This window comes from Pinus tabuliformis, chromosome 8 (assembly GCF_031772625.1).
Source record: "Pinus tabuliformis cultivar Carrire ecotype Pingquan chromosome 8, CPIR1, whole genome shotgun sequence".
Classification (NCBI taxonomy): Eukaryota; Viridiplantae; Streptophyta; class Pinopsida; order Pinales; family Pinaceae; genus Pinus; species Pinus tabuliformis.
In genome coordinates, this window is record NC_142294.1 from 841,483,245 (window position 1) to 841,555,333 (window position 72,089).

At 37.3% G+C, this 72,089-nt stretch overlaps 1 protein-coding gene across 1 annotated transcript; it reads right to left on the reverse strand.

Moving 5' to 3' along the window:
• Positions 1-35,739: 35,739 nt before the first annotated feature.
• LOC149238193 (glutathione transferase GST 23-like) lies at positions 35,740-37,526 on the reverse strand. The gene is made up of 2 exons (XM_089366934.1): positions 37,105-37,526; positions 35,740-36,470 (listed from the first exon to the last, which is right to left on the reverse strand). The coding sequence occupies exons 1-2, from the start codon at positions 37,420-37,422 to the stop codon at positions 36,105-36,107; spliced, it is 684 nt and encodes a 227-aa protein (XP_089223060.1). The 5' UTR covers positions 37,423-37,526; the 3' UTR covers positions 35,740-36,104.
• Positions 37,527-72,089: the final 34,563 nt, after the last annotated feature.

Below are 72,089 nucleotides of genomic sequence, written 5' to 3' on the forward strand. Positions count from 1 at the left end.
TTGATGTTTTAACGAGTGTAGCGAAGGTGAAACTCAGTCTTGTCTAGATGGACAAGTTTGTCGCTATTTGATATTTTTAACGAGTTTAACGACAAAGATAACTCGGTCCTTTTCATGTTTAGAGAGTTTAAAAAGGTACAAAAAGAAAACTCCACAAGTTCTTTTTTGTAAATTTACCAGCCAATGATGTAATCCGTTAACAGACGTGAGAGGAATCACCGATAATGATAATGACCCTCAAGGTACTACAGTACATTTCGCATGGTGTGAATAAATTATTTGATGTCAAACACCATACAAAGTCTTTCGGTCGAAGGCCAGTGATGTCAACCTATCGCCGGAAGCGAGAAACCTGCCATTGATGTATGCAAGCCTCAAGGTACTGAAGGGGTGTTTCTAAGTCAAATTCTTGGATAATGTGCTGATGTCGACAAGAAGTGACTCGTCACAGGAGGGCCTTGATGTATCCCACATCAACAACACAAAACGAGGTAAATGATTTTGGAGATGAAAAATCGACTGATGACAGAAGGTTCAAGAATGGCGGTCATGAAAATGAAGGTTTACGGTATTACAAAGGATGAAGTTTGAACTGAATGACTTCTCTTGAACATGTCGGCGACACTAAGATGAATTGGTAGAATTGACCCAAAACAAAGTAATGGATGGTATGATAGACCAACGGTGTGATAACCATCAAGCTGAATGACCCAACCCACATAGTCACGATGATGAGGTGAAAGTGTCATGTTCAAGAGCGACTTGCTACCATAAAGTGTTTTCCCTTTTTCAAAATTTCCCCAGTCATTGTTGACCAATACCTCTTTTTATTTTTAATTAACCTTGATGAGGATAACATATGCTTGTTGTATAATTTCACCCTTCGGGTGAATCCACCGCTATTTGATGTTTTAACAAGTCTAGCGAAGGTGAAACTCTGTCTTGTCTAGATGGACAAGTTTGTTCCTATTTGATGTTTTTAACGAGTTCAACGACAAAGATAACTCGGTCCTTTTCATGTTTAGAGAGTTTGAAAAGGTACAAAAAGAAAACTCCACAAGTTATTTTTCGTAAATTTACCAGCCGATGATGTAAGCCGTTAACAAATGCAAGAGGAATCACCGTTTAATGATAATGACCCTCAAGGTACTATAGTACATTTCACATGGTGTGAATAAATGATTTGATGTCGAACACCATACAAAGTCTTTCAGTCAAAGGCTAGTGATGTCCACCTATCGTTGGAAGCGAGAAACCTGCCATTGATGTATGCAAGCGTCAAGGTACTGAAGGGGTGTTTCTAAGTCAACTTCTTGGATAATGTGCTGATGTCGACAAGAAGCGACTCGTCGTAGGAGGGCCTTGATGTATCCCAAATCAATGACACTAAATGAGGTAAATGATTTTGGAGATGAAAAATCGACTGGCGACAAAAGGTTCAAGAATGGCAGTCATGAAAAATGAAGGTTTACGATATTGCAAAGGATGAAGTTTGAACTGAATGATTTCTCTTGAACATGTTGGTGACACTAAGATGAATTGGTAGCATTGACCCAAAAAAAAGTAATGGAGGGTATGATATACCAACGGTGTGATAACCATCAAGCTGAATGATCCAACCCACATAGTCACAATGATGAGGTGAAAGTGTCATGTTCAAGAGCGACTTGTTTCCATAAAGTGTTTTCCCCAATCATCACTGACCAGTACCTCTTTATTTTTAATCAAGCTTGAGGAGGATAACATATGCTTATTGTATAATTTCACCCTTCGGGTGAATCCATCGCTATTTGATGTTTTAATGAGTCTAGCGAAGGTGAAACTCGGTCTTGTCTAGATGGACAAGTTTGTCGCTATATGATGTTTTTAACGAGTTTAACGACAAAGATAACTCGGTCCTTTTCATGTTTAGAGAGTTTGAAAATGTACAAAAGGAAAACTGCAAAAGTTCTTTTTCATAAATTAATCTCTCAAGTCCGAAAAAGCGTAAAATAATACAAGAGAGATATTGTTTCCAATCCATTAACGAGCTAGAAAGGACAAGCGCTCGACAATCTTTTCATATTTAGAGACTCTGAAAAGAGATTAAAGAGGACTCCACTTTGAGGAATGAGTGGTGTATAGGATAGCATCTAGTTTCAGTGATGTTGGAACTTCTCAAAACATGTTGATTGATGTGAAGGGGTTGGCTAATAAGACCACTCATTGCAACTGTTCCTCAAAAAGGGTAAACAACCAAGTGAAAGCGTATGATTGGCCAAGGGATGGTGGCGATGGGATGAAAACAACCAAGGCTCATCTGATGAAAGAGGCTGATAGAATGGAAATCATGAGGGTTAAAAATGGAAATGGGTTCATTTTAGACAAGCTTGAACCATAGGGAACTGTGCTTGTATTTAGTTTCATGTTTAGACAAGCTTGAAACGAAAACTATGCTTGTATTCAGTTTCATTTTTACACAAGCTTAAAATGAGAAACTATGCTTGGATTCAGTTGTATTTTTACACAAGCTTAAAATGAAAAACTATGCTTGATATTGGTTTACATGCCCCCAACATGATGAAAGGGAGAGTTTCCTGTAACCAGATGGAAGTCGCTGCAGTGAAGCAGGACGGTTATCCAACACCTTTTTGGCTTCATCCAGATAGGGACAAAGGTGAATGGGGTGATTCCCTTCACATAACCTACAGGGAAATTTAACTTTACCATAAGGTGCATGGCCTCTAAGCTTCATTACATTCACCTAAGTAGACTACTCATGGCTATCAAGTGGATGGAATGAAGGTTCGTTTATGAGATCAAGTGAAAGACTTGATTGGGATTTTACGAGATCTAATCAAAGACTCGACTTGGAACTTGGGACCTTGTTTCATTTTTTAATGAGCTTGACACAAGACAAGGAACTCTGCTCAGATTCCTTGTTTCATTTTTTAACGAGCTTGACACAAGACAAGGAACTATGCTCATATTCCTTGTTTCATTTTTTAACGAGGTTGACACAAGACAAAGAACTATCCTCATGGACCTGTTTCCTTTTTTAACGAGGTTGACACAGTAAAAGAATTATCCTCATATTCCTTGTTTCATTTTTTAACGAGGTTGACACAAGACCAGGAACTATCATCGTATCCTCGATTTCATTTTTTAACGAGGTTGACACAAGACCAGGAACCATCCTCGTGGGAGCTGTTTCATTTTTTAATGAGGTTGATACAGTAAAAGAACTATCCTCATATCCTTGTTTCATTTTTTAATGAGGTTGACACAAGACAAAGAACTATCCTCATGGGCCTGTTTCATTTTTTAACGAGGTTGACATAGTAAAAGAACTATCCTCATATACCTGTTTTCACGACCCATACGAGGTCATGAAGGAGAGATCTGGTTCTAATGCCCCCAGTACATGATGTACAACATCACTGAATTGATCGTCAGTTGATGTAGGTATGGAACAGGTTGCCACATAATTGACCTGTGGCGGGGATGATGCCATTGGTACAAAAGGACCATTTAGGGAAGATGGTTGACTGGGAGCCATATTTGGACCGGGAAATGAAAGCTGGTCAATGGTGACAATTCTGCCTTCATGCGGGAAACAAATCACTCGAAAGAGTGTTGAAACAATAGCTCCCATGTCATAAACATAGTCACGCCCTAGAAGTAAGTTATAATCTAAAGGGCCTGGGACTACCATCACGTTCAGATAAACGATTTTTCCTCCCAAAGTAATAGGTAACTGAGGGAGGATCCCTAATGGTTGACTGATTCTTCTGTTAAAAGCCAACATATTCTGGGTAACTAGCATAAGCGGCGATGAACCGAGCGCTTGCCAAGTAGTTGAGGAAAGGATACTCACTAATGCACCTTCATCTATAATAGTGCCAGATATAATCATATTACAATCCTGTACTATGATTTGGAAAGGCACATAAGAAGGAAGATGGAATCCAGCTAGTCGATTATAATCAAAGGAAGTGACCAGACTACTTGGAGGGGGTACCGTAAGAACGGGAGAATTAACCCCTTGAGTTACGAGAGCGGGAGGATTTTCCTCCTATCTTGATGGAACAGGAGGACTGCCCCCAAGCTCATTAGAATATGAAGAAACAAAAAGAACTTGAGTGGTATCATATTCACTCTCTTCAGGAAAGGTACGATTTATTGAAGGTGAAACTGGGTCAACTGTTACCTTGACCTGTTGATTTGAGTCGAGTATAGACTCATAGGATTCACTTTCAGATAGAGTGGTTTCGACCGATGGTTAATCTTGGTTAGTCAATTCATCAACTAGTGAAGGATTTAGGGAGAGTTTCCTGTAACCAAATAGAAGTCGCTGCGGTGAAGCAAGACAGTTATCCAACACTCTTTAAGCTTCATCCAGAAAGGGACAAAGGTGAATGGGGTGATTCCCTTCACATAAACTACAGGAAACTTAACTTTACCCTTGTTTCCATGAACTTTATTACCACTAGTTGATGGTGTGTCACCAACATGATCTCCAGAAGTTGATGACACAGGATGATGTGAACGAGAAGACCATTCTTCTAAGATCTTAGGAATATCAGGATAATTTCGAAGAAGATAGTCTCCCACACAAAGTTTGCATGGATATCGAACTTTGTGAGGCTTGACGGATGGTTTCTTATCAGATATTGCATTCAAAGAAGTGGTTGCTTGATTGCCCCTTTGCTGAATTTTATTCTTCTTCTTCTTCTTCTTCCCTTTCTTCTTCTTCTTAGCCACTTGGTTACTAGTACCAATACTTTCACCAAGTGAAGAGGATGAAGGGGAGGAAGAAACAACCAAGGAAGAAGGAAAAGGATCAACTGGAGGTTGATTTTGTCTAGTTGGAGGTGTACTCGTTTGTGGAGAAATCATTACATTTTGAACCAAGGAAGTTGAAAACAACAATACTGGCAAGCCAATGGTAAATCCTGGAAGGGACAATGTAGCCATATATGGAGCACCAATATTTCCAATTGAAGGAAAAGGACTAGGATTCCCATCAAAAGGAATTCCTTGATCGATGGACTCTGGATTTGTCGCCATATGTCTCAACCTAAGATAAAGTAAGGAGTGAGCATGGAGGATGTTATCTGCGGTCAATTAATTTAATTTTAATAAAAGTAACAAAACAAAACAAAAGATGGATGTTCTAGGGAAAAGGATTACCAAATAACTGTGAACTGCAGAATATCTCCTGGCGAACCAAGAAGTACGGGCAGGTAATATCCCCGAACGCTGTGTTTGGTGTATCACAATGTACAAGGCAGCTAACTCGGTTACCTAAGGATGGATAGCAACCTATTGTTGTCCTCCCATATATACCAGAAAGTAAGTGGAGGCCCAATCCGTATAAGTGCTATCTAATGCAAAACCACACAGTGAGAGCCTTCCCATATACTTTACGTACTGTAACAGCGCCCTATATACCCAAAGGTACGTGGACAAGCTACGATATACTCATGTACATGGAATGAGGTATCACACTTAGGATGTATTGCAGACAAGTTAGTGACAACTGCTTTGTTTTACGACACTAGAACACGTCTCTATCCTAGACCTCTAAATGTTTTTCGTTAGGTGACAATGCTCCATTAGGTAAATTCAGATAGATTTTAAGTTGATCTTCTTTAGAATTTTCGTTTCAAGGTTCACCACATGATGTATGTTTGCAATTCCTAAAATGCAACTAATATGATAAGCATTCTTTCCATTCAATTTAACGATGAAAACCCTTAGCTAGTAGGGATAGAGCAATCAGATCTTTGACAAAGAGAAAAGAGCACATCTAATGCAATTTCCCTAGCTATTCCGTTCAAGCATTCACAAACTTTTTCAATGCAACATGCATGTATTTCTTTTTGATTTCCCTTAATGTGAATGAACAAAAAGGAAAACTAATGCACAATCGATCAATAAACTCTTTTAAAAAAATGGCGATTTTGCGACAATTTCTTTTCAAGGAAAGGAAGACTTTACGACACTTTCGTTTTCAAAGAAATGAGGAATTACGACACTTTCAACGAAAAGACTAATCATATGCACACATCAATCAATCGATCTTTCATGAATGAAGACTTTATGACAATTCAATTTTCGAAGGAAAAGACGATTTTACGACACTTTCTTTTGACAAAGATCAATCAACCAAAAAACTAACTTTCGACTATAGATTGAAAATGACAAAGTAAATACATAAGAAAAATTTATCAATCCTAGTCAAAGTGGGGCCAGCTAATGAGATGGAAACCTATTTTCTGAGACATGACATCCATTAACAATTAGGAAACAAGCAATCAGAAGAATTTTGGCAAAAAAATTAATTCCAAGGTGGGAATTTGACCCTAGGAAGATCAGCGCAGGCCAAAGAGGGAGTAACTGTGCTGCAGTGCACTGTCTCTAATTGGAGGGTGCATTGAAACACACTGTCTCTAAGGCTAGCCTGCGCTGATTCCTGTGAGGCCACTCAAGAGTCATCTAACCTCAAATTTTGACCAAAATTCAATGAAAAAGGCTGAATTACAACAAGTATGTCAAGGTGTCTAAGGAGGTGGATTAGCTACTAGGAAAGATGATTCACTCCCCAGCAGAGTTGCCAATTTGTTTTGGGAAGTTTTAGTGTCTATGGATAAACGCCTAATCCCCTAGACTAGTAGCTAAGTCTAGAACAACAGTGCAAAGCATTCTCTACTTTTTCTATAACCAATAGATTAAATAAGATAGTAAAGAAGCCTACCTGTAGCTTTCGCTTACTCCTTATCTCCCTTGACCAATTCTGTCACTCATTTTCGTACTTAATCTGCTTGAAAAGTACCTACACACAGACAGAAGACAAAAACTGATCAAAGCATATGATAATGATCTATTGATTAAACATAGAATGGAATCAAGTTCATAATACACATATGAAAGCATCAATGGACAATACAAACATATGGAAAAAGCTTTGAACACTTTATTAGTAAAAGGAAGAGTTACAACCCAATTTGCTCAATTCAGTATCACTCCTCCAGTTCAATCCCATCCTATCCTCATAACAAGCAAAACATTTTGACATCATTACAATACTTGAAAGCAACTCAAGTCTCATACTAACATCATCTCCCTATAATTCAATGATTTCCAGCCCCTGATCACTTAGATGAGTGGTCTTTTTATAGGTGAATGAAGGAAGTTATGCCATAAATAGTGATAATGAATGCCCTCCCAAACTTAGGATTTAGTTCCATGGAGGAAGGGATAAAGGGATTGATGTTCCTTAACTCCCTACCTCATCCAAACTCGAGCCCAAAGGAGTAGATAAACTTGGGAAACTTCTAGATGCATCCAATGGATAAGAATATTCCCAAACCCCAATGCAATTTCACTCAAATTCGCCTAGCACAAACCAAAGAGAGCTTAAGTGCGCTGCATAGCACCCTAGCAATGTACTGGACTACACTGCAGCGCACCTTAATGAAGGTCTTCCTGCACTGATCTTCTTAGAGGAATTTTTTAGATGATTTCAATCATGGAACTTCTTAGGAAGCTAGGCATTTTGATGGTTGACTTCTTTAGGGCATGTAACAACTGAATTAGGGTTTGATGGTCCCTAATAGTACTGATCTGTAAGTTGGGGTTGATGTGCCCAAATGGATCTGTAACACTATGCCACTACCCTTTAAGGTATCTAATAAAGGCCGACTAGGGAGTCTCAAAGCCATGTGGCTCTAGGAGTTCCAACTACCCCTAGGAATCTATAGGATACCCTCTAAGCCTCACACTATGGAACTTATCTCCAAAATTCTCCCTCCAAGGATATAATATTCCCTAAGGTAATCCAAGGAGAAGTGCACACCTAGATCCACCTAAGATCCACATGATAATAATATCACATGGTGTTGTAGTGACTACAACCACCCTCCAAAATTTCTCCTATGCTTCAAATTTGGAGCCTTCCTCCTAAACCACAACAACTCATCTTACACTAATACATGTACTTGTGCTTTGATTGAGCTTTATTCTTTTCATATTGCCTTATGTTTGCTCACATAGTTCATTTTCTAACGCACAAACTGATCTCTTGACTTGGTCCCTTAATAGTTCTGGGATCGCCTAAGAGAACTGCACAATTCTTGAGGGAAACTGACCTTGTTGTTGGGAATAGCGCAGTCTTGACTACCAGCCAACCTTGAGCTGGAAAATTGCGCAAACAGGAGAGGCAGCCTAGAGACACTAAGCCAATAAACTACCCAGACCTCATTGTGCTAAGATATGTGCAGTGCCTGAGTTAGAGAGTTCCCTAGTCCTTCCCAAAACTGTGCAATCTTTCCAGGTAATGCATGGCAGTTTTTCCTAAAAAAGAAAAAAAGCAAAAACCATCCCTATAAATAGGGATCTATTTTTAGTAACTTAAAGGAGGAACTTGCATTATTTTTAGACACTATTGCCAAGTGTCGTTTTTTCATTGATTTTAGGCATGCACATCATAAACCCTAACTTGACCAAATATATTTAATCGACGTTGCTAAAGATCATTTGCACACTCGATCTTGGAGCTCTAGCGTTCTCAAGGAGATCAATGAGCATTCAATGCGATCGTCATCACTTTTCAGGATCAGTTTTGCTTTTATCGCTTCTTTGCCACTTCTCTGTCGCTTTTTGTCGTTTGGCTTGTGTGATGATTGTTTCTCTTGTTTCTATTCATGGTTGTTGGTGTTTTAAATTTTTTTAGCTTGTAGAAGTGTTGTTTCAAGTTATAGATCACCTTTCATAAGTGTTGCATAAGTTTTCCCATTTTTTTCACCTATGGTCGTCGTTGTGGTGACTCTCCTCACATGTTTTGTTTTCCTTCAGTTTAATCAATTGTTGCACTTCTTTCACATGCATGCATCTACACTTAGTCAGATCTTCACTTGACTTCACACCATCTTTCAGATCTGCTTGTTTTTCACACTCCCTTGGGCATATCTGGGTTTCCCTTGCCCGGATATCACCATGCATAGATTGGACTACACAATCTGGAGACTCAAACCTCTGCCTTGGCCTTTGTAATTGTGCAAATCATGGCTTGGGCTGGCTCCAATTGTGCACTGCGAAGTTCCAAGAGCTAGTTTCCCATCTTGGCTACTTAGACTACGCAATGCACAGTCTCTCCCAGGCCCTGGTCCACACTGAACTGCACATTGCGCAGTTCCAGTCATCAAGCTTCCACACTGACTATTGGGACTGCGCAGTGCGTAATTCCCACAGTCAGTCATTTCCCCTTGCCAATGAAATTGCACAATACATCTCATCAAATGCCCTAAGTACTGCTTGATCATGACGTGAAGTTAGATTTGCAAGAGCTAATGTTTTCTTTTCATGAGTGTCCTTTTTGTCCCACGGGTACCACAATCATGAAGCAGTTCTCTCTAGCAATCATTGTTATCATGGCACCAAAGAGAGCTACTTCAAGAGAGACCACTGAAAGAAGTATCGGGGAAGCAGTTGAGCAAGCGCTAGTTAACTTGCCAATATATGTGGACACTCAAATTTTCATAGAAAAGGAGTCAACACTAAAATGGCAGAAAGTCTAGCAATAGTAGCAAAAGGGAACAATCCAATACAAGATTAGGGAAAGAGAAAGTCACTAACAAAATAGAGTGAGAGAAAAGCTACATAGTGAAAGTGGATTCAGTTTTAATGAAGACACCTTTGGCAATATAAGCAAAAGGAAGTATAGGATACAAAAAATAGAGTGGAGGATGAGAGAAAAGTAGAGCTTGCAGGTAGCAAAATTGAGGTCACAACAAGCAGAACAATAACCAAAGGAAGAACATGAGTTGAGGAGGAGAGAACGAGAAGAGAACAAGAAGAAGGAAGAAGAACAAAGGCAAGGTGCAGTGACAGAGGAAACAATGCCCATACAGGTTAAAGAGTTGGAGAAACCACCAACAGAGGAGGAATGTGAACAAATGCAGGATCGAGAGCTTGCTCAATAGACTAAGCAGTTGATTGAAGTGACAAACATGGAGTTGGAATAGGATTCGTAGTGGGAAGACACTTACCTGATGTCGAAATCACCACCAGTCATCATTTAGTCTCCACCACCTCAAGTATCAAAACCTATCCCGAGAAAGCAAGGAGATTCTTTTCTCCTTGATGATGATTTGATCTTGGATGCGTATAATCTATCATTTGACGAGTTGTAGAAGATTGTACAGGTGCGGAGGAAGCACTTTCTGGATGATCACACATCCCCTGCATTAATCAAGGAAAGGGTGATAGTGTTAGACACCAGGAAGCATCTAACTGCCCTTGTCGAAGCCATCTTAGCCTATGCAGGAGAAACAAGCTCAAATGTTAAGTATCTGATGACCAAGAATGAGAAATTGGCAAAGAACTTGTAGGCTACCAGGCAAGAGGCAGACTAACTCCGAACAAGAATGCAATTTCCACATTGGTGAAGATGAAGACAATGATACTTGCTGAAGTATCAACACTTGGTGATACCAAGTAGAAGCTCTATAATAGATTTGTCACCATGTATAAAGCAGTTTCACGTGTGTGTGGCTTATAATTGCAAAGAAAAGAGTTTGTTCAAACTCTTAATAACATACATGCTTCCATCACCCATGTACAAGAGTGGAAAATGTGGTACAAAGGGGCCCCGCTTGACTTAGAGAAGAAGATGAATCCACAGAGAGAGCTGGAGAAAGTGAAGGTCCGAATGTTGATCCATAACTATGAACAACTTGCCTCATTCATCGACAACATATAAGCCTCATATGTGTGGTTGTAAAATAGTTTGGTTGTCATGGTGAGAAAGCACAGGATCCCATCAATCGGTTCCCTCACTGATGCTAAACCCAAGAACCAAGCTTAGCTGGAGATCGATGAGTACTTGGAGTAGCTAAGATGAGAGGGAACCAAAGAATACTTGGAGATGAGTGCACACAACATGCAGAAGTACATCAGTGGTCCTGTCATGGTCAAGAACATTCTTTTCATGCTTCAGAATGAGTTGGATACAAGTTCCAAGACCATATACCCAAATGCCATGGAGGCAAGAGTCCGCTTTCAGAAAAACACCATCAAACAATTTGGGGACACCATCACACAGTACTAAGATTGGCACTGATATGTGACCAAGAAGAATCAAGTGGAGCTTGTTGAGTTGGACTTGCCCCAAACTTCAGAATCATAGTGTTTTGTCTTATTAAGCTACCTCTAGCCTATTTTGTCTTATATGGGTACATGTTGAAAATGTAATATTATTTGTAAATGTGTTGTAAGTGAAATTCCAAGTGTTAATATTGGAATATGAAAGGTCATTATGTAATGTAATGTGTCATTTAATGAAGAAGTTGATGAGTCATTAGGGAATTCAAAGAGTCACAAAGGAGAATGTCAAGGGTCACCTCACCCTTTATTATAAATAAAACCTCATAGCTCATAGAACAAACTTTTGGGAGCTAAGATTTTGGCTAGGCTTAGGCTTAGAAAATCCTTGGGAGTATTGTGAAGAGCCTTGGCTTCTCCATAGCGTAGAACAAGTATACTTCTTTGGAGGAGCAAGTTATCTTGACTGTAATGTTCCACTATTGGGGCTAGTGGTCGTCAATGGTGTATGCATGGATGAAACTATAACTTATAATAATAATATCAGAGCCAACACGCTTTCATGCATACATTGTTAATGTTGTAGGACTATTCTTATTGCATTGGTAATGTATGTTATTTAACTTAAGCATATGCTTATGAACTACTTTGTATGCATTTGTATGAAATTGGTTGAATGTGTGTTTTTGGATTAACTCATCACTTTAAGTTGTGGACTATTCTACATTTTAGCTTGTGATGTCATTCCGCTCATGTGTTCCTTTCAAGCTGCAAACTGCGTACTATTATAGGCTTCTAAGGGGCGCACTTCCTTTCCCCCTCCGTGTGTTAGAACCTCCATGCATCTCACTTGACTCTTTGCGGGGTCACACAATTGCTCTCGCCCAAAGTTATGTTACTTTCCTCTGTGCGCTACTGTGGTCAAGGAATTACACTACCACCCATTGTTGTGACTCCTAGTCCAAACAATGTGATGTCTAGTTGGGACTTCATATCGGGGAGATCCCCTAAATGTTGGAGGGTCCAACGCCGTCAACATTTATGGTGCTAGAAGGGGGGCCAGATGACAAGTTGAGCCCTTGAAGTATGTTTTGACTTCTGCACAAATTTCATGACTTCTTTCCAAATCAAAACCCCAACATGTTTTTATTACTCTGCACATTTTGAAGTGTTGACGAGCATCTTAGATGACTTGTCCAGATATAAGTTTAATGGAGAGGGTGGAACAACCTTGTTAAGGCACATAGTTACTTTTGCTAGTTTCTGTGATAGACATGATGTCCCATATGATGATATTTCCTGTGGTTTGTTTGCCTTCACGTTCGAAGGGCACATAAAGAAATGGTGTCACACATTGCCTGCAACCTTTAAACACTCTTTTGATCATTTTTTTAGAGAATTATGTCATGCTTTCATTCTTTATCACTATAAATCTCTTAATAGAAAAAATTTAAACTTGCGAAAATTACGTGACGAATCTCTTGAAGATTTTCACGACCGTTTTCTTCATTAATGTTTTGAATTCCCTGAAGATGAAGTTGACTGGAAATTCTTGGATGAAATATTTCAACATCTTGTTCATGTTTCTAAGAATCCACTTGAGTTAGAATATTTCAAACCTCTCCCAAAATACCTTGGTGTTAGAGCTTCTAAATATGAGATGGGCAAGGTTGTTGTCCCAAGTGACCCTCTGTCTCCCTCCCATAAAAAAACTCTAGCTCCGCAAGTCAAGGTGAGAGAAGTTGAGAATCCATCTGTTGATTTATCACCATCTCCTCCTACCCCACTTACTCAGGATTTCTATGCATATTTGGATTGTAACTCTGATGGGTGTGTTGAAGTGTTATCTCCTCATCCTCCATCCTTCAGTCCCTTTGATCCTTTGGATTCTAGTTTGTTGTGTTCATCAGTCTCAGATCTCACATGTGGTGTTCACGAGGTTCAAGTTCTGGATAGAGGTGGTGTTGAACATCCAACCCGTGGTATCATTTTTTATGAGTATGTGTGGGAATCTGAATAAGAATCTGCGGTAAAAGATGATCTTCTTCTGTCAGCACCTCATCCAATTTTCTCGATATCTTCCACGGTTATGCCATTTCTGTTCCATCTTGTGAAAATTCATTTCCGGATGTTTCTATTTCCGATCATTCACAGAACACGAGGAATGCTAGTTTTTCATTTCAACACAGAGAGGAGAAATATTTCTTCCCTGATCCTCCCAATCTATCATCTTACCTTTTCAGAAACACAGAAGGTGAAATTTATCATTTTTCATCATCCCCTCTTTATGATTTGTCAAATCATGAGGATGCCTCTGTCTATCATCTTGAAATTTTTTATTGTGGCTATCATGATATTTTTATTCATTCATCTGATCATGATTTTGACTTGTCTACTGTTGATCTTTCTAAGCCACCGATCTTTGATGATCCATCTGATGATGAATTGGAAACTCCTCAAGCTGTCGAGGCACTTCAACCCGAGTTGATGGTTATGTCAAGTTCTCGTAGCCTTGAGATTAATTCCACTTCAAATCAGAAATCTATTAAATCTTTCTAGGCTCCTCATCACTCTATTGTTCACATTGAAAATCAATATATCTTACCATTTTTTCATCCTTAATCAGAATCACATGACCCTATTGCTCAAGCATTGGAGGTGTCGTACATAGCAAGCATTGTTGTGAAACAAAAGTTTTCTTATTTCTTTATGTTTGCTCATTTTTCAAGTTTGAAGGTGTGTACATGCTTTTCTTCCATGTGTAATATGACAAGGCATCATGGTTCACCCGCATAGTGCCTTGCATATCATTTTTGTTTTTACTTTGTTGTAGATGCATTCAAGATTCAAATGTATTGGTTTACATTGTTTCATCTTTCTTTTCTGTTGGTTTGCTTGCATATATTTATTGTCGATCATGATCTCGCCTTCATGGGAAAACTAATGCACCGATGGATACATTGGAAGTATCACTTCATTTGAGTTGCCATATGTTCTGCTTAGGTTAGGAGTAGGAGTAGTTTTTATTTTCTTGTTTGTTTCTTGATTTTCTTAATTTTCCTTGCTTTGTCTTGCTTCTTTCCTTTGTTTGTTTGCTTTTGCACCTGTAGGTTACTTTTCGCATGAAATCATGTTTGGATTCTTAGACAAGCAGGGTGAAATCCAAGAGGAGCTTGTACAACTATCAACACATGGTTATCTGTCTATTCCCTCTCTTTGTGTGAGTCTTTCATTTATTCTAGTTGATGATACCCTGATGGAAAATATGTTCCTTCATAGAGAGGCATGGTAAAATCGCAACGCTTGCACTCTTAACTAGTACCGCATACTCTAATAGGTTTTATATTTTTGGTTAACGCTTATCAACTCAGTAAAGTAGAGTAAGGAGAGGGGGAAAACCTTAACAATTATGTCAGAGGTATATATAAATATCCTTCTCTGAAGAGACAACCTCTTATTCTCTCAATAAGTCGGGATCCCTCTTCCACCTCATGGAATAAATAAGTGCCTATGCACAGTGATTTGAAAATGAAAATGTGAAAGAAAAAAAACAAAATAAAGGGTGAAATAAGATAAAGGCTTCTTGGGCAGAGAGGTGAAGCAAGTAACTCCGTCGGAGTATTGTACAGGCTCACTAGAAACGGAGCAATGCTTGTGTTTCTGAAGTGACTAAGTCGGGGTACTGTCTAGGCCTGCTGGCAGCGGAACAACACCAGATATGAAAATAAATCTCAGACAATCGATTTTACTTGTGCATCTATATACCCCTCATCCCCAATCGAAACAACTCAGTTTGGCTTGGCTTGGTATATGTCCCGCCGATAAAAAGAATGGTAGGGGCTACATCTTTAACTCAAGCTAAGTGAAGAAGCTATGATAATCGAAGAGATGAACAATACTTCCAGAAGATTTAGACTCGTTTTGCATGAGACAAGGTCCATACAGAGAGCTGGAGTTCTACCAGTGTGTCACCAATTTTGTAGCAGCTACAACCACCCTCCAAAATTTTGCCTATGCATCGATTTTGGAGCCTTCATTCTAAACCATAACAACTCATCTTGCATTGATCCAAGTACTTGTGCTTTGAATGAGCCTTATTCTTTTCATATTGCCTTATTTTTGCTCACTTAGTTCATTTTCTAACCCACAAGTCGATCTCCTAACTTGGTCCCTTAACAGTTTTGGGCTTGCCTCAAAGAACTGCACAATTCTTAAGGGAAACTAGCCTTGCTATTGGGAATTGTGTAGCCTTGGCTGCCAGCCAACCTTGAGCTAGGAAATTTCGCAGAAAGGAGAGGCACATAAGAGACAGTAAGCCCAGAAACTGCATAGACCTCACTGTGCTCAGAAATTGTGTAGTGCATGAGCGAGAGAGTTGCCTAGTACTTCCCAGAATTGCACAATCTTTCTAGGTAATCCATGGAATTTTTTCTCGAAAAAGAAAAAAAGAAAAAAAAATCCCTCAAAAATAGGGATCTATTTTTAGTAACCTAAAGGAGGCACTTACGTTATTTTAGAAACTTTCACCAAGAGTTGCTTTTTCCTTGATTTTAGGCTTCTGTGTCATAAACTCTAAATTAACCAAATCTATTTAATCGACATTGTTAAAGCTCACTTTCACACTCGATCTTGGAGATCTAGCATTCTTGAGGAGATCAAGGAGCCTTTGATGCGATCGTCATTGCTTTTCGGGGCCAATTTTGCTTTTATCACTTCTTTGCCGCTTTTCTGTCACTTTTTTTTTATTTGGCTTGTGCGAGTGTTTTTTCACTTGTTTCTCTTCATGATTAATGTCATTTTAACTTGTAGAAGTGTCGTTTCAAGTTATAGATTTCCTTTCACAAGTGTCACATGATTTTTCCCATTTTTTGCACCAACGGTCGCTGTTGCAACGACTCTCCTCACATGCTTCCTTTTCCTTCAGTTTAATCAATTGTTGCACTTGTTTCACATGCATGCATCTACACTTAGTCAAATATGAACTTAACTTCACACCATCTTTCAAATCTGCTTGTTTTTGACACTCCCTCGGGCAGATCTGGGTTTCCATTACCCGGATCTCACTATGCACAACTTGCAGTGTGCAATCTGGAGACTCAAGCCTCTACCTTGGCATATGGAATTGCGTAGAGGATGGCCTGGGATGGATCCACCTACGCACTGCACAGTTCCAAGAGACAGTCTCCCAGCTTGGCCACTGAGACTGTGCAATGCACAATCTCTCCCAGGACCTGGCCCAGACAAAACTACACATTGTGCAGTTCCACTCATCAAGCTTCCACACTGACTACTGGGCCTGCATAGTGCATAGTTCCCACAGTCAGTCAATCCCCCCTACCAATGAAAATTGTACAATCCCTCTCATTAGACGCCCTTAATGTTGCTTGATCATTCTGTGAAGTTAGATTTGAAAGAGATAATGTTTTCTTTCCACGAGTTTCCTTTCTGTCCCACAGGTAAAACACTCGTGAATCAATTCTATCTAGAAATCATTGTTACCATGGCACCAAAGAGAGCTGCTTCAAGAGAGACCACTGAAATAAGTAGTGGGGAAGCAATTGAGCAAGCGCCAGTTAACTTGCCAATATATGCAGACAATCAACTGTTCATAGAAAAGGAGTCAACACTAACATGGAATCAAGTCCAACAACAATAGAAAAAGGCAACAATCCAGTACAAGATCAAGGAAAGAGAAATTTGCTAACAGAATAGAGGTAGTGAAAAGCTACAGAGTGAAAGCGGATTCAATTTTCATGCAGGAAACTTTGGTAGAAAAATAAAAAGGAAGCATAGGATACAAAGAACAAAACCGAGGAAGAGAGAAAAGTAGAGCTTGTAGGTAGAAACACTAAGGTCACAGCAAGAAGAACAAGAACCGAAGGAAGAACATGAGTTGAGGAGGAGAGCACGAGAAGAGAAGTAGAAGCATGAAGAAGAACAAAGGCAACTTGCGATGGCAGATGAAACAACGCCCATACAGGTTGAAGAATTGGGGTAGCCAACAACTTAGGAGGAAGGTGAATAGATGTAATATCATGAACTTTCTCAACAGATTGAGAAGTTGATTGAAGTGATATACAAGGAGTTGGAACAAGAGTCACAGCGGGAAGACACTGACCTGATGCTGAAAGCACCACAAGTCATCCTTCAGTCTCCACTACCTCCAGTATCAGAACCAGTCCCAAGAGAGCAAGGAGATGTTATTCTCCTTGATGATGATCTGGCCGTGGATGTGTATAATATATCATTTGATGAGTTGCAGAAGAATATTGTACATGTGCATAGGAAGAACTTTCCAGATGATCACACATCACCTGCTTTCATCAAGGAAAGGGTGATAGTTTCAGACACTAGGAAGCACCCAACTACCCTTTTCAAAGCCATCTTGGCCTATGCAGGAGAAACAAGATCAAATTTTATGTATCTAATGGCTAAGAATGAGCAACTAGAAAAGAACTTGCAGGTTTCCAGGCAAGAGGTATAACAACTCCGAAAAACAACGCAAAATGAAGTTTTCGCGTTGGGGAAGATGAAGACAATGATACTTGTTGAAGTATCAACATTTGGTGATACCATGCAGAAGCTCTATGATGGATTTGTCACCACTCATAAAGCAGTTGTTAGTGTGTGTGGCTTACAACAACGGAGCAAAGATTTCATTCAAACTCTCAAGAACATACATGTTGCCATCGCCCATGTGCAAGAGTGGACAATGCAATACAAAGGGGACTTGCTTGACTTAGAGAAGAATATGAAGCCACATGCAGAGCTGGAAAAAGTGAACCTCCAAATATTGGTCCAGAACTACGAACATCTCGCCTCATTCATCGAAAACATACATGCCTCATATGTGCGGTTGTACAATAGTTTGGATGTAATGGTGAGAAAGCACATGATCCCATTAATCGGTTCCCTCATTGATGCTAAACCCAAAAACCAAGTCCAGCTGGGGATCAATGAGTACTTGGAATAGCTAACATGAGAAGCCACCATCGAAGAATTGTAGTTGAGAGCACACAACATGCCGAAGTACATCGGTGGTCCTGTCATGGTCAAGGCCATGCTGCTCATGCTTCAAAATGAGTTGGATACAGGTTCCAAGACCATATACCTAGATGCCATGGAGGCAAGAGTCCACTTTCAGAAAGACACCATCAAACAATTTGGGGACACCATCACATAGTACTAATTTTGGCACCGATATGTGACCGAGAAGCATCAAGTGGAGGTTGCCGAGTTGGACTTCTCCCAGCCGAGTTGGACTTCTCCCAAACTTCAAAATCATAGTGTTTTGTCTTGTTAAGCTATATCTAGCCTATTTTGTCTTATATGGGTACGTGTGGAAAATGTAATATTATTTGTAAATATGTTGTAAGTGAAATTCCAAGTGTCAATATTGGAACCTGAAAGGTCATTATGTAATATAATGTGTCATTTAGTGAAGAAGTTTATGATTCATGAGGGAATTCAAAGAGTCACAAAGGGGAATGTCAAGGGTCACCCCACCCTTTGTTATAAATAAAACCTCATTACTGATAGAACAATATTTTGGGAGCCAAGCTTTTGGCTAGGCTTAGGCGTAGAAAAGGCTGGGAGTATTGTGAAGATGCTTGGCTTATCCATAGCGTAGAGCGAGTATACTTCTTTGGAGGAGCAAACTATCTTGACTTTAATGTTACACTATTGGGGCTAGTGGTCGTCAATGGTGTATGTATGGATGAAACTTTCACTTATAATAATAATATCAGAGCCAATGCACTTTCATGCATACGTTGTTAATGTAGTAGGACTATTCTTGTTGCATTGGAAATGTATGCTATTTAACTTACGCATATGGTTATGAACTACTTTGTATTCATTTGTATTCATTTGGTCAAATTCATGTTGTTGGATTAACTCATCACTTTAACTTGTGGACTATTCTACATTTTAGCTTGTGATGTCATTCCGCTTGTGTGTTCCTTTCAAGCTGCGTACTATTACAGGATTCTAAGGGGCGCACTTCCTTTTCCCCTCCATGTGTTAGAACCTCCATGCATCTCACTTGACTCTCTTCGGGGTAAAACAATTTCTCTCACCCAAATTTATCTTACTTTCCTCCGCGTGCTACTGTGGTCAAGGCATTACAGTACCATCCACTATTGGGACTCCTAGTCCAAATAGTGTGACGTTTAGTTGAGACTTCATATCAGGGAGACCCCCTGAATGTTGGAGGGTCTAACACTATCAACACATGGTTATGCTCCCATTAGAGTCATTACAACAGTTAATTAGTGAGAGTAATATAGTAAAATGATATAAAATGATGGTAATTACACTCAAACCTCACTTTTCTTTATGCATGTTTCAATGAAAAGTATCATTCAAAGAAGTCACTTACCACCTTTTTGGAAACTTGGGTGAAAAATATATGCATAATGAATTTAGGATTTAATTAAATATTTAGCTTAGGCTCTTGGCTTAATCTCATCACTAAACCCTTAGCCATGTTTCCCACTAAAGGAGCCACATCCCCCTTATCTCTCTTATATGACTTGGTCTACAATAGTGGTATATTTTTATTAATATCAATGTGATTACATATTTACATAACTAGGATTTTTGTCCTTTTAGGACATAAACTCACCAACCTAAAATCACATAACATGTAAACATAGGCACATAGACCCCAAAATATTTACATACACATAGACACACATACCCAACATATCTTGGCTCACCTATATAATAAAAATATGTACAAATATACATAAGGGTCATCATCGGGTGTTGCCGTTTTTTTACGCCTATATATCAAGTGCTTTGGTTTCAGGTATTATATGAGGTTATTGTAGATACAATTATGCTATAAAAATTTCCCCATAACCTTTATGATCTTGATTACTCCTATTAAAAGGATAGAAACTCTAAAAGTGTATTTTAACCCGTGTTAGTTGCTAAATAATACATTATTTTTTCTTTGGAATGTGGGGAAAAGGTTTTCCCTAAGGAAATCATTATGTAATGGTTGTATGTTTATGTGTTATTTGTGTTTTGCAAATGTTTGTTCTAATTTGTAAATATCCTTCTCTCATTGACGAGAGTAGGAAGCATATTTCACACATTTACTTCCTTTCAAAATTGACTAATGGTGATGAATTTATGACCTACTCAAGGAGGATGAACCATATCTAACACTCAAAGGACCATGAAATAATCTCTCCCCTTAGGCTTTGGAAGCTCAAATCCCTAGTTTCCATAGGATATTGAAGGACTTCAGAGCCTAGAGAAGAAAAACCCTCCTCTAACATTGATAGGGGATTTATTGGTAAACCACTAGAAGTTTTACCCAAATATATCTTACTAGTACATCTTAGTTTTTTCCTACCCCCATCCATAGAAGTTTTTACCCAGATTTGGCCGAGTCATAACCTTTAAGGGTGGTACTAAAAATCTACCCATGGACACAAAAAAATTTGCATCAATATGATATGTTTTCATAATTGACCATTTTACCTCTACTCTTGTCACCCCACTTAAATATAATTTCCTCAAGCAAGTCTTAAAAAATAGAAGTCAGACAAGGATATGAGAAGTGCTTATTTGTGTTGAAAAATGTAACTAGGTTCAATGTTCATAATTGTATTTGTACTTGTATCAATATATATTTCTTGTAAAAAGAAAAAAAGAAGAAAAATAAAATTTATTATTATTATTTTTCTAGTCAAGCATGTTCTTCATGTTTCTAGGGTTTATTGAGTCAAGAAGAAAATTCATCTTGTGTCAAAGTCCCATTTGGACTATTTTTTATCAAAAGAATATTTTTTTTTTTTTGGAATTTAAATGAGTCATTTTGACCCCCAAGACCAAGTCGACCTTGCCATAATAAGTTGGCCTAGCAGAGGCCCAATTCAAGCACATGGATGACTATAAAAGGAAGAGATTTCACCCTCATTTGCACACTCACTCACACAAGTTCAATCTCTGAGAAAGAAAGGAAGAAAAGATGTGCGAAGACTGAGGAAGAGAGAGAGAAAAAAGGAAGAAAGGAAAATATGATTTTTTAATTGTTTTTTCCCACACGTGCGAGATTTTTGGGGTTATTCTCTAAGTTGCAAGGCTAGAATTGCAGGTCTGAATTGGATATATGAGTTTCAAGGCCGAAATTATGAGGTTGACTAGATTTGGTGATGTTTGACCAACATTGACCTTGTGGACTTTGACTTGTTTGAGGAAGGTTCTAAAGGAGGGCCGACTTGGTGCTTGTGGAGGTCTTGGTCTTTGTATTTGGGTCTTGGATTTATCACTTTGATATGATTCTATAAAAAATGAAGAGTTGACTGGGTTTCCCCTTGGAAAGGTTTTGCCCTAGCATGGAGCCTACATCTTGTGTTCTTTGTGTTCTTGTGATCTTCATGATTTTTTATGTTTTTGGTAATTTATTGACGAAGAAGACATAATTAAGTAATAAAAGGAATCAAATAATCACATTTATCAAGTAAAAGGAATCAACCATAATCTTCAAGTAATTTTATTTCTCAACATGGTATCAAAGCTAAGGTGAAGGAAGTAAGTTAGAAGATCACATCATTGTTGGCACTCTTGTTGGAAGACATTCTTGAAGAAATTATCTATTCTCTCTCTCCCTCTCCAATGGCAAGCTATATGAAGAAAGGTCTCAAGACTCTTAGGAGTCTCCTTGAAACTATCAAAGGTTGCATCATCAAGTTCATCTCCAAGCTATCTAAAGATGTCATGGATGGAAGTCTCTTTTCCGCTCTTACAGGTACTTTTGAGGATGATAATATATGGGTAATCGACAGTGGAGCCTCTAGACATATGATAAGGGAATGTGGTCAACTCCAAACCTTATCAAAATGAATCTCTTCTCATTCAGTTGAACTTGGAGACAAGAAGAGCTACTTAGTCAAAGGAATTGGATCTACTTCTTTGGAGTTGGAAACTGGTGGAAGCATTCATCTCAATAATTGTATTGAAGATGAACCACACTAGTTGGATTGCAACTCGTCGACTTATAGTTTCTTTATGTGATTTTTACTGAAATATCTCTCAACATTCTCAATATATCTATGTTCCAGGTTTGAAGAAAAACTTACTTTCTATTTCTTGCGTAGAAGATAAAGGTGATAGGGTTGATTTTGTTGATGGAAAAGTTATTGTATGGGGTAAGGGATCTAGTATTAAAGATGCTAAGACTATTGTGATTCATGAGGGGAGGTTGTATATATTTATAACACCTCCTCCTCAAGATCTAGTGAACCTAGATATTAGCCCTTGTGAATTATGGCATAGAAGGTATGGTCACCTTCACTATAAAATATTACCATCATTGAATCATATGGTTACTGGTATCCCCGAACTAAAGGAAGAGCATGAAGGAGTTTGTAAGGGATGTGCTCTTGGAAAGACTGCAGAGAATCATTTTGCAAGTAGTGATACAAGTACCATGGAGATTTTGGATCTCATACATTTCAATGTTTGTGGACCCATGGCAGAGAAGTCTCTTGTAGGTCATCAATACTATGTAACATTCATTGATGATCACTCTAGAAAGACATGGATATACCTTCTCAAGTCTAAAGATGAGGTATTTAGGAAATTTCACGAGTTCAAGGAAAAAGTAGAAAATATGACATAAAGGAAGATAAAAACCCTAAGATCTGATAATGGTGGAGAATACACTTCCAAAGAACTTGTGGCTTTTTTCAAGGAAGCAAGAATTAAAAGGGAGCTAATAGTTCACTACAATCATCAACAAAATTGTGTGGTTGAAAGGAAGAACCGATCAATTGAAGAATGTGTTAGAGCCATGCTACATGACCAAGACCTACCTAATTTCTTATGGGGAGAAACTTCTGTAACAGTAGTCTACATACAAATGGAGGCCCTCATATAATTATTAATGATATGACTCCGAAAGAAGCATTTATAGGAAAGAAGCCAAGTGTTGATCATCTTCGAATATTTGGATGTCTTGTATACATTCACATTCCCAAAAAGAAAAGGAAGAAATTGGACCCTACAAGTACAAAAGGCATATTTGTTGGATATAGTACTTCATCAAAAGCTTATAGAGTCTACATCAAGGAAGATCGATGTATTGAAGTAAGCAGAGATGTCATCTTTGATGAGAATATTGCATACAAGAAATCTAAAGACATTCCCATTGATTCTGATGAAGAAGAAGTACCCATCTTTGAAGAAATCTCAGGGCATGACAATAATCAAGAACCTACAACCAATCATGAATATGTTGAAGGACCAAGTGAGCCCGTGCAGCAAGTCATCATTCTAGAAACTTGAAAAAGGCCAACTTGGTTAAGGACAACTTTACAAGAAGTTGAAGGACATGCAACAACAAGGGGAACATTCAGAGAAAGAAAGAAGCCTAAAATATATTTAGGTTACGTAGCTTACATGACTAATCTTATTGAAGAAAAACCCACTACTTATGAGAAAGGAACTGAACATCAAGAATGGAGGAATGAAATGCAGGAAGAATACCAATGTATAATGAAAAATGATGTCTCAGAAATTTTTCCTAGACCTAGTAACAAATCTGTTGTCACATCCAAATGGGTATACAAGATCAAACATGTAGTTGATGGGAGCATTGACAAGTATAAGGAAAGGTTTGTGGAAAGAGGCTTCTCTCAAAAGGAAGGAATTGATTATGAAGAAACCTTTGCTCCTACAACTAGATATACAACCATTAGATCATTAATCTCTTTGGATGCTACTATGGGATGGAACATTCATCAAATGGATGTTAAGACAATTTTTTTGAATGGAATGATATATGAAGAAGTTTACATAGAGAAACCCAGGGATTTGAAGTCCATGATAAGGAAACACATGTCTACAAGTTAAAGAAGGCTCTGTATTGCTTGAAGCAAGCCCCTATAGCATGATATGTAAGAATGGATGCATATATTCTAAGACTTGGTTTTGTCAAGAGTTCTGCATATCCTAATCTTTACATCAAGATGGTCAAGAATGAACCTATGATCATACTACTATATGTGGATGAATTATTAGTCATAGGTGTAGAGCATCGTATTCAAGAATGTAAGAAGTAGCTGGAAGCTAAATTTGAAATGAAGGATCTTGGGCTTATGCATTACTAATTGGGATTAGAAGTATGGAAAAAACTCGGTGAGATCTATCTTAGTCAAGGGAAATATATGATCAAGATATTGCAGAGGTTTGGCATGATGGATAGTAAACTGATGACCACTATGATTATCACTAATTTGAAGAAGTTAAGTAGTGCAGATTCAAGCCTTGTTGATCCAATATCTTACGGACAATTGATTGGCTCCTTGATGTATTTTGTGAACACTTAGCTTGACATATGTTTTTCAGTAAATGTTCTTAGTCAATTTTAGATGGATCCAAGGCATGATCATTTGATAGCAGCTAAACATATTTTGAGATATCTTCATGGGACGATACATCACTACCTAAGATATGCTTATAATGAGATGCAATTATTGGGCTATACAAACTTTGATTGGGGTGATAGTGAGACAGATGGAAGAAGCATTACTGGTGGGTGTTTTAGTTTGGGATCATCTATGATCTCATGGATGAACAAGAAACAATATACCATTGCATTAAGTAGTGTTAAAGCTGAATATATTGTAGCAAGTGAAGCCGATATAGAAGTTATTTGGCTTCGAAAGCTACTTCAAATTTGTTTGAAGGACCGTTGGACCCTACCATTATACATTGTGACAACTAGAGTTGCATAAGGTTGACTCAGGACCTAGTTTTTCATTCTAGGACAAAGCATATCAATAATAAGTATCATTATATTCAAATCTTGGTACATGATGGGGTTGTAAAGCTACAATACATCTCCATAGATGAATAAGTAGCTGATATATTGATGAAGGCTCTTCTAAATAAGAAGCTTGAGTACTTGAAAACAAGCTTGGAATTGTAGATATCTCCTCCTTGGTTGAGAGGGAATGATAAGGGACACCACGTTCTCCATGTGTCATGCACTAGGCTAGGACTAATAGCCGTAAGTCTAGTTAAGGCACTGGGATGGAGAATGGAGGATTGGATAAGCATATGAGACTAATACTTCTTGAGTATTGGGAATCCAAGATAGAAGTAGTCTCATGGATCGATACTCTTTGAGGATGAGGTAGGGTATCCAAGATAAGACTAGTCGAAGAGGACCAATATTCTTGGATTGGGAATACAAGAGAAGAATAGTCCTAGAATGACATACCTGGTGAACATCCAGATGGGGTATGTGCCTTGAGAGGCTGTGGTGATGGTGTCCATATGTATGCCTCCCAGAATTGTGCTCTAATCTAGTGGAGAGTTAGATCTTGTTATTCAAGGCCTTGTTATATTGCAATTTGACAATGTTGGTCATGATGTTAATGCTTAAAGATTGCTTATCAATCTGACTCTTCTTATGAGAATATTTCAATTTGTGTATCCTTATACCTTGTTGTGGAATTATGAATACCTCCATAGTTAAGAGAGAGTGTTGAAAAATGTAAATAGGTTAGGTCTTCATAATTGTCTTTGTACTTGTATCAATATATATTTCTTGTGAAAAGAAAAAAAAAGAAGAAAAAGAATAATAATAATTATTATTATTATTCTAGTCAAGCATGTTCTTCATACTTCTAGGTTTTATTGAGTCAAGAAGAAAATTCATCTTGTGTCAAATTCTCATTTAGATTATTTTGTATCAAAAGAAAAATATTATTTTTGAGTTTAAAAGAGTCATTTTGACCCCCAAGACCAAGTCAGCCCTGCTAGGAGGAGTCGGCCTAGAAGAGGCCCAATTCAACCACATGGATGGCTATAAAAGGAAGAGACTTTGTCCTCATTTGCACACTCACTCACACAAGTTCGATCTCTAAGAAAGAAAGGAAGAAAGGAAGTGTGGAGGCCAAGGAAGAGAGAAAACAAAGGAAGAAAGGAAAAACTAATTTTTTGCTTGTTTCTGCCCACACGTGTGAGATTTATGGGGTTATTTTGCAAGTTGCAAATCCGAATTGCAGATCTGAGTTGCATGGCCAAAATTTTGAGGTTAACTAGATTTGGTTAAGTTTGACTAGCATTGACTTTGTGGACTTTGACTTGTTTGCGGAAGGTTCTAAAGGAGGGTTGACTTAGTGCTTGTGGAGGCCTTGGTTTTGGTCTTTGAGTCTTAGATGTCTCATTTTGATATGATTCTATAAAGAGAGAAGAGTTGACTGGGTTTTCCCCTTGGAGGGGTTTTTCCCTAGCGTGGAGCCTACATCTTGTGTTCTTTGTGTTCTTGTGATTTTCATGTTTTTTATGTTTTTAGCAATTGCTTGATGAAGAAGACATAATTAAGTAATAAAAGTGAACAAATACTCATAAGTAATTATCAAGTAAGAGGAATCAACCATAATATTCAAGTACTTTGATTTCTTAACAATTTGATCTAGGGTTTCCACCTTCACATTATGTAAACATCCGGATACATTCCAAAGCAATCTTAGATTGTTTGGATCTCAAAGAAATGCCTTGATGAATCAAATATGCTACTTTTCCTTCAAATGCCTTGATGAATCAAATAGGTTATGCTAAGTTTGTAGAACTAATCCAATAGATTAAATGCTCCATAAAACTCAGAAAAGATGGCTTTAGAATTCACCATATTATCAAAAAAAATAAAAAAAAGGACAAACTTGTTATGAAGTTATTAAAACCTTACCTCCTGTAATGAAAGCCCTAAATAAACCAACCCAATATATATATTTTTTTAAATATAGCTTTCAACCATAAAACCACCTATCAAGTCTCTCTTCCTTATTCCTTCATGCCTTCTAATGTTCAATCTCTCCTAATGAAAAACCTTAACGATTCTAGAAAATGAATACATCTCTCTTTTATCCTTAGAATACACTAAGTCCCACTTTGAAAACTCTTTCTCCTCTACCATTCCTTATATATATATATATATACTTATTTTTTTCATTTACCATAAAATTTTACTTTAAAAAAATATATTTTTAATTTTTCGATTTTTACTTATTACAAAACTATTAAATATTTCTCAGTACGATTATTATGGCAATTTTAGTCGCATATACATTTTCATAAAATCTAAATATGATACTACATGTATCTAAATCATAAAATCAAAAGACGCCTAAACCTCATAGCAAGTAAAATTCTAAAGGTTTTGTTTATTTATTTTTATTTTATATTCACAACAAATAAATACCTCTTTCCAATATTTTCAAATTAGAATTTTTGAGTCTAATTTTAGTGTTGTTTAAAAGACAAATCAAGATGGAAACGAAGCCAATAAAAAGATAGATCCTTGTGTTACATTTTCGCTAGCAATTTGTTATAAAATACAGGGAATCAATATGGAGATTAAAGATATAAAAAATTATAATCGATATATATAATTATTAAATTGAATTTAAGAGTTTAAGTTTTATATTAAATATATCAACTTAGATTTGTTTTAATTTTAGGTTTATTATTGAAAGGGATTAGATTTTTTTTCATTTTAAAAGAGGTTTACATTTTAATAGATTTGATCCCCTTAAGGCTTGGGAGATTCAAAGTTAAGATAAACCTAAGATAGTTTAATTTCCCCTTTAAATAAGCTATATTCTATATGAATATAATGGGTCAATACCATGCCATGGGTGAATACCATGAATTTTCAGGTTATTATTTTAATTTTATGTAATGTGATCTCTTAGGAGGAAACACATGCTCTTAGCCATTAGGCCCACTCAAGCTAAGCTAAAGAGTGAATGCTATTATAAAATTACCAAGACTTATTTGATTTTGAATAACTTTTGAATTATTTTTTAACATAAAATTTATTTCCACGTTCAATGTAACTCATAAAATAAACATAATTTATTATTATTATAATTAAAAAAAAAAAGAAAAACACAAAAGTATGTTTAGCTATTTCATATTTAAATTTTGGGTTGTTTACTTTTGTTTGTGTAACTATGTTTATTTTGGAACAGTGTTTTTAGAATTTTAATTTAATTATCAATAATTATTAAGTGGAGGGTACATATTTAACTTCCAAAGAATATTAATAATAATATCCACAAATCAAAGGTTGAGATTTATCTCTAAAATATTCATGTTGTTGTTGTTGTTGTTTTTTTTTTAATTAAATCAATTAATTAAAAAAAATGCTATATAAACAAGTGTTATATGAAGTGAGTTATAGTTTTTTGCACATGTAATATGGATAATCCATAGTATTGTAACGAAGTTTATTATAAAAAAAAATAAAATCATAGTAAAATAAAGTAAATCTCCATTTAACTTATATATCAATTTTATTTATTTATTATTATTAATAATTTAAAATAAAAATATAATTTAATTAATTAATTATCTATATATATATATATATAGATTAATTTCAATAAATAAGATATACGAAGTTGTAAATCTTACTTACTATAGATAAATATGTATCTTCCGTTACAAACTATTTAATTTAATTTAATTTATGATGATGATGATGATAATGATGGTGGTGGTTAACAAACTTTGGTCTATATGACCTAAAGAAACGAATTATTTAATCTGATTTAAGATTTTATTCCTATGCTCAAAAAGCTTGGAGAGAAGCCTCCCGAGCTCACTGTAATTTTGACAACGTAAAAGGCTAGGAAGGTCAGTATTGCAACAAAGATTTTGAAACTAAGATCTAATGTGGTTGTACGCGAGGCACTCTAAGAGGAAGTGATTTTCATCCTCGATGTTCGTATTCTCACAGAGATGGCATAACCTTTCCATCCATAGTGTTTTAGGAACTGCCCAACGACCCATTTCACTATGGAGCTCATGAGAGTTCGTTCTAATCTTGGCTATATTAATTTTCCTCTTTGAGCTAATTAAAACAAAAAGATACTTTTGATCTTCTAGGGTGGGGTTGATGACCTCCTTATAATATCTTAATTTTCTTTTAGCTGCTAAATCTTTCTCACACCACATTTTTTCTTTGAACTTAGAAGTAACAATATTTTTAATGTTATTAATGTTTTGCAATGCAACATTCTCGTTGATCTCCCAATGGTTTAACCAGGCCCTGGTGTCTTTATACCAACCTTGTTTGAGCCTTAGGTGGTTTTGGCTGGAATTTAAAGCTAGCTTAGGAAGTCTATGGTCTCCTATGTTATTGAGTTTGTGCTTGTACAACAGAAGCCTAGTCATAGCTAGGCTCTCGATAGAGGAAAAACCCACTTCTATAAGGAGAATAGGATAGGGTGTGTTGCTTTTAATTTTGAGGTTATACGCTATAAAACGCTTCTGGATTTGCTCAATCTTTCTCCAGGATTCTCTAGAGATGTTACCACCCCAAACTCACATCCATATAAGATAATTGGAGTGACTAAAGTTTCAAAGAGGAACTTCTTTCTATCCCACATTACGAGGTTTGCCATTTTACAATTATTTTCAAGACCAAAATAAGCTTTCCATCCCCCATTAATCCTTTACTTAATGTGATAAAAATGGCAATGTTTGTATTAAAAGAAATAAAACCCACTGGTCAGCTCTACAAAAGAGAGTCTGAACCAAGAGAGTTTGGCTCTACAGAACGCTCTACATTGTTTATGCACATTACACATTAAATAGAAAACATGGTTTTAGGGAAGTTAGAACAACATCCTAAGAAATAGAAACTAATTCCTATCTTAACGTTACGTGAACCAACTCTACCTATTCTAGGATATTCTCCATTATCTTCAACACTCCCCCTTAATGGAGAATGGGTTCACAAATATGCCTAACATCTCCCTAAACATTTGAAACTTAAATTTTCCAAGAGGCTTAGTGAAAATGTCTACAACATTATCACATGTATTACAATATTCCAAATGGATTTCTTTGGATTACACTTTCCCCCTGACAAAGTGGAATTGTGTATCAATATGTTTAGTGTTTTTGTGAAACACCGGATTATTGGCAAGTTTGATTGGACTCTGATTGTCACATCTTATTGTTGTTACGTCTATCTGTTCTTCCCCAACATCTTGGAGAAGTCTCCACAACCAAACTGCCTCACACGTCGCTGCACACATGGATTGATACTCTGCTTTTGTTGAGGACAAGGAGACTGTGTTCTGCTTCTTGCTGCTCCATGTGATCACCCCGGATCCAATGCTGAATGCATAACCTGTTATAGATCTACGATCATCTACATTTCCAGCCCAATCTGAATCTGCATATCCTACCAATCTAACATCAGAGGAGTTAGTGTAAATAATATCGTAATCTACAGTACCTTGTAGATACCTCAAAACACTTTTCGCTGCATTCCAATGGCTTTCAAGTGGCTTAGACATAAATTGACTTAGCACACTGACTGCATAAGCCAAATCAAGTTTGGTGGTGGTTAGGTAGATTAGACTCCCAACTAGCTATCTGTAAAGTGTTGCATCCACCGCTTTTGAGCCATCCTCACACTGCAATTTGATGTTCTGCTGCAATGGTACCGTTGTAGGCTTACACTGATCCATCCTAAACTTTTCTAACAGGCCTTTGACATACTTTGCTTGGGACAGAAATGTTTGACCTGAATCTCTCCAGATCTCAAGACCTAAACAATATCTGAGTTCACCGAGGTGTTTCATTTCAAACACCTGTGACATCTGTTGCTTGATTTCATCGATTAGATATGTAGCATCACCTGTAATGATCAAATCATCTACATACAATGAAATCAACACTACGCGCCCTTGTTCATCTTTCATGGTGTAAAGATTAGGGTCATTTTTACTTCTATTATAGCCAGCTTGCAGAAAAAATGAATCAATCTTTTCATACCAAGACCTGGGAGCTTGTTTTAGTCCATAAAGTGCTTTCTTCAATCTACAGACTAAATGTTATTTTCCTTTCTGGACAAACCCTTCCGGTTGCTCTAGATAAACCTCTTCTTTTAGTTCTCCATTCAAAATGTAGACTTTACATCTAGTTGGTGCATCATCCAATGTTTCTTAGTAGCTAAAGCGATTAACATTCTGATAGTGTTCAATTTAGCTACAGGGGCGAAGGTTTCTTCATAGTCTATCCCTTCTTTTTGTGAGTACCCCTTTGCAACCAACCTAGCTTTTAGTTTTTCTATGGTTCCATCTGCATTAATCTTTGGTTTATATAACCATTTACAACCTATGGTTTGTTTTCCTCTAGGAAGTTCAACCAATTCCCAAGTGTCATTTCTGATTATTGAATCATATTCCTATTCCATGGTTGTTTTCCATTCACTACATTCATTTGCTTCTTTATAACTAGAAGGTTCAACCACATTCATCATACTAGTTATAAAAGCATTTTCCCTATATCTTGCAGGCAATTGAGCTTTCCTACCTGATCTCCTGAGTGGTGGGGTGGCTTCAAACCTTATTTGATCATCATTTCCTTTTTCTTCCTGCTGCTGTTGTTGCTGTTGCTGTTCATCTTCTACCTTTGTCTAATGCCGACCCTGATTGTTCTCTGCTTCTTTTTCCATCAAGTACGGAATGTCCCATTCCTCATTATGCTCATCAGATTTTTCATGATCCTACTTATGGAATTTGACATCTCTATTAACAAAAATCTTGTGAGTAGAGGGATTAAATAATCTGTAAGCTTTATATTGTGAACAATACCCTATAAAGGTACATTTGATGGCTTTTGAATCTAATTTTCTTCTATCTTCCTTTGGAATGTGGGAAAATGCTTTAGATCCAAATATTCTTAAGTGTTTTACTGCAGGCTTAAATCCATATAATGCTTCATAAGGAGTTTTAGACTCAAGACTCTTTGTAGGACTCCTATTTTTCAAATAAACTACAGTATTCACTGCTTCAGCCCAAAAACCATTTGAAAGATTCTTACCTTTCAACATACTTCTAGCACATTCCACCAGTGTTCTGTTCTTTCTTTCTATTACTCCATTCTGTTGTGGAGTATGGGGTACTGTGAATTGCTGCAAAATTCCATGATCTTTACAATACCTGATAAGCTCATCCTTCTTGTATTCTCCCCCTTGATCAGAATGGAGAATTTTTATCTGTTTCCCTGTTTGTCTTTCAATCATATTTTTAAACTGCTTAAAGTATTTGAATGTATGACTCTTCTTACTTAAGAAATACACCCAAGAAAACTTCATACAGTCATCAATAAACAATAGAAGATACAGTGCACCTCCTAATGATTTTATCTGCATGGGTCCACAAAGGTTTGTGTGCACTAATTCAAGTATATCCATTTGTTTATTTTCTACTCGAACAAGGAATTCTTCTCTATGCATTTTTCCTAATGTACAGGCATCACAATCATTATGTACTTGCTTTAGCATAGGAAGATCTCTTACCATTTCCTTCTTTTGTAGTAACAACAAATCATTGTAGTTGATGTGGCCAAATCTCTGATGCCATAGCTCTTCTGTAGTCAGGCTCGCTGCTGTCAATGCTTGAACTAGTGCAGGTCTTACATCCAACTTGTACAGTCCTCCTGTTCAGATTCCTGTAGCAATTGTCTTCATGCCATCTAGCAGATCTTTAATATAACAGTTAGATTTAAAGAATTCAACTTTCAGATCTTGATATATAATCATGGATACAGAAATCAAGTTCTTTGTTACACCAGGCACATACATAACATTATGAATTTGTTTGATATTACCATTAGGTAGAATGACAGAAACTTTCCCACACCCTTTGATTTGATGACTTCTATCATCACCTAGGTAAATCTGTGCTCCTTCGTTGATTTCTTTAAAATCTTCGAACCAATGCTTGTTCCTTGTCATATGTGTTGATGCCCCTAAATCTACATACCAGATGTCTGCATCAACATTCTCATCACAATCTGCCATGAACAATCTGAAATTCTGCACATTATTTTGATTTGCGATATGACCTGCATGTCTTTTCTGCTTCTGCTGTTCTTCATGATATTTCTTCTCCTTGCACTCCCCGACAATATGACCCAGTTTTCCGCAATAAAAACATTTAGTTTCAGAGTAGTTTCTATTCAGATGCATACCTTGGGTCTGATTCGGTCTTTTGTGTGAGTTTGCTCCGTTTTGCTGTTGTGGACTTCCTTTCCCTTTGAAGAAGTTTTTCTTTGCCATTAATGCAAGATCGGCACTCTGGGGCTTTAGAGTCAATCTTCTTTCTTCTTCCTGCATCAGTATACCTGTCAGCTCTTCAAATTTCGGGATCTTCTCTCTGGCATTTATCCCAGTGATGAACATTTGGTAATCATCAATGACACCATTCATTGTAATGGTTATAAGATCTGTATCATCAACTGTATGACCGATGTCTGCCAATTTATTATTTAGATCCTTGATCCTTGCTACGAATGAAGCAATTGTTTCATTCTCCTCCATCTTCAGGGATAGGATCTTACTCTTGAGGAACAGAAGACGATTTGAATTCTTGATCTCATACAACTCCTTCAGAATTCCCTAGATCTTGTTAGCTGTCTTACAATCTCTAATGTGTGGTATGATGCAGTCTTTGACTGACATCTTCAACAGCATCCTTGCGTTACCTTCTTGCTTCTCCCAATCTGGGACCGATGCTAATCCAGCCGCGGGCTTCGGCTCATCCCCATTCGCAATCGCCCAAGCACTCTGCACGTCTAGCAGAGTCTGCATCTTGAATTTCCAATTTGCATAATTGGAACCATCGAGCTTGTTATGCTCATTCAAGCATGCTTCAAACATGTTGTTATTCATCTTAGCGATTTAGAAGAAAAAAAATTCGACAGGTAAAAGAAGATGTTAGATTTACCCCAGATCTATGACAGAGACAGATCATTGATCTTCAATGTTGTTTGATCTCGCAGCACACCCGCTGATCACCGTGGCTTCCTTCACAGCCTCCAGACAACCTTCTGTTGTCAGCTTCTGCAGCCTTCTCCAAGATGCAGCCTTCTCTCGGAGCCTTTTTGTTGTTTACACGATCGTCGCAGATGTACATCAATTTTCTGAGACATGTCGCAGATGTACACCTAATATCCGAGACGTCGTCGCAGATGTACACCTAATATCCGAGACTGTCGCAAATATACACCTAATATCTGAGACTGTCGCAGATGTACACTGAAAACCTGCGACGGTCGAAAAATAAAAATTGCGAGAAGTGTAATAGTGCTATCGTCGCGCCTATCCACTCAAAACCTGCGACGATTTCGGTTTAGTCGCACCCACCAGACAGCGTACAGGTTCCTCAGCCCTGACACTCTGATACCATGATAAAAATGGCAATGTTTGTATTAAAAAAAATAAAACCCACTGGTCAACTCTACGAAAGAGAGTCTGAACTAGGAGAGTCTGGGTCTAGAGAAGGCTCTACATTGTTCATGCACATTACACATTAAATAGAAAACATGGTTTTAGGGAAATTAGAACAACATCCTAAAAAATAGAAACTAATTCCTATTCTCAGGTTACATGAACCAACTCTACCTATTCTAGGATATTCTCCATTATCTTCAACACAATGCTATAGTTCTAGTTGAGCTTGTGATGAATATCAATTCCTAGGTACTTGTAGGAAGACACTTCCTCCAAGTTACTATTGTCATACATAAAATTAGCGTAAGTGTCCTTCTTGGATTTGATAATCATAACTTTTGTTTTGTCAGTGTTAACAATCATACCCATGGTAGAGCAGAAATCCTTAAGAAGTATACGTTGCTTATCAAAATCAGATGGGCACCTTGCGAGAAGAACAATATCGTCAGCATAGAGAAAAAGGATGATGACTATCCCAGCGAAGATCGTGTTAGTACATCCTGCTTCCTCTAAACAACCTTCTAGCGTATCGATGTAAATGCCAAATAGGGTAGGGGAGAGAGGGCAACCTTGTTTAACTTCGATATTACACTTAATATCTTTCCACCACCCCTCATTGCTCTTTAACTTGACAATTACATTCTCATATAACTTTATAGCGACAACTCTCAACTCAAAAAAAAATAAAATTGTATCAATTTTACAAAAAAATTTATAATCATAATGATAAGAATCGACTTCCTATCACATAATCCCTAAACCAACCCAATTAAAATTTCTCAAAATATTAAAAAATATGGTTCACATCATGTTCATATCATTGGTTATTTTATGCATACGTAAACATGTTGAGAAGACGCATAAACAAATACCATTCATGACAACATGCTACAGGAGACACGAATATTGTAATACTAAATGCTACTGTGTAGAATACTGCCTCCTCGCCTTTGGCACCAGGTAGGGTTTTAAAATTGGAGTCGTTCACTGAGGGGAGAGGAATTGTTTGGACGGTTAAAAATAGTTGGAATTTACGTCAAAAAGTTTCAAAATTTTTGTAGAAATAGTGTTTGAATCATATTTTTAAGGCAAAAATAAATTCAGCATCATCAAAAATCTATAACACATTTAAAATTTTAAAATTTAATAATTGTAACTTGGATTTACAAAAATCTCTGCTAGATATATGACTGGAATTTCCATGACTTTCAAAACAAAAAACGAACTCATTACTATGACTTTAAAATTTCACAAAATATTAAAAAAATATGGTTCACCTCCTGTTCATATCATTGGTTATTTTATGCATACGTAAACATGTTGAGAAGACAAATTCCATTCATGACAACATGCTACAGGAGACCTGAATATTGTAATAATAAATGCTACTGTGTAGAACCCTGCCTCCTCGGCTTTCGCACCAGCAAGGGTTATGGTGTAGAGCAGCTATGGGATTTGATGAGTAAATCGCTAGTGATGGGTAATTTGTTCATCAAATACCATTAAATTTTTTGCAAAACCTTCAAGATCTCAGACTGACTAGTGGTGATGTGTGAAAATGGGTGGCTCTGTTTTGAAAATTTTTCCAATCGTGTGTAAAAAATAAGATGGGTTATTTTCTGGGAATTTGAGAAAGACAAAACAAATTTACACATTTCTACTTGGTAGTCTATAAAAACCCACAAAATAACCATGAATTTCTGGCAAGATTTTAAAAATTCCCATATCTACGTCTTCAGCTACTTTTTTGGATTTGGTATCCGCGGGCAAGAAGCTTCTCGAATTGCGGCAGCGATTTCTCGACACAGTAGACGCTGAGAAAACGGTGAAACCAAGCGTGGAGCAGAGGAGTGGCCTGAGGATCTACCAATTTCACTCCACTCATCTCTTCCACCACTTGAAGCCACCGAGCTCGAGAACCCAACACAATGTCAACGTATCCAATCTGCTCTCCCCCGAAAAAAGGGTTTCCCTTCAATCCATCAAAGGCGGTGCCGAAAGCTTCCTCCAAGAGAGATATGTTTGCCAGTGTTTCTTCCTGGGCTTTCTGGCGTTCCTCTCCCTCGGGCCTTCTGTACATCCCTCGAAGTGAAGGACTCAACTGTTCCAGAACAGTAGCAATCAGTATTCTTTCATTAAATCAAATTATTTGTTCAGCAAATCAGGCAGATGGGCGTTTGTATCAGAGTATAGATTGCCGGAATATTTAAGAATCTGATATACAACATTGAAATTGGAGAATATTTAAAAATTTAATATACAGCAGTAATGTTGGGAGAATATTCAGAAATCTGATATACAGTAATGATGTTAGACCTTATTGTTTTCTCAGATTCTGATATATTTTCAGGTAGGATTTTTGTAAATCCAAGTAAAAATGATCAAACTTCATATCTAAAGGTTTTTGATGGTGCTGAATCTATTTCCATCATCAAAAACATGATTCAAATACTGTATTTACAAGATTTTTTGAAATTGTTTTGGCCAGATTCAGACAACTTTTGACCGTGGAAACAATTCCTCCACCTTCATAGATTCCTAAATTCGCTAAATTCGCTATAGTGAAACTGTTACCTTATCATTAACAAACGCAGTCTATTACAAATTCCCAAAATATTTAAGAATCTAACAAACAACAGGTTAACCAAGGACCTACTGGATTCTGACATATTCCCAAAATGGATTCTAACCTATTCCCCAAATCTAAATCTACAATCAGGATGAGTTCCTGTTACCTTATCATTAATGAAGGCAGCCCAAAAGCGGGCAATAGCTCGTTGATATGGATCTTTGGGCAGCAGGCTCACTGTACCCTCCCATGTCTCATCGATGTATTGGAGGATTATCAGCGACTCACAGATGGTCTTGCCGTTGTGAATGAGCACTGGGATCTTCCTGTGAACGGGATTGGACTGCAACAGAAGCTGAGATTTGTTCTGTAAATCCTCCTCCACGTATTCGTAAGGTATGCCTTTTACATCCAGTGCCATTCTCGCGATGTGGGAGAAAGGACTCGCCCAGGATCCCAATACCTTCACCTGATCTCTTTCCATAGCTCAGACAGACTACGACTAATCTAATTCACTGTTACCTTTGGCGGTTTCATCTCATCAGGGTTGATCCTTATAGCCAGACAATACCATTGAGGTTCGTGAAATCCACGTCATGCATTGCGTCATTCGAACACGAATTTCCAAAGCTACTATATATTAGGTATATAGTATGGACTGGCATCCCTAAATCTCTTTGATAACATTTGGGAAGTAAATATTAAACCTATGAAAATAAAGTGATATTTAATGGAAAAGATGGAAAGACATTATATCCACTTTTGTTGACTTGATATACAATGTGTTTTAATGATGGAAAAACACATGACTATTTATCATTTAATCCAATCACTCTTAAAGATATTTATAACTATAAGTTAAAAAGGGTAATAGTTTGTAGTGTATTCTAAACAGTGATTTCATTTGGATTGCAAAATCATTTAAAAATATATTTATAATTGTATTTATAAGTTAAAAGGGGTAATAGTTTGTAGTGTATTCTAAATATGTTGTCATTTCATTTTGATTGTAAAAGTATGTGAATGTGTATATACATTTTTTTTTGGATTTGAATTTATGATTTTTTAGAAGGAAACACGTGTTCTAAATTATTAGGCCCACTCAAATCTAGTAATGAAAATTTACAATTTCAATAATTTCTTTTATGATCAAATTCCTCTAGTTTTGTTCATAGGCAATTACAATCACGGGTTGGTCACACACATAGGAAGCCTCATCCTTAATGGCCTAGCTTGGTATGGAAGGCACTTTCCCCTCATCTTTCCTACTCCAAATCCACTAATGTTGTGGTATATCTTGTTGCTAACGATGTTTCCCTCTACAATTTTGGCTTAATGGTGGTGTCTCCAATTGTATGTGTTACAACCTCCTTCCTTGGAGCCTCTCCTTTGAATCTGATTGTAGCCCTTCTTCATTCCATGGAAGCTTGCTCCCCTCCTCTTTCCTTTGGAAATTTAGGAAAGACCTGTTTCAAAGACATTGTGCAAGCCTCTTTTAATTGTTTGTTAGTTTAGGCGGCTTTCACTCTTTCCATTCCACTCGGGAAAGATGTTGTAACTAAGGCAACTTCCTACAATTCAACTGCCTCAATATGTCACCTCAGTGGTTCATAGCCACAAGTAGTCAACTTGCACAAATGAATTTCATACTCCTGACAACCCAAGATTAAAGAAGAAGCTTTTGTTTTTCCTTGTTCAAAAGAGTTTTTCATCATAGTATTTGGTGTTGCTGAAGACAAGGATTTGATTTTAAAATCAAGTCCTTGGTTTTGGGTTCAGTCTACTTTATCCATGAAATAGTAGACTCTAGGGAAAATTTTAAGGGCTAATATCCGCAAGTGGGCTAATTTTCCATGCTTTTTCCAAAAAAAAGATTCATTTCCATTTTTTCTAAAATTATTTGCCCAAATTTTATATTATAAAATTGTTTTACCTTAAAAATTGCCAAAATTTTATATAGGACTATATAAAATTATTAGAAATTTGAATACTTTTACAAAAAAATTTCCAAACATTTTACAAATTGCATATTATGTATTAGTGAGATTCTCCAAGGTTTATAAACTTTAAAATAAATTTCCATCCTTAAAATTTTCCCTGGTAGACTCCTCCTTTGATGCTTTGACATATGCCTTATCTTCAACCCTTGGGTTAGAATTCCAAATTTTCTCTTGCATCTTTGGGGTTTATCTTCTCTTTGAGCCATTGGAAATGCTCTTGGGAAATTCCACTTCAGAAGTGAAGAAACAACAAACTATAGAATTGCCACATATGGTAGTATATGTGTGGAAATGGACTTGAAAAAATGGTATCCTGTAGAAATAAACTTAACATGTGAAAATTCCTACTAAATGAGAAAAAGTTGAATTATGAAATTGTAGTTTTTCAATGTATAGTTTCTTTTGAAATAAGACATATCCCAACTTATTGCCCAAAACAACCATGGGAAGCAAGGAAACACCAATGCAAGTCAACTTGTTAGGTTGGTGCCAAGGAAGAACACCACATCATTATAAAGGTTGAGCCAGATGCCTTGGACTAGCTTATGGAGGAGCTAAAACAATTAAAAAAAGAACTAAGGGATATTAAGCAAGATGTGGAATCATAGGATTTAATGAAAGACGAAATTGCTATTCACCTAGATTTGGACTAAGGAGAAACAAGAGAGTATGATGTGGTGTCATAGGATCCAAAGTAAAATGAATTAGTTATTCCCCTAGATCTAGCCTATAGGGTGAGTTGGGTAGATCAAGTGAAATAGGTGGAGCCTATAGAACAATAAACTTTCAAATCAAAGAAAACTAGAATTCGAGGGAGCACGACCAAATTCATCGAAAAAGAATGGAAACTTGGACTGCAGTGGCAAAGAAGGAAAGAAATACTTCAATAACAAAATCAATGGTGACAAGAAGCCAAGCTAGTAATCCAATCTAGATATGTACTATTTTTGTATCTTGTCATGTAAGCAATTAGTCCAAAAATTTCTCATGCAAGAATTTTTTAAATATATTTAGTTCTACTACAAACTACATCAACCTTTTGATGTGGTGTAAGTTTCTTTTTGTAGGTTTGGATAAATGCTCAAGCTTGAAAATTTTGAATTAACACTATGTAATTTGTTGTTTACTTCGGTATAACCTTTTTTTAAATATATATATATATATATATATAAACAAAAAGTTCCAACTCATAGAATATTTATAATTTTTCATAATTTAGCCCCTTTTTGATGCCCAACCTATCAATGGTGAACTACCTTGTTTTTGGTAGCCATTCCAATACCCATATTCTAGCAGCAATTTCGTCTCCTCCATGCATGTTCAACTCGAGCAACAACTTATAAACATTTTTTTAATGATGACTTGCTTTTAATTAAAACTAACCATCAATTGGATGAACACTATCAAATACACTCTGTAGATTTGTATCCTTGTTTTGTATCCTTGTCACATTTGAGAGTGAGTCCCTATATAATGGACAATTACCCAGTTGATAGGGGATACCTATATTATCAAGAGTGTCATTCCTCCAATTTATATAAGTTTCATAATAGATTTTATCTTGGTATCTTCCTTATTTTATTTTATATTGATCTAGAATGGATCATTATATAAATTATCATCTGTTTTAGTACTTTCTAGGTGGAAAAATTAGAGCTATTGGTTTGTAGGGTCCATTTTAGGCATATGTCCCACTTTGTTCATTTTGGTTTAAAAAACATTTTGGACCATTTTTTTAGGGCCTTAAACCACATTTTTGTGATCAAAATTTACAAGTAAAGTTTTTAGCTTCTCAATATGTTCCATACATTGGGAGATTTTAAAAGGCATGAAGATCACCTCAGTGGGAGTTGATATGTGGAAGTTATTGATCTAGGTCCGGGTGTGACGAAGGACCCTTCCAAGACCTTTTACTTTCGTGATGTGTTAAATTGCATTTTTAAAAGAACATTAATGAATACATCTTCATGCTGTAAAGAAGAGGAACATGTCAATTATCAGGACACATGAAAACATAAGCGTTGATAATGGAGTTCGTCCAGGAGGGACTACGTCTCTGGGCCCTGATGTCAAGATGGTGTAGGCCGCTGCATTAAGTGATGTCAATAGTAATGATGTACACAAGAGATGATGTCGCGATCATACAAGGAAAATGCCCTCACACAGGAGTGGCTCTAAGAGATGTTCCACTACTAGAACTCTCAGTCAAAAGACTCCTATCAGTATGACACAAAACTCATGCATGATGAGCATCCCGCCAACATGGCATAAAAGGGATCTCAATGAAAAAACATGCATGGCAACAATAAGAGTATCCCAGCAACATACAACAAGGGATCTCAACACATAACATGCTGAATCATGATAGCAAGTACATCACATAGAAGATTCTGCATCACATCAAGAAAGGAATCATGAAAACATGTAATAAACAAGATTTTGCATCAACATCAATCAAGGATCTGTGTAGCACAATGCATAAAGAAGAATTACATGAAAACATCATATACCTTACAACCAGGGGCCATCTGAAGAAGTGGATGTCACACTGCTGAAGCTGTTCGGACCATCGATCTCACAACATCGATCACATGAACATGAATGTGGACATTTGCACTGGCACTTAGAAAATCGTTTGAAGAATAGAAAGAGAGAATGGAAAATCTGAATGTACCATCATATTCGTGGCATCGAGTAGTGCAAAATCGACTGTCCAAAATCCAAATTTTGAGAAATTGAGAATCTGGGGCTCAAGGAATCTTTTAGATTCCCCCAAGATTCCTTAAAGATTATGCTCCATTGTGGACTAGAAATTTGCAACTCAAGTGGCGAATCTGATCCTGCCATTGCGATCCCTGTGGAAAACCATGAAAAACAAATATAAACTTGACTATATTTTGACATGGAAAAATTTTACCTCCTTGGGAAAATTTCAAGGCTCATGGTTCTGCTCCTTGTTTTTACAGCAATCATGGTTCCATGTGCATTCTGAAAATGGTCGAAAATGTAGAAATATGATGGAGAAATGGACAACACCATTGCGTTCATGGCGACGAGAGGTGTTGAATCCATATAAATTTGTCAAATTCTTACAAAGTGAAAATTCAACCCTCCTGCAAAATTCATGGTTTTTGCGTTAAAAAAATAATTAATTTGTCTCGAAAAGCATGCCCGCTCCTGGTTCTTCCATCTGCCTCGAACTGTGTGCAATGGTGAAATTACTGAGTTTATATAACCTTTAGGGTAGAAATACCAAGAAATTAGTTGGTGTAATGGTAAAAATATAGGATTGGTTGAGGAGGGGTCGGGTGGTCAAATCCCACCCCTCCCTTTTTGCGTGATTGTTTTGAAAACGTGCAATTTTAAATGGGGTCGGGTCCGCATTGGGCGGCGTGCCCCTTAAACTTGGCACTAACATACACCATTACCGTTGGAGGTTGGTGGCATTAACGTTTTGAGTTGGTGCCATATTTTTTTTTGGTGTGGACGGTTAATATTTGGTTTGACTTTGTTTTGGGGCCAACCACGTGGACCGGGCAGGTTCGACCCCTGCTGGTCTCTTATCTCCCGCTATCAGGCATTGCTATGGCAGTTGGGGCGTATTAATATGGTGGTGGTACGTTAATAAATGACGGAGGGTGTTTCGGGGTGTGGGTCGAGTCCATCGTCGGTGGCCCGTGTCCACCCCATTAATACAATGGCATATAACAATATATGGTGGAGGTTGGAGGGTCCAGCGGGGTCATGGCCGCCAGCCCATTGGAATATTTTATTTTGTTAAATATTGTGGGTTACGGTTGTGGGAGGGCCGGTGGGGGTGATAGCCCGTCAGCCCAAAAATTTAATATGTTGTTATGTGTATTTTTCGGGGTGGTGGGGGTGGTGGCCCACCACCTCATACATATATATATATATATATATATATATATATATATATATATATATATATATATTTTTTTTTTTTTTTTTTTTTTTTATAACATAGAGGTGATTTGCAAATTTTTAGAAAATAAGGGTCATTGGGCAAATTAACGAGGCTGCAATTTCGACCGATTTCGGGAGCTAGGTTTATGCCTCGGGGTCGGTCAAATTGTAGGACACTTAAACCTGGCCTACACACCAACTTTGATTGGCCCATTCTCCCTCATACGAGCTCGAATTGACGAACCATTCATACCTCCGCGATCAAGACGACGAGATCTACGCTCTGGTCCTCGGTCGAAGTCATTCTAAGCACTTTGATTTTCGAGCGTTCATAAGCCCTCTTTGTCCTGTGTGTCTCTTTGGAGCCACCTGGATCAATCCTCCCCACTGAGGAGCTTTTGGTCCTCCAAAATCATGAAAAATAATCTGCAACTTCTCTGTACCTTGTCTGCATCACAAGCATCCTGAAAAGGTCTCATTTCCATCTCCTTCACCTTTGTTCTTCAGAGCCTTAATCAATGAGCCGACACCTGCTACATCTGCAACCTGTAGTACATTGTTTCACAAATGACATGCTTGATTGACATGACCAACTAATCACCCAAATGTCCCACACTTGCCACGAGTTTATAACACATACCCGGTGGTCAAGTTTACATCAAGATGGACGCAATATCACAGCTATGACAACAAGGCCAACATATCATTGTTGCTTCAACAAGTGATGGAAAACACATCATCACTGCAACACATGATTCACATACATAAGGCCAAACACTATTGTTGATCCGAATTGGATCCATAAAGAATGATTAACAGAGCCATGGCTATATCAGGTTGGGACAAACTTCAAAGAATTTAAAACATTGATCAAAAACACCTCTAAACCAGTGGTAATGGCAGCCATCGTGGAACAACGAGGACCTCAGTCAAAGCGTGCTGACCGAGGCCCATGGAGACTGCACGGGAGGCGAAATTAGCCCCTGGGAGGTCCGGATCGGGAAACAGAGGGAGTTTTTGATGTGCGATTAGTGCTAATCGTGCATCGATGGGCAAAAGCCCTCAAAATGGAGAAGCCTCGAGCACTCAGTCGCGTGGGAGCCAGGAAAACCATGGGACAAAAGGCTAAGCACTAAAGGTGAGACCCACTCCAAAACTGACGGTATTGATCGAAGGCATCCAAGGGCGGTAAGCAGTTTTGGTGAAAGCGGAGCGATTCCACTCAACACCCAACGCATGGCAAGTGGAGGAGAGAGAAAACTGCCACTCATTGTGTGCTAACGGTCGAGCTAGTCAACTGCACGGGACGAGCGAATGGCGTTGGATCTAGGGGCTCCATATCTAACTGCTGAGATCGCGCCCGATGGAGAAGACAGAATTGACGGAGGGTTAAGTTGCGATTTAGAAGAACTTGAGATCTGCTTTTACCGCCAAGGTGGTGGAAGACTCATTCCGTAATGTAACTGAGGAAACAAACCAATGAGGCAAGCTGACGCGGTTCACAGGAGGACAAGTGGCCATCCTTGAGAGCCTGATGATGGCGCCGAAACAGGGAACTCCAAGCGCAGCTGCAAGAAGACAATTCAATGGAGGTGGAAGAGGAAGAAAACCACCATGAGCTCGAATGGCTTTAAAGCCATGTACAGACTAGACAGAGGACAAGGAGTTGGGAACCGAAAGACGAAACACCGAAGATAGAAGACAGAGAAGAGAAGAACCAGTAAGGCAAAAAGCAGAAAGAGGACAGAGGGCTGAGCCGACCAAAGGCAACGTCGAGAACCAGAGAGCTTGAGAGACTCAAGCCATCCCTGAGAGGATTTGTCAGACTAGAGAGGTCAAAGAGCTGGCAAAGAAAAGATTCTGTGTACTCTAGTGGCTTGGGGAATCCAAGAACCACCCTGCCAAGCCAATCTATTTTAGGAGACTCATATTGAGCTCCTCCATTGTAATTCTCTGCTTCAAGACACAATAAAATAAGGCCACCATTGAGAGCTGGACCAGAGATGTAGCCCTGGAGGATAGGGCGAACTCCTTATTAATTTCTTGTGTTCTTGTATTTTCTTATTGTATTTCTCTATTGTTTTCCATTTTTAAGTGTCTATGTATTTGCAATCTGATCGATCCGTTGCTTAAATAACTTAGACACACCAGCACATGAGTCTGTAATACCTCCAATTAATAATTCTTAACTGAGGTCACTCATTGGGTGATTATCAGATCAAGTGGTATCAGAGCTCTAGGCTGTAAGGTTAGACAAGCTTGTGTTGGTTTAGCTGTTGAATGCTCACTAGATCAAAGCTCAAATTAGGAGAAGGAGAGTTGGTCGAAACTAATCCTGAAATTGGGAGAGTCTATCCTCGGAAGACAATGTCAGAGGAAGGTTCTGTGGGGCTAGACCCTCAATTCATAGAGAGTTTCCTAGCTATAAAGTCTATGGTAGAAGAAATGTATAGGGACTTTAGAAAGCATAAGGATGAAGATTCATCAGGTTCTAAACAAGATAAAGAAGAAGAAGAATCTCATAACTATGACCACTCAAAAGGAAAAGGGAAAGAGGAAAACTTTCTCACACCTCCTAATAGCCCTATGCATAATAAGAAAGCATCTTTGATTAAGCTAGATGTTAAATTCGATTTGCCTATATATGATGGAAAGCTAAATGCTAAAAAGTTGGACAATTGGATTAGACAAATTGATGTGTATTGCAGAGTACAGAACATCGATTCAAACAAGAGCAAAATTCAGCTGGCAAGCCTACACCTAGGAGGCACTACCTTGGTTTGGTGGGAAGGCAGAACCCAAGTTGACATGAAAATACATGGTAAGACTATCTTTGTATGGAGTGACTTTGTTTCTGCAATCAAGAAGTAGTTCTATCCATTGGCCTACATGCAACAAGCCATGATGAGTTGGCAAACTCTTTGGCAATTGAAAGGGAAAAGTGTGCAAGGGTACACTCAAGAATTTAGAAAGAAAGCATTGATTCTAGGGATCTCATTAGACTCACCAGAGACTCTTTTGAAGTACATTGGTGGTATTCACAGCTACATGAGGCATACAATCCTCATGTTTAATCCCACTAGTATAGATGAGGCATCTGTACAAGCTACTCATCTAGAGGCTAGAGGAAAGAATGGAAATCCAGAAGTTGGGGGACCATCCCAACCCACTACAAGCAAGAGCAAGGAGAAAATAAAGCAGAAGTGGAAAGCAAGGAAGGCTAATACTTCACAGAAAGGAAAAGCTTCATGCACTCACTGTAAAAAGGATGGGCATGATGATGAGCACTGTAGGATTCTGCATCCAGAGCTAAGACCTAAGAAGTCCGAGGGCAAGAAGAAGAAGACTACTGCAGCTATTCAGAAAGATTTGGGGTCAGACTCGGGAGATGAAACAATCATTGCAGCCACAGGTATAAAAGGTAAGAATTCTGAAGCATCTACTAGTAATTCTGCTCAAACCATTATTGATGAAGAACATGAGAGAAGAAGACATGAGCTTTTCCATATTCGAGTTATTTCCAAACATCAAAAGATTGATACTTTGTTTGATAGTGGCTCACAAGTAAATTTGATTTCTGAAGCAACTGTAAAGAAATTGGGATTAGCAACTACATCTCACAAGAAACCATACCCATTAGGATGGTTGAATGATAAAACACAACTGCAAGTGACTAGACAGTGCAAAATCAAGTTTTCTTTTGGGTCAGCATTTGTAGATGAGGTTGAGTTAGACGTAATTCCTTTGGATATATGTGGAATTGTTTTAGGAAGTCCTTACTTGTATTATAGAAAAGCTATTTTCTATAGAGATGAGAACAAGTATCTACTTGTTAAAGATGGAATCGAATACTTTGTAAGAGCTCTCAAGCTCAAGAATAATTATACTCTCATAAACTCATGGCAGATGAAAAGAATGATAAATTCATGCAAACAATTCTTACTAATGGTTGTAGATGAAAAGAAACCTGATCAAACCAATGTATTTGAGGGCTGTAATGCTAAGCAACAAGCTGATATACAAAAGATTGTTTCAGAGTATGATGTCCTGTTTCAGGAACCTAAAGGTCTGCTACCCAAAAAGGAAAGGGGTTCATCAGGCCTAACACATCACCATGTGGGTCACCAATCATTTTGGTGAGAAAGAAAGACGGCTCGTGGAGAATGTGCATTGACTACCGAGCACTGAATATGATAACAATCAAAAATCATTATCCCCTTCCTCGCATAGATGATCTTTTAGATCAATTAAAGGAAGTTGTTTATTTCACCAAGCTGGATTTTCATAGTGGATACCATCAGGTCAGAGTTGCATAGCAAGATGCATGGAAGACTAATTTCAAGACAAAGCAGGGATTGTATTAGTGGCCAGTTATGCCTTTTGGCTTGACCAATGCCCCTACTACTTTCATGAGATTAATGAATGATGTACTCAGGCCTTTTCTTGATGATTTTGTTATTGTGTATCTGGATTACATTCTGATTTTTAGTAAAACGTGGGAGGAACACTTAAAGCATGTTAAGCAGACATTAGATGTTTTGAAAAGAGAGAAACTTTATGTTAAACTCTCCAAATGTGAATTTGGCGAAACCTCTCTAAATTATTTGGATCATATAGTAGGGGGTGGTGAATTGAAAATAGATCCCTCTAAAGTGGCAGTCATTGTAAACTGGCCTAAACCAAAGTCTGCTACAGAAGTGAGAAGCTTCTTAGGAGCAGCACAATATTGGAGGAAGTTCATCTCTAACTTTTCCTCAATTGCAACTCCCTTACATGCTTTGACAGAATTGAATAAGGTGTTTCAGTGGGGAGGCAAACATCAGAAAGCCTTCGACACCTTGAAAGAAAAGATTAGTACAACACCTGTACTAGCACTGCCTGATCTACAAAGACCATTTGAGATCCAAACAGATGTCAGTGACTATGCCATGGGAGCAGTGTTGACACATCACGGTAAACCCATATGTTATCATTCTGAGACTTTTAATTTTGAAGTAGTTAACTATCCTACATATGATAAAGAATTGTATGCACTAGTTTAGAGTGTGAAAAAGTGGAAACATTATTTAATGGGCAAAGAGACAGTAATACATATTGATCATCAAACACTTCAATATCTACACTCCCAAACTAAGTTGCAGCAATCAAGACATTACAGGTGGATGGGTTTTCTACAACAGTTTCATTTAGTCATCAGATATAAAAAGGGCATACATAACAAAGTTGCAAACATGTTATCTAGACCCATTATAAATGCATTTACTATACTTAAGCATAATTTTGTACTACATGAAAGTTACATTGAACAATATGCTCAAGATATAGACTTTAAAGATGTATATGCAACTTTGAGTCAAGGCAAAAGAGTAGAAGAATTGGATTATCATGTAAAGGACCAACTCTTATATCATTGTGGGAAACTCTGCATTCCAAAAATAGAGAGAGTAAAGATAATCAGAGAGGCACACACTTCTGTGATATTAGGTCACTTTGGGGTAAGTAAAACAGTTGCACAGCTGCAAAGATTTTGTTATTGGCCAAAAATGAATGAGACAGTTTCTAGATATGTGAGAGGGTGTACTATGTGTGCCAAAAGCAAGCCCAGCAATATAAAACTAGGCCTGTACACTCCATTGCCAGTTCCTTCTCACTCTTGGGAAAGTGCTTCCATGGATTTTTTGGGGGGACTGCCTAAGTCTAGAAAAGGTCATGATTATCTGTATGTAGTTGTCGACAGGTTCAGCAAAATGTGCATTTTGATACATTGTAATAAGCAGATTACAGCTGAACAAACTGCAAAACTATTCTTTGAACATGTATGGGTTCATTTTGGATTACCCACTTTTATTGTATCTGATTGAGACACCCGATTTGTGGGGAAGTTTTGGTCAAGTCTATGGGAGCTGATGGACACCCAACTGAAGAAAAGCACAACTTTTCATCCACAAACCAATGGCTAGATAGAAGTAGTTAATAGGACAGTGATCCAGTTACTTAGAGGATATTGCAGCAAACATCCTAAGCTTTAGGATGAACATTTGTGTTATGTGCAACATGCTTACAACAGAGTAAAACATTCTTCTACACACAGATCTCCTTTTGAAACCTGTTTTGGTTTCACACCAAGGTCTCCTTTGGATTTTGTCTTTGGTAAAGATACCACAGTTGATGGACACAGTGATGTGGACAAGGCAACTAGGTTCATTGAACAGAGCTGGGAGATCCACCAGGCAATACAGGAACAACTGGAAAAGAACCAAGCCAGATACAAGGCTAGGCATGACAAGCATCAGATGGAGCATAGTTTTCAAGTTGGATACCAGGTCTAGCTATATATCAGCAAGGACAGGATGCAAGGTGAAGGTAAAAAGCTAAAGCCTATCAGGTATGGGCCTTTTAGGATACTTGAGAAGATTGGTGAAAATGCTTTTCGCCTTGATCTACCAGCTTACATGCACATCTACTCAGTCGTAAATGCAAATTGCTTGAGATTGTTTGAACCTTCAATGATTGAGGATCTTGAAGAGCAAAGTCAATTGCCTTCTATTGATGACCTGCTACCTAAATATCTGAATGAATAGTAGGAAGACACAGTCTTGGACAGGAAGGCGAGGACAACGCGCAGAGGAGATGTTGAGTACCTCAAAATTAGACTCAAAGGTTCGAAGCTAAGCAGTGCAAAGTGGATTGAGATTGGGCAAGTGAGACAACAGTGCCCTCACTTAGTCGATGCTTGAAAGAAAACCAACTTTTGGTGGTCCAAAAGCTTTTCAGTGGAAAGGCCGCGAACCGAATTGGATCCATAAAGAATGATTAACAAAGCCATGGCTATACCAGGTTGGGAAAGACTTCAAAGAATTTAAAACAGTGATCAAAAACACCTATAAACCAGTGGTAGTGGCAGCCAGCGTGGAACGACAAGGACCTCGGTCAAAGCGCGCTGACCAAGGCCCATGGAGACTGCGTGGGAGGCGAAATTAGCCCCTAGGAGGCCCAGATCGGGAAATAGAGGGAGTTTTTGATGTGTGATAAGCAGCATCGCTGGGCTAAAACCCTCAAAATGGAGAAGCCCCGAGCACTCAGTCACATGGGAGCCGGGAAAATCGTGGGACAAAAGGCTAAGCGCTAAAGGCGGGACCCACTCCAAAATCGGCGGTATTGATCGGAGGCATCCATGGGCGGTAAGCAGATTTGGTGAAAGCAGAGCGATTCCACTCAGCGCCTGATGCATGGCAAGTGGAGGAGAGAGAAAACCGCCGCTCATTGTGCGCTAATGGTCAAGCTAGTAAACCGCGCGGGATGAGCAAATGGCATTGAATCTGAGGGCTCTAGATTTAACGGCTGAGATCGCGCCTAATGGAGAAGACAAAATTGATAGAGGGTTAAGCTGTGATTTAGAAGAACTTGAGATCCGCTTTGACAGCCAAGGTGGTGAAAGACTCATTCCATAACGTAACTGAGGACAAGTGGCCATCCCTGAGAGCCTGATGATGGCGCCGAAACAGGGAACTTCAAGCGCAACTGCAAGCAGGCGATCTGACGGAGGCGGAAGAGGAAGTGAACCACCATGAGCTCGAATGGCTTTAAATCCATGTACAGACCAGACAAAGGACAAGGAGTCGGGAACCAAAAGAGAGAACACTGAAGACAAAAGACAGAGAAGAGAAGAACCAGTAAAGCAGAAAGAGGACAGAGGGCCGAGCTAACCAAAGGCAGTGTCGAGCACCAGAGAGCTTGAGAGACTCAAGCCATCCCTGAGAGGATTTTTCAGACTAGAGAGGTCAAAGAGCTGACAAAGAAAAGAGTCTGTATACTCTAGTGGCTTCGGGAATCCAAGAACCACCCTACCAAGCCAATTTGTTTCAGGAGACTCATATTAAGCTCCTTCATTGTAATTCTCTACTTCAAGACACAATAAAAGAAGCCCACCACTGAGAGCTGGATCGGAGATGTGGCCCTGGAGGATAGGGTGAACTCCTTATTAATTTCTTGTGTTCTTGTATTTGCTTACTGTATTTCTCTGATGTTTTCCATTTTTAAGTGTCTATGTATTTGCAATCTGATCGATCCATTTCTTAAATAACTTAGACACACTAGCACATGAGTCTGTAATACCTCCAATTAATAATTCTTAACTGAGGTCACTCATTGGGTGATTATCAGATCAATTGTTTTGACAAGTGATGGAAACATAATATCACTTTCAGAGTGTAAAATGCGACTCAAAATACGACCAAACATCATTGTTGCTGAACAAGTGATGGAAACACATCATCACTCTTACATTTTAAAATGCAACAAATGATTTACAAAAGAATGACCATGAAACAACAACATGTCTAGAAACCAATTTTCACTTATCAATGTGAATGGGTCACCTCCTTGAGGTGGTTTTTCTTGTCAAACATTTGCTTCACCTGGTTCACACATCGATGCTTTGTCTTTAAGGCGCTGCTCTAGATGGAGCCTCCAACAAGTGGCTTTTTGATGGCCACTTCTATCACAATGATTGCAGTACATCTTCTTTCTCCATATTTGTTTAACCTGTTTCTTTTCATGCTATTGAGAGGGTCTTTCACGCCTCATCCTTTTGAGTGCTGCCATTCTTTTCCAACACTTAGAAAATGTATGGTTATGGAATCCACAAAAGGTGCATGTTTTTCGATGCCATGTTTTACGTTCATTATTAACAACATGATCATAACTAAAATGAACATTTGAATGCTGAGAGTGGTTATACCTTTCCTTGTTGTCTCTAGTGTAAGTATGGCAATGAGAGCTTGCCTTAGCTCTCTCCCTGCAATGGAAACTACCATGGGGTGATGGGGATGTGTTTCCATCATTCTCTTTCCTCAACGGTTTCAACAATGTCTCGGATGACTCTGACACCTTTGAGCATTCTCCTTTAGTGTATCTCGAGCCTGCAAATTGATGTTCGTGCACAACCTCTAAAGGTTGAGTTATGACTTGGAGCCTCATGTTTGTCCCTGTAATCAAGATCTCCAAATCTCCAATGGAACTCATACTATGCGAATATGAAACCGAAAGGAAATCAACATCTTTTACCTCCTCTTTCGATTTGGAAAGAACTAATGAGGGCTGCTCATCATCTGTTGTTGGTGGTTCGCTAACTGTCATGGTGCATTCCCCAACTTCCTTTCTGACATACCCAAGTATTGTTCGACACAATAATTCCTCTACTTTGATGGGATTGAAAATGCCTTGGCCATTAATGCCCAAGCCTTTTCCTTCATACCCCATTCTCTTCAACAATTTGGAGCCAATTCTTGTGGCATGATTTTCAAAAAAGCGAAATCATCATCAGGAAACATACATGAAGATGGAGAACTACTTTTTACCTCGCATGGGTCACATTGCAACTTTTCCAAGGCCTCGTCCTTTGCTTACAGCTGTCGTAGCAAACTTTGTTTTTCCTCTTTCTCTTCATGTAGGTACATCTTCAATTCATCGTTCTCTATTTGAAGATTATGTTTGTTTTGCTTCAGTTCTTCTAGGGCCTCTTCCATGGCTTGCAACTGAAGCTGCAATCGCTCCTTTTCCTCTGTCTCTTTCTGTAGAGTTTCATACATGATTTCCACTCTTTTGGAAATGTTGAGCATGGTCTCGTACATCGCTCTTTCATCCTCTATCACTGCACGTTCCATTATTCACACTGAAATTCACATCAACACAAAAGCTGCTCTGATACCACTTGATCCAGGTCCAGGTGTGATGACGGACCCTTCCAAGACCTTTTACTTTCATTATGTGTTAAATTGCATTTTTAAAAGAACGCTAATGAATACATCTGCATGCTATAAAGAAGAGGAACATTTCAATCATTAGAACACATGAAAACATAAGCGTTGATAATGGAGTTCGTCCAGGAGGGACTACATCTCCGGGACCCAGTGTCAATATGGTGTAGGCCGCTGCATTAAGTGTTGTCAATAGTAATGATGTACACAAGAGGTTATGTCGCAATCATACAAGGAAAATGCCCTCACGTAGGAGTGGCTCTAAGAGATGTTCCACTACCGAAACTCTCAGTCAAAAGACTCCTATCAGTATGACACAAAACTCATGCATGATGAGCATCTCACCAACATGACATAAAAGGGATCTCAATGCAAAAACATGCATGACGAAAACAAGAGTATCCCACCAACATACAACAAGGGATCTCAACACATAACATGCTGAATCATGATAGCAAGTACATCACATAGAATATTCTGCATCACATCAAGCAAGGAATCATGAAAACATGTAATAAACAAGATCCTGCATCAACATCAATCAAGGATCTGTGCAACACAATGCATAAAGAATAAGTACATGAACACATCACATACCTTACAATCAGGGGCCATCTGAAGAAGTGGATGTCACACTGTTGAAGCTATTCGGACAATCGATCTCACTGCATTGATCGCATGAACATGAATGTGGACATCTGCACTAGCAATTAGAAACGTGGCTGAAGAATAGAAAGAGATAATGAAAAATTTGAATGTACCATCAAATTTGTGGCATCGAGTAGTGCAAAATCGACTGTCCAAAATCCAAATTCTGAGAAATTGAGAATCTAGGGCTCAAGGAATCTTTTAGATTCCCCCGGGATTCCTCAAATATTCTGCTCTATGGGTGGACTGGAAATCTGCAACTCAGATGGCGAATCTAATTCCGCCATTGCAATCCCTGCGGAAAACCATGAAAAACAAGTATAAACTTGGCTATGTTCCGACATAAATTTTTTTTACCTCCTTGGGAAAATTTCAAGGCTCATGGTTTCGCTCCCTGTTTTTACAGCTATCATGGTTCCATGTGCATTCTGAAAAATGGCTGAAAAATGCAGAGCACTGATGGAGAAATGGACACTGACATTTCATTCATGGCGACGAGAGGTGTTGAATCCATATAAAATTTGTCAAATTCGGACAAAGTGAAAATTTAGCCCCCCTGCAAAATTCATGGTTCCTGCATTAAAACAATAATTAATTTGTCTCGAAAAGCGTGCCAACTCCTGGTTCCTCCATCTACCTCGAACTATGTGCAATGGTGAAATTACTGAGTTTATATAACCTTTAGGGTGGAAATACCAAGAAATTAGTTGGTGTAATGGTAAAAATATAGGATTGGTTGAGGAGGGGTCAGGTGGTCAAATCCTGCCCCTCCCTTTTTGCATGATTGCTTTGAAAACGTGCAGTTTTATATGGGGTCGGGTCTGCATTGGGCATCCTGCCCCTTAAACCCCGCACTAACATACACCATTACTGTTGGAGGTTGGCGGCATTAACATTTTGAGTTAGCGCCATATTTTTTTTTTGGTGTAGGAGGTTAATATTTGGTTTGACTTTGTTTTGGGGCCGCCCACTTGGGGGTTGTCCACGTGGGCTGGGCAGGTTCGACCCTTACCGATCCCTTATCTCCCGCAGTCAGGCATTGTTATGGAGGTTGGGGCGTATTAATATGGTGGTGGTATGTTAATAAATGACGTTGGGTGTTTCGGGGTGTGGGTTGGGTCCACCGCCAGTGGCCTGTGCCCACCCCATTAATACAATGGCATATAACAATATATGGTGGAGGTTGGAGGGTCTGGCGAGGTCATGGCTGCCAGCCCATTGGAATATTTTATTTTGTTAAATATTGTGGGTTATGGTTACAGGAGGGCCGATGGGGGTGATGGCCCGTTGGCCCATTGAAATATTTTATTTTGTTAAATATTGTGAGTTATGGTTACAGGAGGGTCGGTGGGGGTGATGGCCCGTTGGGGGTGGTGGGGGTGGTGGCTCGCCAACTCACACACACACACACACACACACACACACACACACACATATAGATTTTAATAACATGGAGGTCATTTTCAAATTTTTAGAAAATAAGGGTCATTGGGCAAATTAATGAGGCTGCAATTTCGACTGATTTCGGGAGCTAGGTTTATGCCTCGGGGTCGATCAAATTGTAGGACACTTAAACTTGGCCCACAGACCAACTTTGACCAAAACTTTGACTGGCCCGTTCTCCCTCATATGAGCTCGGATTGATGAACCATTCACACCTTCACGATCAGGACGACGAGACCTATGCTTTGGTCCTGGGTCGAAGTCATTCTAAGCACTTTGATTTTCAAGCATTCATAAGCCCTCTTTGTCCCGTGTGTCTCTCTGGAGCCACCTGGATCAATTATGCCTCATGTAAGTTGACATATCTTATTTACCATCATGAAAATGTGTGGATTCCATGTCAACACACATTACTCACACATGTGGAGCTAGTCCTGTCTGCATTTTTAAGTAGATTCTAGAGGATTCATAAACCTAACTTGTAATTGGGCGTTGAGGCATACAAAAATATTAACCCTAACCTAGACAATTGTTAGACCATGTCAAACATTGGGGCACTAAGAAAGGAAGGGGTTCCATTCTTATTGTATTTATTTTAGTTCAAAGTTTAGTAAAGCATCTAGAAGTGTGTTATGAAGTACAACAAAGGAAATAGAAGATCTTGACTCAGTGACACTACCCATAGTATCCATGGAAACTCCATAATGATTGACATTTTCTTTGTATTTGCATTTCATAACTAAGAAGAAAAGGTTGTTGCACATATGTTGTCATTGATGTCAATTGTAGTGTCATTGATGTCAAATTCCAATAATGTGGGAGATTGTTAAATGTTTGTTTTCATTGATATTATAGTCGAGAAGCATTATGAATAGCATGTTGTTAAAGTTGTAGTTTGTGTAACATATTATTAAAGGAATTTATTCTCTAACTCCCTAGTCCAATTGAGATTGAAAATTGTTTGATGTGGCATCTCTTCAAGTCTTAGAATTCACGCTACAGACTGGTTTAGTGGAGTTTTTCAGTGTAATTTGTCCTTCCAAGTTTCCACTACATAGTAATTTTGAAGGGGGTCAATCGTAAGTAGGGCCCATACTAGGCCATCCAGGCATTCAGTGGTCTGAGGGTGTAGGAAACATGCACCTTAGCTTAATTCTCATATCTAGATGCAATTGAAGAGGCATACTGGTCAATGTTTCAGTGATCATGCAGGTTCCACATGGAGGAAATAGAGGCACCAAAGTATCTGGACAAGATGACCGTGTGGAAAATTCTTAATGGTTCTCAGTGTTTCAACGTGGCAACTCTTGAAGTCTCATAATTCATGCCAGGGAATATTTTGGTTGAGTTTTTCAATGTAATTTGTGTTTAAAGGTTTCCACCACATGGAAATTCTGGAGGGGGCCGATCGTAAGTAGGGTCCATACCTGGCCATCTAGGAATCTAGTGGCCTGAGGGTGTAGGAAGCATGTACCTTAGATTAATGCTCATATGTGGATGCAATTGAAGAGGAAAACTAGTCATTTTTCTGGTGATCATGGTTCAATGTGGAGGAAATAGAGGCATCAAAGTATCCGAGCATCCGGGGGTGAATGTGGCATTGTCATTAACAAATGGGCCAGATTTAGATACAAGGAAAAACAAGTCTGGACAATGTTTTGAGATTTTGATTCCATGTGGAAGAATGGCATCTAGATATCTGGTTGTGAACCAAAGTGTGGCCAGAACCCAGATTCAAATTTACATAAACCAAAGGATTTGGTTAAGGTTCTGTGCAAAATAAAGGGAAGTATATCCAGCCTTCGACTTGTACGAGTTTTAAACAAATGTGCAACATAAGAAAGACCTAGATTCCCATAATTTTATATAAATAAATAAAATCTTTAAGCCAATGGTCACGGACCCACGTCATGAGGAGTAGATTTCTAAGCGCTCTATTGAGTTCAAAAAGAGGATTTGGGCATCTGGGATTTGCGTATATTTGAGGTGTTATTGTTGTAAAACACTTGTATCCCAAATTTGTAGAAAATATCTTAACCTTGGTCACATTTTGTGAGTTTAATGTCAAGCCCATGGGAAGCAAGTATTATTTGGGTCATCCAAACCAGATTTCAAGCAATACAAATAAAACAATGATCTAAGTTTTTTAGATTGGTTTTCCATGGAGTGTCGACCTTTCCATGAATTTGTTGACTTAGTTAAGTACAAATAAGCTAAAGAAATTTGGGATTGGAGAGGTAATAAATCAATCTATGTGGTTCAATTGTGCGAAGAAGAAAAAGAACAAAGAAGTTGAACGAAGCTCTGCATGACCAAAAGTGGAAGACCTCTAAAAATGAAATCTATTGAAGATTTGTGATCGAGGAATATTCCAAGAATAAATTCTAAACAGAAAGGCTGATATTATATGTATAATTGAAATATACTGAACAGGGAGTGGTGTGCATAATAAAGAAGTAGCGTATATGGATTGTGGATAGAACAAAATTGAAAGATATAGAGCAGGGAGCGATATGTAGAAGCAAAAGAGATCTTGAGGAATAACAAATTGGATTAGAGATTAATATAATTGTATAAGCAAGATTCACTGGAAAAATTGTGGATTTGAGTTTGAAAATGTATGAAAAAGGGATATGATATGCAATTTTGGTTAGTGCCAGTAAAACATTTCAGCGAATTGGTGTCTCTTTCTGGTTGGTGCCAGTAAAGAAATTGAGGGGATTTGTGTCTTCTTTTGTTTGGTTCCAGTAAATAATTTCAGCATATTGGTGTCTCCTTCTAGTTGGTGTCGATAAATTATTATAATAGTAGGTTGGTGCCTACAAGATTATTTAATAATAAAAGAAGCTTTCATATAGATATGATGTGATGCTATGTTGTTAATATGATTGGCATTGTATATGCATTAAAGTGTTTTGATTGGTTAAAATTAGCCATTATACTAATTCACCCCCTCACCCTCTTAGTATAATCATATTTTAAACAATTAGTATTAGCGCAGGTTCCTTCAGGAACAATTTAAATAATGAAAGGTAGATCACAAGTGAGCATGGTTAATCAAGATGGAATTTTCCTAGATGAAGCAACATTATTTAATGGATTAAGTTCTGGAACATATAAGGAAAGAATGAGATATTTTTTGATAGCTCAAGACTTGGATTTATGAAAATATATAGATCATGGATGGAAGAACAATAAGTGTAACTCAAAATCCATGAAGGAAATATTGTTTGGACTATCAAAATTAGATTCAAATAATGTTATTGATTATGAGACTGCAAAATAAATGTTGGAAAAATTACAATGTATTTATGAGGGAGGCAACATGCACATGACATATGAAACCAAGATAAAGAAGTCATCTCATAAAGAAATGGTACTCAAATATTAAGAGAGGAATAAATATCATGGCTACTCAAGTGATGAATAAGATAAATAAGAAGTTCAATTCATGAGAAGATTGGTAAAGGGATTATACAAATACAATAGTGATGATGAAAAATATACAAAAGGAGAGGAATGGTTATGTAGTAGATGATGAAAAAGAATATGCTCATAAAGAGAGATCCAATGTATTTGATGTTGAAGAAGCACAATTAACAGGTAAGCTGCTATTATGTTGTAACTCTAGAAGAGTAGTTCATCTTTATTTTAGATGTCCACATGCAGTTTCAAAAAATAGTAGTGATAGAGAAGAAGATGAATAAGAGATAAAACCTTATAAGCATGAAAAAGAAATATGTGGCTCATCGAAAGAAAGCAGTAGCTATGCATTTGATAATTATGTAAAGGAATATCTACTCATTACCATGGAGGTTCAATACACTAAGATGCTCAATAAATGATTTAGAAGAAGATAATAATGAGAAGATACATTTCAAAATCAAACTTATCTCTGTTTTAGAAGGGATAAAGAGGCTCATAACAACAAAGAAAAGATAAAAGAAGTTATTGTAGGATTTTGAAGAGAAGGATCATAAATTAAATTTAATGAGACAGAGAAGATGGTTTTCATCCTTAAAACTTAGCTAGAATAAGCCATAAGAGTGGAAGAAGTAATGAAAACTCAACAGAAAGAAAGAGAAGGTCAATGTGAGAAATTGGAAGTTGAGATTGTTTCCTTGAGAAATGATCTAGAAAAAGTCAATGATCAACTAAATCGATATATGAAGTTGGATAAGAGTGCCAAAATATTAGATGGTTTTCTCAGCAATCAAAGATCCCCTCTCAATAAAACAGGTATTTGTCTTCATGAAGCTGCCATGGGAGAATCAAGCTCAACAAAGTGCACAAAAGAAACTGAGAGATATGTTAAGGTACTCAATAGGCCTATCAAATAAAGCAGTAGTGGAAAATAAAGTGAGAACCAAAAAGGAATAAATCATATCAGTCCCACAGGTAGACATGGAACAAGAAAGTAACATAAGTCTAAACTACATCAAGCAAGCAAGCAACCAAAGCAAGCCAACTCTCTCAAAAGGATCAACTTCTCCAAGATGACCCTTCATAGCAAGGTACTCAAATTTCTTTAATGGATATTGTTTTATTTGTTGTAAATTTGGTCACAAAGAAGTTGATTATATAGCTTATGCACGAAAAGAGTATAGAAGAAGGAAATCCTTCAATTTAGAATTCCATGAACAACTATGCATGTAAAAAACCCAGATGTATGTATCAAAGTGGCATTAGAGAAAATAATTCTTTTTCTCCCTTATTGGATTGCATTGAATGCTATAAATGCAATAAACTTGGTCACAAATATCAATATTGTAGAAGAAATACATTGAGGTCCCTAAACCAAAGTAGAAAAATTAGATGTTGTTAGAAATGGAAATCAAAGAACAAAGAAGATATGGAAAAGGAAGCAAGAGTAGCAAGATGAACTAGTCTAGCTTTATGTGCTCAAAATGAAGACAATTAATAAGATATAGGTAATGGATGTTCTCACCATATAACATGAGATAAAAGTAGATTTCTCTCTCTGAAGGAGGTCAAGGGTGGGAGTGTCAGTCTTGAAGATAATGCACCAACTAGAATAATGTGCAATGGAATGGTTGGCCTTGGTATTGAATGAGATAAAGTTGGAGATGTTCTATTTTTTGAAGGTTTGAAGCACAATATTTTGTGTAAGTCAAATGGTTGATAGAGGACATGAGGTCACATTCAATTCTAAAGGATGTGAAATAAGAAAAGTGGGACCAAGAAAATTAGTCACAAAACAACCAAAGCTTTTGACAATGTATATGTCCTTAATGAAGGTAAAAGAGAAGGGTTTTATCTCTCTCGCTAGTAAAATATATGTGAGAAACTATAGCATCTCAAGCCACATTAAGAAGATAGGAATTTTTGAATGTGAGCTACAAGAGAAGGTTGATGAAATAGATAGTTTGTAGGATAGACATGAGGATGATAATTCAGACACAACAACAGTGCAAGAAATGGAAGAAAAGACAACCCATGAAATTGCAAGCACTACAGTGAAAGCAACAAAAGAGAAAGAGAGGCAAGCAAACCCAAAATGAAGGAAGGTAAAGTAGAGGATTATATTTTCATCAAGAGAAAACAATGGAGGATGACTAGGAAGAATACACACTACTACACATATTGAAGACAAAATCATTGTAGCTGATCAATTGGAAGAATATCGTTAATAGGTATGAATTAACAACTGAAAAATTCAATCACAGGAAAAGCAAAAAAAGGAGAAGCATTAGTCCAATAGGAGAAACCCTTTGATGTTATAAGAGTTAAAGAACAAGCATAGGGGGAGTAGTCTCAAGAGAAGAGATACAAAAGAGGAAATTGGATAATCAGGGGCAAATAAACACAACCTTGACAAGGGGATCCTAGTAGCAGATAAAGGAGATTTGAGAAATATGAGGAGGTAATGGTTTGTTGTTAAAAAATTAGGGGGAGAAACTAGAACCAAAAGTAAAAGCAACCATTTTCCATTCATAAAGGGGGAGAAAATGCAACTAGAAGTAAAAAAATCCATCGACCATTCATAATGGGTAGAATATGCATACATGTAGAGAGATAAGTTATAGTTAAAAAGAGCCAATTGCAAATAGATTTACCAAAACTCTTCCCAAAGACATTTTTGAATATCTTAGACAAAATATGGGTGTAATTTATTCATCACAAGGGGGAGTGGTCCACTGATTTTAGCCTAGAAGCATGTTGGTGACAGGGGGAGTCAAAAAAAGTATGCATTAGCACGGGGGGGTATATTTCCTTTTCCATTGATGTCAAAGGGAAAGAATAAGAAGACATCAAGAGAGGAAAAATCACAAGAAAATAGAGGGAGTCTAGCCCAAAATAATTGATGAATGCATATGTCTTGTGGTGTTTCCATCAATTCCAAAAGGGGATATTGTTGCACATATGTTGTCACTGATGTCAATTCTAGTGTCATTGATGTAAAATTCCAACAACATGGGTGATTGTTGAATGTGTGTTGTCATTGATATTACAATCAAGAAGCATTATGAACGACATGTTGTTGAAGTTACAATTTGGGTAACATATATTTGAATGAATTTATTCTCTAAATCCTTGGTCCAAATGAGATTAAAAGTTTTATGGTTGAATAGATTGTTTTGATACCTTTCCGATAGTATATGACACTTCTCCTAACTCCACAAGAATCAAGAGGAAAATGAAGTTGAAGTGGAGTAGTCAAAATAAGGTTCCAACTGGTCAAGGTTCCATATTATAGCCATATCTAGATCTCATCAATATATCTAGCTTTATTTAGTATATCCAAGCCCTAAACACATATCTAGACATCTGGATATCTAGGTGTGCATCAAAGTAGCACCATAACAAAGTACCCAGATCCATATTTTTCTACCTTAGCTAGTAGGTGGTCCCCAAGCATGTGGACTTTACAAGCGTATGACATTTGGCATGACATGGATGATAGATGGCACAAAATATGATGTTGTAGCCACAAAATGTGACATGTGGTAGATGAAAATTATGTTTTTGGGTGACTAATTGTATAGGTGGCAAGTGACATGTGGAAGTATCAAAGAATTACATGTCGCAATATATTAACTTGGTAGATGAAATAAAAGTGACATACATGACTTGGTAAGTGGACAACTTGAAAGGTTCTTATTGGTTCTTAGAGTTTTGATGTGGTAGCTCCTTAAGTCTCAAGATTTGTTCCAGGGACTAGTTTTGTAGATTTCTTCAGTGTAATCTGCCTTTCTAGGTTTCTGCCACATGGAAAATCTGGAGGGGACCAATTGTAAGTAGGGCCTGCACCAGGCCAGCTGGGAATCCGGTGGTCTATGGGTGTAGGAAACATACATATTAGCTTAATTCCTGGGTCAAGATGTAATTGAAGAGCTAGACTGGTTAATGTTTTAGTGCTCATGGTTCCATGTGGAGGAAATAGAGGCATCATAGTATTTGTGCATCTGTAGGTGTATGCAACATTGTCTCTAGAAAATAATCCAGATGTAAATACAATGAAAAATAAGTCTATTCAATGTTATGAAATTGTTTTTTTGTTTAGAAGGACATTTGAATATTTGGCTGTGAACCAAAGTGTGTCCAAAACTTGGAACTAGATTCAAGTGAACCAAATGAAGTGGTAAAGGTTCTGTGTAGCTTTAAGGGAAGTGTATCCAACCTTTGACTCATTCAGGTTTCATGCAAGTGTGAAACATAAGAAATACCTAGATTCCTAGACTTTCAGATAAGTGGATCAAATATTTAAGCTAGTGGTCCCAGTCACAAGTCGTGAGGAGGAGACTGGTAAGTGCTCAATGAAGCTTAAAAGGGATATCCATGCATCTGGGATTCATGTATATTTTAGGTGTTGTTGTTGTCAAAACACTCAGATCACAGAATTGCAGAAAATATTTTAAACATGGTCACATTTTGTGAGTTTAAAATTAAGCTCATTAGGAGCTAATGAGCTATAGAAACAAGTCATCTAGGTCATCTGGATCTGATTTGAAGCAGTAAAAATAAAATAATGATCTAAGTCTTTTGCATTGTTTTCCATGGTGGGTTGACCTTGCCATGAATTTGTTGACTTAGTTGAGTATAAATAAGACATAGAATTTTGGGAGTGGAAAGGGAAGCAGTTGATATTTGTGGTTTGATTTTGTGAAAAAAAGAGAAAGAAAGAGAAGTCGAATGAATCTTTATGTGAATGAAAGAAGAAGAAGTTCAAAAATCAAATCTATGGATGATGTGTGATCAAGGAAGAGTCTGAGGATGAGGTTTGAACAAACAAGCATATACTATATGCAAAATTTAAATATACAAATCATGGAGTGGTATGGAGAGTAGAGGAGCAATGTATAATGACTTTGGACAATGCAGAATTGAAAAATAAAGAGCAAGGAGTGATATGAAAAAGCAGAAAAGATCTTTAGGAAGAATAAATTGGATTAGAGATTAAGAAATTTATATAAGCAAGATTAATTGGAAAGCCTCCGGATTTGAGTTTGAAAATATATGAAAAAGGGATTTGGTAGACAGTTCTAGTTGGTGCTAGTAAAATATTTAAGGGGATTGGTGTCTCTTTTTGGTTGGTGCCAGTAAATTATTTAAGGGGATTAGTGTCTCCTTATGTTTGGTGCCATTAAAATATTTTAGGGTATTGGTGTCTCTTTTTTGTTGGTGCCAGTAAATCAATGTAACAATAGGTTGATGCTTACAAGAGAATTTAATAATAATAATTTTTTTCATACATATATAGTGTGTTTTTTTATTGCTGATATGATGGATATTTTATATGCACTAAAGTTTTTTTATTGGTTAAAATTATTCATTATATTGATTCAACCCCCTCTGAGTATAATCATATTTCCAACAAAGAGAAAAGCATATGCCTTTCATTTTGTGTTGATTATGTGGACAATATATTAATTGAGCCAAGAGGCTCATTCTACAACCTAGTATGAGGTCAATGTGTAATTGCTTTCATGCTCAACATGAAGTTGACACATGTTCCTTTTAAAATAAAAATACACTATTCTTTAAGTTAAAAAAATAAAGTCGGTTATAATAAAAAATAAAAATAAAAATAAATATTTGGTTAGTTTTACTTAAAAGTTATATAAAATGTAGTCTGACTCTAACTATGATTGCATTTTTGGTTGTTAATATTACAACCCAATACAAAGGAAATATCGTAAAAATATTTCACTCACTCATTTATAAATAAAATATTTCCATATCCATATGAAATAAGATAATTTTATCTCAACTTTTAAAATTATTTTAAAGCAATTAAAACAAAAAACAAACAAAGTTGATAATATTTATATTTTCATATTTCAATTGGATGCATAAATAGCCCATTTTAATATTCATGTTAACTAATTAATTTTAATATTAAACACACACACACTTAGCTCAAAAAAAATAAAAATAAAATGAAACAACTTTAATGTGGACAATGTAATCCATAAATAAAATATGTCAATGGTCATGTTAACTAAATTATTTCAATGTCAACAATTTACATATGGTTTATATATATATATATATATATATATATATATATATATATATATATATATATATTCTCCAACAAAGAAATTGCAACCTTTTATTAAGATAGTAAAAAGTTCCATGTGTGCATGCCATAAGGCATTCATCCTATCAGTCACCCAAGTGGAACTCAACAACCTAGGCTCCATATAAACCAGTCCTGTGATCATCCAGTATCAAGAAACAATGCCTCATATTCATAATGCCTCCTAATTCCATCATAGCAAATATACATATTCAAAACCTTGGCAAAACTGAAATCATTACCAATAGTAGATCAAAACTGAAAAAAAAACAGTAAAAGCATATATAAATAAAAATGTAACTGCATGTATCATAGCTCAGAAAAAGGTGGATGCTGATATGTTTGAAGAACCCTATCTATTGACTTGTTGACCTACCATAATCCATAATCCTTTTGCACACCCTCCTTAGAAAGGAGATTCACATCAACATTTCTTTCCCTGTAAATGTGGCAGCATGTAATGAAATCAAAGGACCGTTTTAAATGAAATATTTCATCAAGAATATGAGACAAAGGACCGTTTTAAACGAAATATTTCATCAAGAATATGAGACAAAGTGTGGGAGTGACATCTTTGGACAATATTGAACCAATTGATAAAATTGAGTGAATCTCCAAAAACTTGGAGAGAGCTGCATTCCTTTTCCAAGGTCCAACATAGAAGAAGTTTAAGAGATAGTAGCTTAGCGAAATTGTTCATTCCTTTGCCCAGAACACATTTTGATTTTAGGAAATGATTATTGCTGAAGTAAAGGATGAATGCCCCACCATAATCCCCATTTGAATCTGAAACCCCATCAAAATCTGACCAAAAAATGTTGGGATTAATTTGTTTAGTAGTAATGACCTTCAAGGCTTGTGATGCAACGTTAGAATTGCTATAAGGAAAATACCTTCTAGTGGAGGTTATAATAGAGCTTTTTAGTGTTATAAAATTGGAAAAATTTGTCAAAAAAACCTCTGCTACAACATCCTTTTGTAGTTGCGTATGTTTTAGTGGAGATTATAATGAAAATTCATCACAATTGAAAAAATTTGGGTAGCTGAAAGTTTTAGTGGGTTTTTTTTAGTGGTTTGCTTCATCGAAAAATAACACCAATGCACTAAATAAATAAAAGCAACAGAGCCGTATACACAACTAAAATCACCGAGGCATTGAATGCAAAGAACACCAATTCCTAAAATGTATACTCCCCTCGTGTGTATATATTAAAAAAGTGCCCAGGGGCATTCTTTTTAGGAATGACACTAGTGCAGGCAAAAAAATATTGCAGACCCAGTGCCTTTATTTAAACTCGTAACTCTAATGTGTATGGTTTTTATAAAAGAACCGAAGCACTACTAATATAAAAGAGTTGGTTCTTTTAATTTGAATAATGCACCGGGCTCAGAAATAATATTTTATAGCACCAAGGCATTAGTCCTATGAAAGCAATAATGCTTTAAGAATTACAATGCACCAGAGCACTAAATGCAAAAAATACTTGTGCTTAAAGAATATAACGACCCGTTCTATCATTTTCAGAAAAGGCACCGACCATGGAAAAAAGGTTAGGTCCCTATAATACTAGTGTATCCCCCTTATTGTTATTATTAGTGTAACCCCCTTATTTTTATTGTTAGTGTAGCCCCATATTGTTATTGGTGTGCCCATGTAGCCCCCACAATTTTATTGTTGTGCCCCTTAGAAGCCCACTATTTCTATTGTTGTACCCTTACATTATTATTGTTATGTAGGCTCTACTTATATTATGACCCCTTAGACTCTTATATATACCAAGGAGGTCATGTCATTTGTATCATTCGAGAATTTGTCATTAATGTTATTTAAAGGAGGTTTCATCCTCGAAGAGGCTAATTTTCAAGTTGTTGATCTATATTTTATTCTGTTTGTGATCTGGTTGCATAACATTTGGTATCAAAGCTTTGGATTCTAGGGTTTCACTGCTTCAAATAGGTCATCTTGGCATTGTCACTATAAAGCTTTTTCTATGAAGTTTCAGAAGTTGAAATTTAGACCATGTGGAGCCGAAATCTTGGTGAAATTCATATAAAAATTTCTTATCTTCGTTCACTATATTTTCTAAGATATGATCCGAATAATTTAGGGTTTCTGCATGCTCCGAAAGTCAGTCTCAAACAAGTAACCTAGGGAATATTGTCATAAATTTATTTTCAAGTATCAAATTTGAATCCATTAAAAATTTACTAAAAATGAATGGACTATATTTTCTTGTGTATCAATTTTAGGGCCGAAGGTTGAAACAATGACATGTGGCATCCCATACAAGTTCGCTCTACTAAACCAATCCATAATTAGGTCATCGTGGGAGCTTTGACATAACTTTATATTGAAGAATCCAATCATGGTTTGAATTGTAGTGTTGGAAAGAAGGCTTAGAGTGCTACCACATGATCAAATTTCAGATCTTAGGAGGCCAAAATTTCATAGATATAACAATTTTAATATCAAGCTCCAAAAGGAAAGAAGAAAAAGGTGTGTGTTTTTTAAAATTTGCATAAGTTTTGTTTGAAAAGTTAGCCTGGAATAATTTAAAGGGCATCGTAAAGCATAGATATCATTTGTTGGTTCCAATATTCCTCGAAATAAAAAAATGGATAATCCTAGTAAGCAACTAGAAAGCTCTACTATGACACATGAAGAAGAGGAACAAATGCAACATGGTATATCAAAATTACGTGACCAAGTGCAACAATTTTCACTCTCGCAAAGAGTAACCGAAAATGAAATGAAATATAAGATGGATGACTCGAAGAATGGTTTAAAAGAAGACATAGAATGTTTGAAGGATGGATTAAAAGAAAACATGGAAGATAATATGGATGGTTTGAAAAATAGTTTAAAAACATACATGGAAGATTTGACAAAGTTGCTACAAGAAATGCTTCTTAATGGCGAAAAGGCATTCCATGAAACTCACGATGAGAACAAAAGGAATGTTAATCATGATTTTAGAGACTTTAACTTTGGATTGAAGACCAACCACATTCCAATATCGATATGAAGATTTTTGATGGCAAAGATCTGGTAACATGAATACTATAGATGGAGCAATATTTTGATCTACATGATGTGCAACACACAAAAGGTACACATTGCATATTTTTATTTAGAACCTAGTCAATTTTTATGTTATTGACGGATTTTTTTCTCATAAACCACTTGTCACTTGGTCAATTTTTATGGAGGAAATGATAACATGTTATGAGGAGAGAGAAACACCTTATTTAGTCAATTGATAAATCTCAAACAAAAGGGTTCAATAACGGAGCACATTGAGGTCTTCCAAAAATTAAATATTAGGTTAACTGATATTCTAGTAGAGCATCCCCAGATGCGGGTGTCACCGAGCCAGGACATGGTGAGCCACATGCCCAGCATGTGCCGCCACGTGATGAACAAAGAGATTTAATGCCCCTCGCCGCCGAGACGTTAAGTCGGGAGAAGCATTGTGGAATCCTTAATGAGGACGTTGGGAACGATGGAGAGCCTGCAGAGAGAATTCAATGCGAGCAAAACCCAAGGGAATGTCAGCCGGCTTAAGAGGGAAGGAATGTTGCTGTTCTGGGCGCAGAGTGCCGAGCAAGCAACTCAAATTTCTGAGGGAAAATGTGGCGCGATTGATGCTGAGAGTGAAGGCATTCATTTGGACGAGGTTTGCTTCCTGCTTGCTTATCCTGGGCGTGGTTTATGGGCAGTTGAGCTCTGCCTCGAGTCAATTTGGGGACTGCACTCAATTGGGAGTGAGCGCAGTAACAACAGGCCCTCAAGCACGGTTCTGGAGCAAGTTGAGGGCGGCGCTGAAGCCATGGCGCGATTGCGTGAAAGACAGCCGTGTAGGAGAGGTTCTGGGCATGGTGAGTCTTCACGTCCCCCTGCAGCGGATGTCCACCATCATTGCTGCTGCTGCTATTGTTACAGAAGGGCGGGAGCCACACCAATTCCAGCCAGTCAGTTTTTGGAGGCCGGCAGCTCCAATGGAGGAGCGCCCATGCTTCCAGCGTTCGGCTCAGTCATTTTTACCCTGGGCAGCTCGCGGGATAATGCTGGCATTAACGCACACATCTCAGTTCTCTTTACGAAGGTTCCTGAGGAGAATGAAGAAGGAACGCAACCGGTCTCTGCTGAGATACTTCCAGAGGGCAATCGGGAGAAACGTCCAGTGTTGCAACCAACAACTGCAGAGGGTAATTCAGAGAAGGAGCTTCAGCAAGCCCCTACCCGACCTCAAGAGCAGGAGCCGCCGGCCACCGCGCAGGATCCTATGGCAATGTGGGCAGGCATCCCAGAAGGCCAAGGCTGGAGCAGCATTATTGAGGAAAAACCTGAAGATTAACTCCCAGAGGCACTCTCTGGCTTACATTCCTCTCTCTCAGGTCTGGGATAGGTTCGGGGTCTTGGCTGGTATCTGGATTATGCTAAATTTCTATGTTTGTATACTTTCAGTTCTTGTTCATGTTAAGTGTCTGTCTGTTATGCGTCTTGGCAAAGTCTGTTATGAGTCTTTCTGTTGGATGCCCCTGCGCGGGTCGTTTTGTTTCTACCTGGGATCAACTCTGTGTCATGTGTTTTGGTATAACCTGGAAGTGCTGCCCCTGCGAGGGCGAATTCTGAGTCAAGTAAAGCTACCCAAGGTGCCACAGTCGGCCCTGGGCAGCCTGTCTTTTTGCATGTAATGTTTACCTGTATATAATATAATAGATTAGCTAGCTTTGTCGAGAAAAAAAAAAGATATTCTAGTAGAGCATAGGATTTATGTCTTCATAGGTGTCTTGAAGGATAACATCCAACATGAGGTTCTCCTTTGGGAAACTGATTCATTGGAAAAGGTATTCAGGGTGGCAAGAAAAGTTGAAAGAAAAATTATGACAACAAGGAAGTTTACCACTCACAACTATGAAGGTGGAAGCATTTTCGCTCCTAGCTAAAAACCTAATCAAGCTATGGAGAGGGTTATAGTTGCCAAACATACTAGTGCTACATCCTAAAAGAGTAGGTGACACTTCTAGTAGCCTTACCGAGATCGCCTCAGATCTAAATTCTCTTGCACCTCAACCTATAGGGAAATATTCCCTAAGTTTTGGACACTAAGTTACCTGCATCTAGTGGGAATGGATAAATCTCAGCTTCTGGTTCTTAGTTTTGGACCCAGAGCCCCTACCAAACGTCAGGAGACAACATGAAGGTTTGTAATAATCCACCACCTAAGCCTTAAACCCTTCACGAGTTTCTTTCCATGTACTGGATTTGTCACTAGATGATGCAATATTTTAAGCTCCCTAAAAGGCAATTTTCTATGTTTCAATATGGAAAACAACCATGACGACTTATGTGATACCTATCGCCGCGGTCCTAGCCTAAAATATAAATGATCTTGTGTCCCCTGTGGATAATTTAGTGTGTTCATGCTAAGGTTATTTTTAGAAGGGATTTTCTTCACTTAGATTGTGCAACAAACTATAAGCTCAAATAAATTAGGTACACAGATTCTAGAAAGAGGATACCCTTTATACAAATTTTAAGTGATCTTAGTGTGTGGGGTGAATGTGTGTGCAAGTGAAATTATGAGCATACAAAGTGTGAATTGATGTGGATATATGATTATCCTTTACAATTCCCCTAATTACATTATGCGATGTTTGTTCGTTGCGAGAAAAGAAATTATATGTGGATGATGGGTCACTTATTTCTAAGTCCTAACTATACTATGTGAGCATATAGGGAAATGGAAGCTTTAGTGCTTTGAGAATGGGTCTAGATGCCACCACAAGTTCACCATAAGGATGCAAGAGAGACATTTCCTACTTTATTTCTTTACTAACACGCAGTCCTGGTCCCAAAAATAAATGAATGAAATAAAAGATTTGGTTAGCAAGACAAGTAAAAAATAAGTGTGGATGATGGGCCGCTTACTTCTTTCCTAATTATACTATGTGAGCATACAGGGAGATGGACGCTTTAGTTCTTTGAGAAAGGGTTAAAATTCCACCACAAGTTTTTCATAAGGACGCAAGGGATGTAGTGTCTACTTTCTTTTTTTACTAACGCCAAGACCTATTCCCAAAAATAAATGAATGAAGTTAAAACTTTGATTAGCTAAACAAGTAAAAAATATTTGTGTATTTATGGCCACTTACTTTCCTCCTAGTTAATCTAGGTGTGGTGTGGATTGGAATGAGAAAAAGAAGTAAAAAATATATGTGGATTAGGACCACTTACATAAATCCTCCTAGTTTTAAGCTATATTTGTGTGCAAAATTTCAAAGTAAAATATAAGTGCAATTACTCTAATTGTAATGGTTAGTAAAGAAAATTGGTTATAGTGATTGGGTGTGCAAGGTGGATAGTGAACACACAAAGTGTTTGAATTGCATGTGGATATGTGGTTCATGATCCTTTAACACAATTCTCCTAATTGCAGTATGTGATGTTTTTTGATTGCAAGAAAAGAAAATATGTGTGGATAATGAGACACTTACTTTTTCAAAATACGCTATATGTGGGCATAATATAGGGAGACGAAAAATTAGTGCTTTGGGAAACATTATATTTCCATTACCAACTAAATTGAATTATGTAACTTGATTTAATTAAATAGATATTTTTTTTGCTTATGCATAAATCATGATTTAACTTTAAGGGATGCCACAATTGAGAACACCCAATAGAGGAACCCTCATGTAAAGGATAAGAAATTTGCAAACTAGTTGAAGGTATGCAATTTGTAAAATATTTGCAGTTAAAAATTATATTTTACGTTTTAAATATGATCCTATATTAACAATGAAAAATCAATTCATTTATATATAAATTTTAATGATAAAAATTAAATATATCTTTTATGTTAAATCATGACTATGTTGGCAAAAAAGAAAAGTAAAATCTATATAAATTTTAATGATATATTATAATTTAAGTGTTTAAATATTGTAATTTGAAATATGTATTATCTACTTAGAATGTGTGGTTATATATTTATATAGACGTTAATAAAATACAATATTGATTTTTTAAAAATAATTTATCTTAAATTTATTTTTATAAATTTTACAATATTATAATTGAAAATTGTTAATATATTTAATCTTCTTTACATAAAATTATTGTATTTAACAAATTATTTCAAGTAAATGTATCATGCACTACTAAAAAAATATTGGAATTGATTTATTTATTTAATAATTTTTTTTTTAAATGAAATTCATATATATATATATATATACCTCTACCTTTCCATTTACCAAGTGATGCATTTGACCTTTCTCAGAATTATTTTATCTTACCAATAATTTTTCATTTCTTAAAGAGACTATATAAATCCTAAATTAAAAGTGATCTCCTCAACAAGGATGGTGTTATATTTTTGTTTATACATCTCATTCACCAAACATTTGAATTAAAATTTAATCCCAACTAAAAGGGTTTTTGAGAAGAGAAGGAAAGGGAAAAACATTTTAAAAATAATAGGTGTTAAGAATAAAATAAGAGAAATTAGAGAGTAAATTGTCAATACACATATTTCCGAAGTAATCAAGTCCCACAAGAAATAATCTCTCTTCACTTTCCCCCAACACATGTTTAAGAAATAAAAAAACTTAAAACAATTTGGGCATAAGATTAAAGATTGTGTGATAAAGGTGTTCTTTTGTTAGATATAACCCCAAAATTTTACTAGTGAATCTAGGTTTGAAACTTTGTTTGATTTCACAAGTCACATTTATCAAGTGAAGCATTTGGCCTTTTTCAAAAATTAGTTCTTCTTAGCAACAATTTTCCATTTCTTCAAAAGACTATATAAATCCCAAACTAAAA

What these genes read in the sequence shown, in the direction of transcription:
- LOC149238193 (XM_089366934.1), bottom strand. Translation starts at nt 37,422, where the DNA reads ATGGAAAGAGATCAGGTGAAGGTATTGGGATCCTGGGCGAGTCCTTTC. An exon ending in CTGCCTTCATTAATGATAAG is followed by an intron (nt 36,471 to 37,104) that starts GTAACAGGAACT and finishes GTTCTGGAACAG; the next exon opens with TTGAGTCCTTCACTTCGAGG.